This window comes from Nicotiana tabacum, chromosome 9 (assembly GCF_000715075.1).
Source record: "Nicotiana tabacum cultivar K326 chromosome 9, ASM71507v2, whole genome shotgun sequence".
In the NCBI taxonomy this organism is placed as follows: Eukaryota; Viridiplantae; Streptophyta; class Magnoliopsida; order Solanales; family Solanaceae; genus Nicotiana; species Nicotiana tabacum.
Window position 1 is genome coordinate 78617367 of NC_134088.1, and position 72089 is coordinate 78689455.

General features: G+C 39.2%; 1 protein-coding gene and 1 long non-coding RNA gene across 2 annotated transcripts; one reads left to right on the top strand and one right to left on the bottom strand.

Moving 5' to 3' along the window:
- Positions 1-19861: 19861 nt before the first annotated feature.
- Positions 19862-26136, bottom strand: LOC107783380 (adagio protein 3). The gene is made up of 2 exons (XM_016604349.2): positions 25771-26136; positions 19862-21816 (listed from the first exon to the last, which is right to left on the bottom strand). The coding sequence occupies exons 1-2, from the start codon at positions 26070-26072 to the stop codon at positions 20211-20213; spliced, it is 1908 nt and encodes a 635-aa protein (XP_016459835.2). The 5' UTR covers positions 26073-26136; the 3' UTR covers positions 19862-20210.
- A 16556-nt stretch (positions 26137-42692) lies between these two features.
- Positions 42693-44466, top strand: LOC107783378 (uncharacterized). The gene is made up of 3 exons (XR_001647444.2): positions 42693-43254; positions 43336-43475; positions 43624-44466. It is a non-coding gene; the product is annotated as an uncharacterized LOC107783378 (long non-coding RNA).
- Positions 44467-72089: the final 27623 nt, after the last annotated feature.

Consider the following 72089-nt stretch of genomic DNA (forward strand, 5'->3'; position numbering starts at 1 on the left):
ATACCTAGAAGGCAAACTCTTAGAGGAGTTTATCCATCCTGAGAAGTGAAGAGAAATTCTGGAAAACAAAATCCAGGATCAACTAGCTTATGGAAGGGGATGCTAATACTAGGTTATTTCAAACCTCCACCCTCAATAGAATAAGGAAAAATAGGATCCCTGCATTACATTATGAGGTAGGTGATTTGATTCAGGATCAAAAGGGCACCAATGATGCCATCTACCAGTTTTACTCCAAACTCTACACCACTGACCACTTAACAACTCCCATAGGGTGGCAGAGCTCAATCTACACCACACACACTCTTTTCTTAAGTGAGCATACTAACCTAAATACTCCCTTAAGGGTTAGTGAAATCAAGAGTGTTATGTCCTCTTTTAAACCCACCAAAGTACCTGGCCCTTATGGACTACACCCCATGTTCTACCAAAAGTACTAGAATGTACTAGAGGATAAGGTCATCCATTTTTGCAAGCAAATATTTCACAATCATGAAATGAACCCTGTAATTAACACAACCTATCTCTGCCTGATTCCTAAGTGTGCAAATGCTACAAATACTAAAGAACTTCAAACCTATAGGCCTCTCCAATACAATGTACAAATTGATTACCAAAATCATTGTCAATAGGATCAAGCCTATTATGCTATCTATCATTGGCCCAAGCCAAGCTAGTTTCCTATTCAATAGGAGGTCCAGTGAAAATGCCATCATAGTGCAGGAATACACTAGCCATTTCAAAAATATAAAAGGAAAATATGCCAACATGATCCTCAAAATTGATCTGCAAAAGACCTTTGATAGGTTGGAATGGTCCTTCATTAGTAAAACCCGGGCATCCTTTGGCTTCCCTGATAACATGACCAAACTGATCCTCTCATGTGTAACCACCAGATCTATCTCTGTCTTGGTTAATAGGGGAAATACTGAATTTTTCTATCCTAGTAGGGACATTAGACATGTAGATCCCATGTCTCCTTACATCTTCATCATGTGTATGAAAAGGCTCTCTAAGAGCATTGAGGCACAAGTCCAGACCTCTTTTTTGCTGATGACTTGACTCTTTTTGTAGATCAAACACTAAGAATTTTACAACCATAATGGAAATCTTGTATGAGTTCAGTTGTAAATCAGGACAAAAGGTTAACACCCTCAAATCCCAAGTCATTTGCTCATCAAACTGCCTCCAGGATATAGTGGATAGATTGGCCAGTTGTTTGGCCATCTGGGCTAGCAAATCCTTTGGTAAGTACCTAGGCTTTCCCATATTCAATAAGAGACCTACCAATAGGGACTTCCAATTCATCATTGATAGTATGCAGACAAAGCTAGCATGCTAGAAAACCCAATTTCTGAACATGGATGGGAGAACCACTCTAGCTATGTCCTCCCTAGGATGTATCTCCAACCATGTCATTCAGTATATAAAGTTTTCAACCCAGGTGTGCAACCATAACGATAGGATTCAGAGAAATTTCATCTGGGGTACCACTGCCATTAAGAAAAAGATTCACCTAGTTGGGTGGGGAATTGTCACTAGGCCTAAGGAGGAAGGAGGCCTTGATGTCCATAGAACTGAGCTTGGGAACACTGCTACACATTTAAGACTATCATGGAGGATGTATAAAAATCCAAATGTCATGTGGGCTAGAGTCCTATTCCATAAATATTGTACTACCAGATACCCTACCAGATACATAGTCTCTAGGACTTGGCAGAGTGTCAGAAATGGGTGGAGGGTATGCCGCAAAGCTAATATGTGGATAGTTCATAGTGGGGATAGAGTCAATATCTATAATGATAGATGGATCCCAAACGTGATTTTGGGGAACCCCTTAGTACTCTTGTCAGTGGCTCCCTGAACATGGGTGAAGAAAACCTGAGGGTGTCCTCCTGCTACTTAAATGGCCAATGGAACCTCAATAACCTGTCCTTCAACCTACCTAATAACATAGTGAACACTATTCATGCTACTATCATCCCTGCCAACTCTGGCAGAATGGACAATATGGTATGGAACTAAACTTGGAATAAAATTTTCTTCACAAGTCTGCCTACACCTTAACTAAGGGCCAAAAACATCAGCAGGTGAATAACTCAAGAAGAATTTTACATGGATCTGGACCCAAAAGCTTTTCAATAAAATCAAATTCTTCCTATGGCTTGTGGTCTATGGTAGACTCCTTACTAGCCAACACCTCCACTCCAGGGGCATTAACTTAAGTCTCCTTTCATTTTTTTCTGTAACAAGGAGGAGAAAACCATAGGGCACATCTTCATCACTTGTGATAAAGCCAAACACTTCAGGGATAACCTTTCATTGCAAAGTAACAACAACTTTAGTATCCATAGTATGGTCACATGCCAACATCAGTAGGGCTACATCCTCAACAAGGTAAATCAGCAAAAATTCAACAACCTCCTTAAATTAGGGCAACTACTTCCCTTCTGCCTATGGAAAATATGGCTTACTAGGAACAATAACTGTTTTAATAATAGGAGAGACACTATTCCCTATAAACATACAATAGCTAAAGCAGTAGAGTTCATTCATGTGGCTGGGGGATGCCTAGCTAAAACCCCAGAATATGTGATAAGGGTCAAATGGCACCCACCAAGAAGGGGATATTATAAGCTAAACACAGATGGAGCTACCTCCCAAAAACAAAAACACAGAAGGTATGGGAAGGGTAGTGAGGAACAACAATGGGGACTGAGTAATGGGGTTCATGGGAAAAATTACTAGCATTAATACAATCCGCGCAGAACTAACATCCTTTATGCATGGCCTAAGGATGACAGCATCAAGCAACCCCTTTGGAAGTTAGTTTAGATTCGGTAGAGGTAATCCACATCATTAATAAATGCCACTTGATTTATGAAGCTTTGATCAATGAATGCAGGTCACTACTAACAATATTGGGGCATCCACCAGTAAAGCATGTCTACATAGAGGCAAATAGGGTGGTTGACAAGTTAGCAAAGGAAGGAGGGAAGCAGTCAAGGACAGAAAATAATTTTTTCGTAGTTCCTCCTGTGTTTGTCAAAGAAATGCTACGGGCAAACATCCTAGGAACTATTTTTGAAACGAAAACAAAGGAATGTAATAGTACTATTATAGCAATAGACTACTTGTTTTTGGGTGTTGACATCGTCACGCAACAGTCTCCTGTAACAAACCTTAACTAGTTTTAATATAATATATCTGGTTGACCAAAAAAAAAAGTTCTGGACATATTTTTTTTTGAAGTTTTATTATATTATTTATAACAATTTTCGATTAGGTGAGGAGGAGACCTCATTCCTTAAAAGCCTTTCAGGTTGACTTTACCTCTATCTCTTAAAGCTACAACATCTCGTTATTTCTAAATCTTTCTTGCTTTATTACATTAACTTTTCTACTAGCATTTAGTTCGATACAATACCTTCTTTATTTAGGGGTCACACTAACGCAAGTTCTTCCTGTCAGAAATTATAATGTAGCTTCCCCGATTACCTAACCCAAGCCATGAGCCTCTGGTAAGTACGATGCATATTTGGTAAGTCATTTTAAGGTCTTATATATACTTTTTAGGCCACTTTATTATTCTATGCGCGCCTCTCTACTTTGCAAGTTGTCCTATTTCCAGCATAATTTTATAAGTAAAATTTTGAAAAGTCTAAGATCATTTTGGAATTTTAAATTATAACCGTATTTATTATTTACCAAATATTAATTAACAAGTTGAGTTTGTTATAAATATAAATTAATTCAAATTGGATATATCCATTAAACAAGTCAAATTTACTTTCAGACTAAAATATTTATTTAATTTAGTGTAGTGAAAAATAATGTTTTTCAATTGAACGGACTTGCTAGGCACGAAGTTTGATCGTTTGGATATGAAGTACAGTACTTAACCAAATCAACATTTACTATGAAAAAATCGTTTGAATATTGAGACGCGTTCAGCCTAATCCTATGGGTTAGTTTGGTTGATTAAAGCCCCAGCACAAATGGCTTGCTCTTAGCAACAATAGAAATTACTCTCTCAACTAAAAAGTTTCTTCAAACAAAGTAATGATTTCTGCTTCATTTTACGTGATATTATTTGATTAAGTATAAATTATGATATATTAGTTTGACCTGCATATATGTAAGAATTATTTAAAAATGCTAATAGAATATCTACAATTTAATGTGAAAAAAAAACAACATCCCATCATCACTTTTAGTTAGTTAAAGAGATATTTCCTTTTCCGGTCAAAACGCTTAAATGTTCTGCCAACACGCTTAAATGAGCTTTAGATGCATGTGGGGGGAAATTAGTTTTGGGATGGCCACTTTTTGGGTATCCATGAGTTTTTAGTCATTATTTGAAATGTAATAGGGTAATACTTAATAGTCACTTTTTAACGTGAAAATAAAATTTGGACAGATACCCTTACTTAAAATACGGAATCAAGAACGACTACTTAAGTATGAACATTTATCCTTTCAAACCCCTATAATTCGTTTTTTGAGTTCAAGAATTCCTACAAGTGAAATCCCAATACGGGATGTTGTAGTCCAACATTGTATACTGGAGTTTAGAACCGTAACAAAAACCTTCTCCGAAGGTAGCTGGCATTCAATAAATTCAATATATATATATGGTGAAGATGGTGGGTGTGTGGTGGACAAGCCGTGATGCTTTATGGAGAAGGATATTTATTACTCAGTTTGAAACAGAAGTGAAGGCATAACAAGTATTGTATTATGTGCAAGAACATCTTCTATATTGTTTTGTATAATCGAGTGGAACCAACCATGAAATGAAGCGTATGTAGCCAGCATAGCATTCATCCGTAACAGAATTTTTAACTCTAGTATAACATGCTGAAATTTACTTGTCAAAACTTCGAAACTCAATACGATTATTATTGGAGTTAATTTGTCTTTTAATTGGAGGTATTTTTATCTAAAATATTTTTTAATTCGGAATTGCTAAAATCTAATAACTTTTTAAATGCTATCTTTGAAGTGAATTTGGGCCTTTTAGAGGCCCCCAAGGGGAGGGGAGAGATTGTAAGAGGACCCGAGCTTCCGACTTCCTAAATCAAGGAGTTGTCCACAAATTCGTGCGCTACGTAATTATTCGTGTTTTACAATATTTTACAAAAATAGAACCCTTTTATTTTATTTACATAATAATAATAATAACAATTAACGTTTTTACCCTTTTGCTCTCCTCTTCCACAGACACCCACGGGCAAACCTACATTTATTAATAGCTTAATTTTTGTTCGCCGAAAATTACTTTTGTCATCGTCAGTCGCACAAACTCTACGCGGCACTTTCTTTTGTTACGACGCGACGAATTAGCTAGGCGGATTTATGCTCTCGAGCAACATCGATTGTTGTCTTTCTACCCAAAACCTTGATAATTAATATTTTCATTTTCTTCTTTTTTATGTTTGTGCATATTCAGGTGTAAGACTCTTTTTTTGTCATTTTCTAACTAAATCAGCTGTTTAGTCAGGAGTCTTTTGTGAATTATATGAACGCAAGCTCAATTAGATATTATTGTGTAGTATATGAAGGATTTATAACTATTAAAATATCACCTTGAGCATTGTATGAGTAACAAAATAAAACTACAAAGTCGTAGATCTGGAAATGATAATTTGGAGATTTTATTTTAAAATTGAGATCATTTAAAGTAAATTTGGGATGGTTTGATCAATTTGAATAGAATATAGTGATGCCAATCCGATAGAATTTAAGAACAATTAAATAAAATAGGTAGAATAAATATAACACAAAGTAGTGCCAAACCGTTAGAATTTATGATCAATTTATTAAAATAGGTAAAATAAATATTGCAAAAACACGTAAGCACACGGTGGCCAAAGTGTGATAGAGAAATACTTGCCTTCTTCTATTGATTAACAAGAATATATATACAAGTCAAGTAGTAAACCTTAGTCCTACCAAATATAGAAAGCTAGTTCTAACAAATATGAAAAATAAAAACTTTCCTAGTCCTAAACATACACAAATATATATACCCATACACACGCTTCTTTCATATCTCCTTCAATTTGGCGCATGGGGATTATAAATTCCCAACTTGCACAAGAGAAAAACATACTGAGAATTGTTTTATGCCTTCGCAAAGATATCTGTCAATTGCTCGTGTAAAGGCATAAAGCTAGAACAAATATTCCCACTGTCAATCTCGTCACAAATAAAATGACAATCCACTTCAATATGTTTAGTTCTTTCATGAAAGACTGAGTTTTTTGCTATGTGCAGTACTGATTGACTGCCACAATAAATATAAATAGGGAAAGTGCAACTCACTCCCAAACTAGATAAAATTTCCTTCAACCATTTCACCTCAATGATTGTCATTGCCATAGATCGATATTCAACCTCTATAGATGAACGAGAGACGGTACATTGCTTCTTAGTCTTCCAAGATATGGGTGAGTCACCCAACGAGATAAAATAACCTGTGGGCGAGGGTCGAGTCAAGGGACAACCAGCCCAATAAGAGTCAGACCATCCATAGAGACGTAGATCACATTTGCTTTTGAATAAAATACCTTGTCTCGAATTCCCTTTCAAGTAGCGAACAACCCATAAAGTTGCATTCTAATGCTCCTCTTTTAGTTGCTGCATGAACTGAGATAAAAATGAATATTGTGGGATAGTTCCAGCCAAGTAAAACACAGATAAATAAGTCGACCTATCAAACGACGATAGCGCTCAAGGTTATCAAACGTCTGTCCACCCGCCAATGCTAGCCGATGATTCTACTCCAAAGTCATTCCCACATGCTTAGAACCTAATAACCTAGCATCTAATATAATATCCAAGGCATATTTTCGTTGGCTCAAGAAGATGCCTTTCGAATTTTTGGAGACTTTCACTTCTAGAAAATAGTCTACCCAAATCCTTCATGTGAAAGTATTTACCAAGATATTTTTTGAGCTCGCGGATAGCCTCAGGCTCATTGCCAGAGATAATCAGATTATCAATATACACAAGGACATTCACTCGAACTTCACCCTTTTTCAGAGTAAAGAGAGAGTAATCAGAGTATGAATGCTTGAACCCATAGTCCTCTAAAGCAACTGACAACTTAGCAAACTAATACATCGTCGCTTGCTTTAACCCATAAAGGAACTTTTGAAATCTACACATTTTCTTGAACTTGCAACTTGAAACCCAGGAGGCAATTTCATATACACCTCCTCTTGAAGATCCCCATGCAGGAAGGCATTATGTACATCCATTTTATATAACCCTCAATTCTTTGTTGCTGCTACAACCAAAAATGTGCGTACAATCACCATCTTTTCCACTGGGACAAACGTTTCATTATAGTTGATCCCTTCAACTTGATGATTCCCGAGAATAAATAGTTGGACTTTGTATCGCTCAATAGTTCAACCAGAGTTGTACTTTATCTTGTAAACCCACCTGCAACAGAGAGCCTTTTTGTTAGGAGGCAGATCATCTATTATCCATGTTTCGTTATTCTCTAGTGCCCGTATTTCTAATCTCATTGCTTCTCTCCACTTGCCATCTTTTATGGCCTCAGAGGAATGAACTAGTTCATGAGCCGCAGTGATTGTTGCAAGGAAATCCCTTTGTTGTATAGAGAATTTATCGCAATTCACATATTGTATTAAAGGATAAGGTATACCTAAGTGATGCTATAAAGTAGATGGAGGACAAGATGAACTAAATTTCTGGATAATATTAGTAACAAAACCATGCAATCCAATTGGTCTGTATTTTTTACGATGTCCGCATCCCAATTGATCCACCTTTATTATTTTTCTTTCTCAGTTTCAGCCCCCATCTCCCGGTGAATATTTTCCTTTATCTCGGCTTCGTGGTGATCCTCCATGTCAACCTAGTCTTTACGTGCTTGGACCCATTCACTTCCCTCCCTCGCTTCAGACTCCTCCTCCTCTCCTAGTTTCTCCACATGCATTTCTTTATTTTCATCTCTACAATGTTATATGTTGACGAAGAAAAAAGGGAATCCAGTCTCATAGAAAGCAACTTGTCGTTAAATAAGATATTTTTATTCTCTAAATCATACACCTTCTAACCTTTCTTTCCATAGGGATATCCCACGAAGTCACACCTACGATTTCTACTCGAAAATTTTGTCATTCTTCTTCCCTAAGCTTCGAGCATAACATAGCGAGCCAAATACTCGAAGATGTCCATACTCAGATACTCGACTACATAATAATTCATAAGGTGTCTTTCCATGCAAGATTGAAGATGGAGTTCGATTAATCAAGTGACAAGCCGTCAAAACGCATTTCTCCAAAAAATTAATTGACAAGTTACCTTAAAAGCGCAAGACCATGCTATATTCAAGATATGACGATGTTTTCTTTCCACTCTCCCATTCTGTTGGAGTATTTCTATACACGAAGTTTGAAAACTAATCCCACATTTAAGAAAATAATTTTTCATACATGTAAACTTTGTTCTATTATCGCTCCTGAAGGTTGTAACTCGCTTATTGAATTTTCTGTCTATCGTAGCAAAGAAATTCTTCACTGTTTGTACTACTTCTTTCTTATCAACTCAAAAATTCTAGAAGCTCTATTATTTATCAAAGAAAATTTGTCTCTTGTTTGTTTAGCCCGATGACATATATCGCAAATTTTATTCAAAACATCACTATTTTTTCTAAGATCTACGACAGAAATCAATTTGGTCACTTGTAGAGAGGGATGACCCAAACGCCTGTGCCAAAGATCCAGCAAGCCTACACCACCAACTTTTATAGCAGATACCCTCTGTTTGTTCGAAAATTAGTAGAGTCCATCTTTTTGCTCACCCGCTCCAATCAGCATCCTCGAGGTCGGTCTTGTATAATACATAAAAGTTTGGTGAAAAGGACCAAACAATCTACGTAATCGATTAATTTAGATACAAAAATCAAGTTGCATGTTAAGTCGGGCACATAAAGAATATTTTTTAGGACCAAATTTCCTTCAAGTTTTGTATGTTGAACCCTCGCTGGTCGCTACAGTATTACTTCTATCAGGAAAACTCACATGACATCGCACAATATTTTGCATATTATGCAATAATTTTAAACATTCTATCATATTATTCGTCGTTCCTATATCGATGATCCAAGATATATAATTTTTCTTACTGGCCATCTTCTCATTCGAACTTATATGTTGGTTATTCAACATAGCAATCGACACCTTCCATTTCTCATTGCTGAACCCTGGAGGCCCAGCCTTTTCTGGCCTCGTCACAGCTGTGTAGATGCCACCTCCCGTGACCTGTGCAATATTTTCCCGATACGCAGTGCCAAGTTTGCGGCCTCCATTCATTCCACCCCTCCGATATTGTTGATGTCCTCTACCCCTTGATTTACCATCACCACGAGGTTCGTCTGCCCCCAATTTTGGATATCCAACAAGGGGAAGTAACTTTCTGAATCATGTCCAGTTCGCTTGCAGTAGGAGCACATATTTTTGTCCTTTACTTTATTTCGACCTCTATATGGGGATGTCCCTTGTACAAGGCCATAACATCGCCACGTTTATCTATCCCTCGAGCCATCGTCTTCACACGTTTGTATTGTACTAACTTCGAGTAAACTCGATTCAAAGTTGGCAACAGATCTTGAGAGAGCAAGTTCGACTTTACTGTTCCATACACTGTTTCATCTAACCCCATAAGAAAAAGATGCACATTCTTCTCTTTCCATTTCTTTTCCAAGATTGCACCAAGATCGTATGTGCACATACCACATATGCAAGTAGGTATTTGATCAAAATTAGCAAGTTCTTCCCAAAGTTATTAATTTTTCATAGTAGTTAACTATGGTCATGCCCTTTTTATTTGCACTCTGTAAGTTCTGCCTTCAATTGTCATATTTTTGGACCATTAGAGACCGAGAAACGTTCCTTAATACTAGTCCAAAAATCTTTAGCTACTTCTATGTATGGTATAGACGAACGCAAAGTAGGCTCAATAGCATTCAGAATCCAAGAAACCAATAACGAGTTGATGGTCCACCAATCTTCAAGCTCCGGAGACTTCTCAGCATGTCTCTTGATTGTTCCGTCAATAAATTCGAATTTTTTCCTCGCCCTCATGGCGGTCCTCATGGACCTTGTGCATTCATCATAGTTTTCTTCCTTCAGAGTCACTTGTGTTATCAAAATCCCAAGATTCTCATTAGATGTTATTTCGTAGGGAGAGATGGTCTTTCATTTGTTTGTTTCGTCACCACCACCGCTCCCGTCGGTAGCTGTGGCGTCTTTATCATTGTCCCCTGCCAATGGTACGTCACTCCGAGTTCCTTATGGTTTGGCTCGATTTGGTTCTAATACCATGTCAAAACACGGAAGCACATGGTGGTCAAGTGTGGAAGAGAAAGACTTGTTGTCTTCTATTGATTAACAAGAATATATATACAAGTCAACTAGTAAACCTTAGTCCTAACAAATATGAAAATCTAGTCCTAACAAATATGGAAAAGGAAAACTCTCAAAGTCCAAAATATATACAAATATACATCCATACACACGCTTCTTTAATAAATATACCACAAAATCATGTCAATCTGGTATAATTTAAGATGCATTGAGCTTTTTGTTTGAAAAAGAATTGATAATAAATTAAATTTGGTGTTCGTCGTTCCAGCATTTTTCTTAGCAAAATAAAATAGAGTTGTTATCAGTAGCGCCGATTAACCTTAACTTGGCATAGCATTTTTTAAAATAAAAAAGAGCATTTATTAGCATGAAACATTCTGAAAGCTTCAAACTTCATGTCAATTTTACATTCGAGGAGCCAGTTAACTCAAGATAAGCAGTTCCAACAAACAAACATAGGTTTTAGTCAATGGACGGCTCCAGAATTTAAACTTTAAACGTAGAAGTTGTTGTGCGAATTTTTAGATTAGGGCATTTCAGTCCAGAATTTTCTTATTAAACTTACAAAGGCCATTTCCGCATAGTTGTAACAGGGACAAAATCTAAATAGCGGCACAAAACTAGCCTATTTGTGTAATCACCCTTATATGCTATCGAACTGAGTAAAAACTAATTTATACCCTAATATCTCAAGTTCTTATCATACAAATGTTATATATTGGTCGATGCTGAAAAATAAATGGGACCAATTATTCTCTCTTTGATCATATTTAAATCTATTTGACCCCTTCCTTTAACTTTAATACGAACATCAAACATTTAATTCAAAAACGTACTACTATTTTCTTTAATTTCATTGATGATTACTCCCTCTTTCTCAAATCATTTGTCGTAATTTCTAAAAGTAGTTGTCTCAAATTATTTGTCATTTTAGAAATTCAAGACAAATAATTATTTTTTTTCTCATTTTACCCTTAGTAGTAATTGTTCTTGAAGATGGAGATGACACATAAATAGAATAAATATTCAATGAAGAAAGATTATAACTCGGGAGATAAATCTATTTATACTATATTAAAAGCACGAAGGCCCTTAGCGAAATGTTGTTCACCTTTTTTATCCTTTAATTTCAGCCTTTACAACGGACAAACTTGCAATTTAAATTATTTTTCTAATATTCAGGACGTTATAAAATCAATTAAAATTTTGCATATTAAATCTTTCCTTATCAAACCAAGTAAGAATTCCTAATACTTAGGAATTTAAAATTAATAAATCTTTTACCGTTTATAATTTGTACTAATCTAAAATAACTTTGTATAGGGATAAAACCGTTCTCATGGTACACCCCGGTCTCCGATAAAATAAGCCAAGCTCGAGACATGATGACACGGGACCGAAATCAGGGCAAAAGTCTCATCGAGTCAGAATCCGGGGGCATGACGCCCGCCCTCGAGAATATCGGGATCATAGTTCGGAATCGGTCCTAGCCTTGAACGACTTCGAAGAACATTGTCGGGCAATCAAGCACGACTAACGAAAGGATGTAATATCCGTGACCGGCCGGATATCACGACGGAGATCTCGGCACGTATCGATGAAGAACCGACAATCAACTAATCAGAGAATTTTTTACCTTTTATAGAGTTGTACCTAGGATAGGATTTTCCTACTATATAAAGGGGGTTCTGATAATTCATGAGATCCATTGTAACATGCATTCCAAAGCAATATATTATTATTTTCTCTGTATTAGCTCTTTATATTGTTCATCGGTGCTGGCCATAGCGAGCCCAGATCGAGGGTGAATATTTCATTAAGGTTGGAACTATCCTCCTCGTGTGGTTTGAATCCATCTTATCTTTGTTTATTCAATTTGACTTAATTTATCGCTTTGTATTAAATTAATCTGCGTATCCTTAAAACCACCTACAAATTTAATTGTTATCCGATTTTTAGGGTAAACAGTTTGGCGCCCACCGTGGGGCTAAGGATAATAGCGGCAATTTGATACAAACTCCCATAACATACCCTATTTTATACTTGTTCTTTGGAGTATCTTTGATTCCAGTCGAACTCCCAGTCTGCCCCTCTAAACGTGGATGTCGAATTCGATCACCATGGCGAGAACAACAATGTAGCACCCAGTAATGAGGTGGACCCCATCAATCTCGGTGGAGTTCCAGCCGCGGACCCGATCGATTCTAGCTCGCATGTGGCCATCAATGCAAATTTGCCTAACGATCCTGAGAACAACGTTCGCAGAGAAGTCCGATCGATTGCCCAAAATACGCTCATCGGTGAAGGTGATGGGATCAATTTATGGGTGATCTTCGAAATGTTATAGGCTCAACAGGCAGCGATAGCCCGATTGCAGAACCAAAATTGTGAGCCGAGCAGAATTAAGCCAGAGCCATCCCGGGAAGTCACCTGCAGAAATGAACCGGTCATGCAGAGGACGAATGAAAATGAATCGGGGAATAACCCTGAGATCATAAAGATGCTCGAGGAGCTGACAAAACGGGTAGAATCGGGAGAGAAGAAAATCGAAGCTAATGAGAAAAAGGTGGAAACCTACAATCTAGGGTCAACCAAATCCCAACATCACCGCCGATATTAAAAGGCCTGGATTCCAAGATGTTTTTTTACAAAAACCTTTTCCTCCGAGGGAAGCTCCGAAGCCGATCCCTAAGAAGTTTCGCATGCCAGAGATTCCTAAGTACAACAGAACAACTGACCCAAATGAGCATGTGACCTCTTACACGTGCGCCATCAAAGAGAGCGACTTAGAGGATGAAGAGATCAAGCCTGTCCTGCTGAAAAGGTTCGAGGAAACTCTGTCAAAGGGAGCTATGATATGGTATCACAACCTACCTCCTAATTCTATTGACTCGTTCGCTATGCTTGCAGATTCCTTCGTAAAAGCACATGCCGGGGCTATCAAGGTCGAGACCAGGAAGTCAGAACTTTTGAAAGTAAAACAGAGGGATAATGAGACGCTTAGGGAATTCGTGTCCCGGTTTCAAATGGAACGGATGGACCTGCCTCCGGTCAAGGACGATTGGGCCGTTCAGGCCTTCACCCAAGGACTCAATGTTTGAAACTCGTTGGCTTCACAGCATTTGAAACAAAATATGGTAGAATATCTGGTTGTTACTTGGGCCGACAAACATAACTGGTATCAATCAAAAATCAGGGTTGAAGATGATTAGCTTGGGGCCCATTCCGGGTCCGTTTATCCCGTCAAAGAAGGTCAACAGAGTCAAGAGAGACATTGATCGTGAACCAAGATCAAGCAGGGATCGATATCAGCCATACAATGGAGACCGAAGAAGTAGTGGGTCTGGGAGAAACCATGTGAGAAGTGAAATGAGGAGTGATCGAGGTCAAAACAACCAGGGACTCATGAGCAAAAACAGTTTCGACAGGCCTATCGGGCCTAAGGAAGCAGCAAGGTTATCGGAGTACAACTTTAACATCGACGCTGCCGCCATTGTATCTGCCATCGGACACACCAAAGACACCAAATGGCCTCAAGCTCTTCAGTACGATCTGGACCAAAGGGATCCTAACCTAATGTGCAAATATCATGGCACTCACAATCACAGAACAGAGGATTTCCGAAAATGAAGAGAAGAAGTAGCCCAGCTATTCAACAACGGACATCTTCGAGAGTTCCTGAGCGATCGAGCCAAGAATCATTTTAGGAATATAGATTCTTATAAACAGATCGAGCAGGAAGAACCTCAGCATGTCATTAACATGACCATCAGTGGGGTCGACGTTCCCCAAGGGCCTATGCTAAAGCGCACCAAAGTATCCATCACAAGGGAAAAATGGACTCAGGATTACGTACCAGAGAGAACCTTGCCTTTCAACGACGAGGACACTGAAGGGATCGTCAGCCCTACAACGATACACTGATCGAGGGTCGTGGAACAACTCGGTCTACAAGATCAAATCGTGCCTGCAGTAGGAGTTCTAAACGGATTCAACATGGCATGTGAGACCACTAAAGGGGAGATAACATTACTGGTGAACACCGCTGGGACTATTCAGGAAGCCAAGTTCTATGTAATCGAAGGAGATATGAGGTACAATGCTCTATTCGGGAGGCCATGGATCTACAACATGAGGGCAGTACCCTTGACTCTGCACCAAGTGTTGAAATTCCCAATACCAGGAGGGATTAAAATAATCTACGGATAACAACCAACCACAAAGGAAATGTTCGCGGTCAAAGAGGTGATCCCGATATCCGCACTTACAATGACAAAAGGTCTGGGTTCGGTCGCCAAGGAAGAATCCAAATAGCAATTACCAACATTGGACCCGACCCAACCGAAGAAGCACAAGCAATCTATCCTTCCCTTCCACTCTTAGGCCTCGGCCTTGATTACATCCATCTCGACCCAAAGTTGGTTCATCCGATCAATCTTCTATTGGACCTGCGGGTTCTGACCATTAGTCACTGTGTCTAGATCATCATCACTAACTTCAAAGATTTTTACTTGTTCCACCAGGTCGGCGTGTCTTTTCTGAGTCGCATCCAACTCTGCTCGAAGGCTCTTAGCCTTTCCTTCACGTTCCTCGCTGTGAAATTTGCACATGTCTCTCTTCTCAACAAGCTCTTTGACTTCAGCCTCGAGTTGGCTCAGCTCATCCCAATACCGGAGGAAGGTCTCATGATGAAGCACCGAGGTCTACAAATATGAGAAGAAATATTAGGATCATCAAGAACTAAAGCTAAAAAATAAAAACGTTTGGCAACACCATACCCGGTTCAGCGCATGTTGTGCCTCGTTAAACAGGAATGACGCATCCACATCGTTCAATTTTGCCTGGTCTTCGTCGGTTACCAGGCACCGGAGGTAACTAGCTACCCCAACTGGGGCGAAAAGAACCCGAGCATCCTCCGGAACAGTGATGATAATTGACCACTTCCGACCAAGATCCACACTCGGGGCAGGGAACCGGTTGACCAGTTTTGGGCTCGAGTTATGCCCTCCTGCCTCAGAGGATGAGCGTTTCCTCGGTACCTCTAAGTTACCTAACCCGGTGGCGTCCTCCATGTTGGTGGAATCCACGCCGTCAAAAATGCAGCAGAGAGGATCGTCCGCTCTGTGGGCCCCCTCGTTGGGTCATTCTTTTACTGTTTGGGCCTCGTTGTACATAGACTCAGTAAACGAGGGTGACTCGGTGATGTCTATCACACCAAGTGCCTCCTTAGGGGCACTGCTCGCATCCCGGGAAGCCTCAGCCCTGGCCTCCTCATCGACCTCCCTAACCAGAGGAAGATCGGCCTTGCGGGTCTCTGGTTCAACGCCTCCCCGCTCTTCGAGGGGCGATGGATTGCGGGCCATAAAAGGCTCTTCCCCCCTGACTTGTACCTAAGCCGATAGAGAAAGTTCGAAGCTGGTGCTCGGGAGCTGGTATTTTCCTTTGGCTTGCGCACTATTTTTCTCCTTGGTTTCTTTTTCTCCGAGCTCGGGGAACTCGGACCCCTCCTCATTTTCCTCTTTTCGGCCTGCCCCGGAGCAGGAGACTCAACAGGAAAGTGCTCGTCCCCGACCGAAGGCCTAAGATCGACGTTCTTAGGTAAACCTGCAAAAGAAAGTAAAGGAGATAAGGACGCGATGTTAGAAGAAAAATTTAAATACGACTTATTCGGGAAAAGATTCTTACCATGGGAACGGGCCTCCCAACGGCCTTTTGAAAGTTTGCGCCATGAGTGCTCGGAGTAGGGCATCTATGATACAATGCCCTCGACCCACTCCTTGAGCCGAGGGATAGCATTCGGAACTTGAGCAAGGGCTACAAATAACAAGCACCAATAAGAAAAGGGAAGATAAGGCATAAAATCAACGGTTAAAGGGAATACTTACGTGATGCGTTTCACCTTTCGGGGAACGGCCTCTACTCGGCAAGTACCAGGTCGGCAGTCCTCACCCGAACAAAACGTCCTTGCCAACCCCGATCCGGTCGTCGTCGATTCTCTAGAGCAGGGCTTTGCTGGCACGGCGTACTATCTTTATCAGTCCCCCTCGGAAGATTCGGAGACTGGATAAGCGGAGTAGATGATCGATGGTGAATGAACACCCATCGATTTTATTTACAAAAACTTAGAGGAGGATTATGATCCTCCACAATGATGGATGAATCTGGCCAAGGCATACGATATACCTCCTACAGAAGTCTACGATGATCGGGTCTACCGGGCTCAATGTAAAGGGATAAGTGTAAACACTTAGATATCCCTCGACATGGGTGGTAATGGCCTCTTCGGAGTAGGTGACCACTATGTCTCTGTCGGCCCAGTTGTAGTCTTTCTGGACAGTGGGGAGGACCTCTTCGGTATTGAGCAGATGTATCTCAAGGCATCCTCATGCTAACCCTGTATAGAAGAAGGTTTCTCAACCTTAAAGTCGTCGGTGACCGAATAACCACCGGGAATGAACATCTTCAAGGGGGCTCTTCCGCCGGTTCATCAACAACCATATCGAGGACGGTCTCCTCGACCTCAGTGCTCGGTCGCAAGGAAGAAAGAGCATCCTTCTAAGGAACAAATTTTGAGATTTTTGCCATTGTTATGGAAGAAAAAGCTTGAAAAAGATGGAGAAAGGTTGAAAGTTAAAAGATCAGACTTGTTGGCTTGGGTAGGTGATGAGTAAATATTTTTGCGAAGTATTGAAGAACCTTGAGTAACGGAGGGAAAAAACGCTAGAGTATTGAAATCCCGAAGGTATGAAGGTAGAAGATTTGGTGTAAAGTGAACAGAGGAAGGGGTATTTATAGGAGTTCAACAACGTTTTGTGTCCAGGGACAGCCGACCGGCAGATGACATGCATTTAATTCCATTATGACATGACTGACGAGACGTTTCAGGTGTTTTATCGTTTCTGCCTCGATGTGTCGAAGTAAGAATCGGGAGCTCATGTCGTTTCTCGTCATTTACTCTCCGAGAAACGAGGGGACTATCTGTATACGGATAAGACCGGGCTCATGGTAGACCCCGGTCTCCGACAAAACAAGCCAAGCTCGACATGATGACAGGGGACCGAAATCGAGGCAAAAGTCTCATCGAGTTAGAATTCGGGAGCATGACACCCCCCCTCGAGAATATCAGGGTCATGGTTCGGAATTGGTCCTAACCTTGAACGACTTCAAAGAACATTGTCGGTCAATCAAGCTCGACCAACGGAAGGCCGTAATATCCGCGACCGGTCGGATATCACTGCGGGGATCTCGGTAGGTATAGATAAAGAACCGACAATCAGTTAATCAGAGGATTGTTTTACCTTTTATAGTGTTGTACCTAGAGTAGGATTCCCCTACTATATAAATGGGGTATGATAATTCATGAGATCCATTGTAACACGCATTCCAAAGCAATATATTATTATTTTCTTTGTTATTAGCTCTTTTTCTTGTTCATCAGTGCTGGCCATAGCGAGCCCGGATCGAGGGTGAATATTTCATTAAGGCTGGAACTATCCTCATCATGTGATTTGAGTCCATCTTATCTTTGTTTATTCAATTTCACCTAATTTATCGCTTTGTATTAAATTAATTCGCGTATCCTTAAAACCACTTATAAATTTAATTGTTATCTGATTTTGAGGGTAAACAAACTTGTTTGTGCAGTCTTATTGAATCAAGATAAGAACTAATACGGTGACTTCAATGATTTCTAATAAAATTGTAATATCGGGACATAAAATTGCATATTAAATTAAAATTATTTAATACAATAACATCTAAACTAAAACTATTTCAATGCAAAATAATTAAATATTTATTTGTAAAATTCTACTTTCAGTCATACAAAATAATTAATCCAATTCGATTAAGCACCCAAAAAAATTATTTTGATACCATATCTAATCATACAAAATCATACAAGCATAAATCAATGTTATAAAAGTACGTAATCTCTATACGAAATATTGATTGAATTTTTTACCTTGAAAAGTAAATTTGATATTGAATAAAAATATAATATAAATATTACTAATATTTAGGACTTTAAAAATAATTAACATTTTACTTACTACATTATTTCTTATTTGAATTATTTAAGAAGTCCAAATATTTAAGACTTTAAAATGAATAATATATAAAAAATGTCTAACTTAATATGTATGCACACACTCAATGAATTCTATAGCTTTTCATGGTAACTTGTTCGTCCTATTTAATTTTCATGTTTTAGTAATGATTTCTTTGTCGATGCACGTTTCAACAAAGTTATGAATTTATAATTTTTTTTATTTTTTTCAACAGCTAAAATCTTAGTAAATGAATAATATTAAAACCTTTGAAGGGAGATAAATTGAGAAAACATAAGACTAAAAATTTTAATTTATGTTATTTGACGAATCTTTAAAGAATCATAATAAAAATCTATACCTTATTATGTCTTTTCGAATGAACTTGAGAATATAATTTGAAGAAAATTTCAGAAAAATCTAAATTCATTAAGGCCTATGTGTTTTTTAAGAAACTAAAAAAGAAGCACAAGAACTTGTGAAATTAAACTGATAAAATTATAAATGAGACATCATTTAAGGTGAATGACATAAGACTTTTATGAACAAAATTTTTCCTTTATTGAGTTTATGATCAATGTTCATCAATTTTATAAGCTTACACTTTATTTTATAACAAATACAATTTTAAAAAAATATAAGTAATTATTTTTAAAAAAAAATTACTTATTGAGACGGAAAACACGCGCAATGCGCGTACACTAAAATTAGTAAAGATAAAAGAGTCAAAAAAAACCTTCTAGTTAATGTTTCTTAAGAGTCGCGTAGAAGAGAAATACAGCAGATAAATTGAGATAGAGAGAGTAATAAATTTTATGGAACTTGATGAAAGCGATGGTGGCGCCGGAATTTCACTTTCGATGTTTAACTTCTTAAGGGCATGTTTATAGTAAGTGGGCTTTTGGACATAAGAATTGTAAATTCCGAAAAAAGGTGAAAAATAATTTTTAAATAAAAATAGTATTTAAAAATTAGAATTGTGTTTGGACATGAATATAATTTTAGATTGTTATTGAATTTTTGTAAGTGGTCAGAGTGAATTTTGAAAAACGATTTTTTGGAGTTTTTAAAATTTTCGAAAACTTCCAAAATTCATCTTTAAGCGAAAATTGAAAATTTCTGATTTTGAAAAGAAATGATAAATTTTCGAAAATAAAATAAAATAAAAAATCATGGCCAAACGGGTTCTAAATCTAGATGAATAAATGCCTGCATGCAAATTAATTTGTAAGCAATATTTATCTTGATCTTTGGTTACCCACTCCCTGTAGTGACATTCTTGAAAGTGTTATTTGCATTCTCTGAATCTAAAAAGAAAAAGACGACGGGTTTGGGTTTCGGCAGTTTAAAGGATTCCTTATTGCGTTAGATATGAGCATGAACTATCTTGGCAGAAGGATAATGTACAAATTAAGACTCAGAAACCAGTGAATAGAATATATAAATACAACGGCAAAAAGCATAAGAAATTCCAGCCACCAAATGGTCTGGCAGGAATAGATATTCACATTACATGCAATTCCACTCGCACAGAAAATCAGAACTGCAAGCACTTGTGATACAAAACAAGGGACTACAAACAGCAAGATCAAAAGCTTATTTACACAAGCTGCATAAGATACTCGAATCTATGACATGGTGTATTCCAGTGCCTACAGAGTGGAACCATTCTCAAGGAAAATGTAAAGTTTCTCCATGACTCCAGAGCATTTTCAGAAGATAAATATATATCAATTCTGCACGAATTTGATTAGCGACATCATGCATCAGAATCTTGCTTGCTCGCTAAGCACAATTCATACAATTCGTTTAGAATCCATTCTTCCCCCGTATGGCCTCCCAGGACCAAGACCCTTGTTCCTCCAACCACGCATGTGCTATGACCCCAAGCAAACTTTGGAGGTTGCCCAGGTACATTGAGAGTCCTCCATAACGGTTTTTCCTCAGAAGGATCCAGTAAAAATAGTTGAGAAGGAGAGTGCAGTCCGGCAATTGAACCTCCAAAAATGATAATCCGGCCACAAGGCATGGTTACAGCGACGTGATCAAGTCTAGGAGGAGGAATCACAGCATTCTGACTTCCTACTCCTGTGAACGCCCCACACTCAAGTTGCCTCCATTGTGGCCTTTCGTCCTCTAAGTCAATCGTGTATGATTCACCTGATCTTAACCGCAAGTGACCACTCTTGGCAAGTCCACCAAACATTAGAATTTTTGTCTTCCCATAAGCTGAGAGTGAGTGTCCCAATCTTGACGGAGGAGCCCACGTAGTTGGAATTTCTCTCCATGTAGGCTTGTCAATAGTGAGATCCAACAAATATGTATCACTGAGGAGCACCCCTGCATCTGTGCAGCCACCAGAAACAACTAACTTTGAGCCTTCCATTGTGCATGAGCTATGCCAGGATCTAGGAAGGGGCGGAGTTCCACCAGATACTTCTTTCCATGTTGGCTGTTTAGCATCTAAATCAAGAACAAACACATCATTAAGCAGTCCCTGCCTCCCACACCCACCAAATACCACCAACCAGGAACCATTAAGGCACGAGAGAGTATGGCCCCACCGTCCTGGTGGAGATGATTTGACACTAACTCGTCGCCACTCTGGATTAGCAGCATCAAGATTGAGAACAAATGTATCGTCCATTGGCTGCATATTAACACCTTCCCCTCCAAATAACACCAGCCGGTTCCCTGCAGCGCATGCACTGAAATTACAACGTGAAGGCTCTACAGCCCCTCCAACTGTCAGTTTCTTCCAACAAACGGCTTCAAGAGTGGTTAGCTCCCTAGCCAGGCGCCCCCAAGCTAATCTTTTAGTCATGTGTTCCAGCACTCCTGTGACATCTGCTCCCCATGCATTTTGACAAACCATTTTTCTCACATGTTCATTTTTTGTCAATTGACGTATCCTTCTACAAACAGAGCCAATGGATGCAACATCCCTTGGTGTCAACCGAGATAAAATGTTGTGAGCTAGCACTTCATCAGAGAGCTGAAGAATACCACATATTTCACGGTGCTGACATTGCAGTAAATCACCGCTTTTAATAGAGTATTTGCTAGACTTGTCACATTGAGGCTGGCAAGTTTCTTTGAAAACAGGATATGACACAGTATTCAGGTCAATTTTTGCTTCAGAAAATATTTGAATCCCTATAACATGGGTAACTGTGCCATCATCACCATGTATTGGTGCTAGCCTTAGCCTGTTCACCAGAGGTGTACCATCCTTTCTAAAGTTGAGAAGCTCCCCTTGGAATTCAACACCTTCTTCAAGACATCTTCTGATCTCAGAAACAACAACAGGATCCACCAAAGGATGCCGCCTTTGGGCTCGTGGATCTCTAAATTGTAAAAACCGACTGAAGCAAATGAATCAGTGAACGTGTCAAGATTCCTCAAATAGTAAATGATGTTAGCATATAGTAGATGCTTCAATATTAGAAATTTTGAAGTCAATGGTAAATGCAGGAAAAAGCTTGTCTAGTATGCCCACAGGTACATATCCACACAGAAAAATCTCTGTTGAAAAAATGTAACATTAAAAGAAGAAGTAAAGGAAGAATCAGCTATAACATCTCCGTTGAACAATTCTATATTAAAGAATTGATAATGTCAAGGGAAAAGATACAATATATTTGATAATATACAAGCATTAGGTTGTCATTTAATGACTGATCAAAACCTATATTTTGACTATTCTTTATCCTTGTGACACAAAAACTATTCCAAGGAGGAAAATAAATTCTAGTCTACCGGATAATCATCATAGATATAAAGATAAGATATACACCACAGTTGTTTATTTGCTTGTATATTCTGAACAATTTTTGATGGAGTCGTAACTATATTTTGAAGTAAGACTCACGCCATCATTGTTTCTTCGGACAATTAGATCACTTAATTAAATCAAAAGGATATACAAATCACCAGCAAAAGAATCATCCATCCAAACAGTTTCAATTCAAGAAGCCCCACTCTGACACAGGACACTCTTTGTGTCAAATAGTTTTAGAGACACTCTTGTCTCTCAGTTTTTATTCCTTTTAACTACATAATATCATAATATGCAGAGATTTTTAAGCTTTCTTTTCCCTAAATCACAGTGTTACTCCGTTGTTTTCAACTTTAGTTTATCCCTTGTGAGACATGATCTTAAAAGCAGTAGCCATTTGAAATAAGGCACCTGACACACAGAAAACACCATAAAAGCACCTGACGCAACCCAGCAGCGGTCTGAGTTGTTGCAGCAATTTGCAACTTGGGCCAATAAAATTTTCACGAAAAGGTAACATTCTTATTATTGTGCAGTCTGAGCTCTGATTCAATAGGTAACTTCAGTTCTTAGGATTGTTATTCTGATCATAGAAATGAGAACGTTCCATCTCAACTTTCTGGAAGATGCGGCTGTGTTTCATACATCCAGAACTCCTAATGCATTTAGTGGAACAAAAATAAGTCCTGCAATTTTTTTTCAAAAAGATGAATAGCTAATTTTGCGGCCCAAAAACTTTTCTGCTCAGTTCACACAATAGAGAGAAACAGCTTCAGATCCATTGCACTCACCTTACAATCAGTGTCCTTGCCTTACAATCAATGTGATGGCCATTACCATAGACTTGAAGCGTCTTATTATAATTCAGTATATTTCTTTTCTGAGAATCAGCATGCGTAAAAGGTGAGGCTTAAGCTTTTTGGTCCAGTAGTTCACCTTCTTTATTTTTACAGTGATAGCAGGTAGGCCAAGGTCATTAGCACTTTAAGTCATGTCTGAGCTAGTGCGTGCAATCAAACATAGTTTTTTTTGTATCCCATTAAGTGAACTTATTTCTGCATTAACTAGGGTTGGTTGGATTAAAAGAACGGAAGACAGAAAGGAGAGGGGAATGGAAACGGGCATTAGTTTTTAATTTGGCAAAAAAGAGAATGGAACAGAATCATTTGACCTTGAAGGGGTTTGGTTAAGGTATGTCTTTCAGAACTTCCCAAGACACATTCTTGCTTGGTATATGAAAGACCCTGGTTTCGGAAAGCACTTCTGGAAAAGCTTTGGAACCCAAAACCTAGAAAAACACAGCTTCTTCAACACCTCTTTTACGATCCAAACACTATTTTCCTCTTCAAGTTCAAAAACTTTTCAAAAACTTTCAAATCTTTTCTCAAAACTTAATCCGAAGTACATTACCCAACAAATTATTTAAATTCTTCCAAAACCTATTCCAAAAACGCCATATGTCTACTGCTTTTTAGACCCAATATTTTCAGAATACCTAAGTCAATTTTGGCATCTAGAAAACCAGAAGTTTCATTCCCCTGTCTTGCCTACACTTGATGCAAAGAAAGTTACCTTTCTCTCCTACCCTCTTGTTTTCTCTAATATTAATCCAAACTCTAAACTTCCATCTCCTCCCACAGCACCACCAATCTTGATTTATCATCAGCAACGCTCTACAGCAGATTCCTTTTCCTTCTGCGAGCTTGTCTAGTCCTAGCCTCCTCGGTGGCTGTCAAAAATGTATTCACTCCACTTGTAACACTCCTTCCCTTTATACATTTTTTGGTTATCATCATTTATTTTCATCCCATTTGTGCATTTGCGTCTTCCTTGTCCTCTGTCTCTATTCATTAAGTCTACAGGTGAAACCCTCTCTCATCTAGGAGGATGACAGACTATGCTTGAGGAGATGTCAGCTCTACACTTTAATGGTACTTAGAAGCTTGTTCCTTTGCCTCCAAGTAAAATTAGAGTCGGCTTTCCGTAAGTTAATATACCAAGGTCGGTCAAGATGGTCAAACTTAATACTCAAATATTTGGGCTTGATAATGGTGATAATCTATATCTTGTAGCTAAAATTGCATCAATCCGTCATTCTTTGTCCATATCTGTTGTTCATTATTGACCTCCTTATTAGTTGGACACCAAGAATGTTAATGACCTTGAGGATGGAAGTTTATATGAAACAACCATCTTAGAGAGTCTCAAAATCTGTATGCAGGTTATGTATATCCTTATAATCTGAAACAGTCACCTTGACCATGATCTGATAAGTTCAGTATAGGTGTTCAGAAATTAGGAACGACCTGCGGTAAGGTTGTTTCTTTTGTATTCTATCAGCATTCCTGTTTTGAGTTTGTGTATTTAATTGGTGATTTACATTCACGACACAGTTATTACACGTAGTAATTAGAAGGATATATCTAAGTCAAGATGACATCTTAATCATCATTTTCAAACCAAATGTTTGGGCAGATTATGGTATTTCCTAGGCGTTTAGTTACAAAATCCACGTCGAGCCTTGTCTTCACACAGCGGAAGCATAGTCTTAAAGTTCTCAAGGATAAGAATGATGGATTACAGGCCTGTTGATACTCCTACGGATCCTAACATCAAGCTTCTACTAGATCAGGGGAATTCACTTAGTGATCTTGAAAGACGTAGTTTAGCTAGTAAACCAAAAAATATCACAATGATCCGACATGATTTCTTTTTATTATTTATAAGGTAACAACAATGATCCGACTTGATATATCCTTTCCTTTGTGCATTATACGTCAAATTTTGAGCTCTCTAGACAGTTGTCCATATCCTTTATTACATTATATATGCTTCTTGACAAGGATTTATCTAAGAGATAGCAATGACATGAGCAGTTCTTCTCTACTCAACAAAAAAAAAAAAAAAAAAAAAAAACACCACTAACTCCAATTCTCCCGGCAAATTTTTTCAGCTATTTGCAATTCTAAATCCAACATTTTGTTCAAACTACAATATACCAAAAATATAATCCAAAATTAGTACTTAGATAAAGTTTTGTTTTTCACAAATAAAGTTAGAACAACTTATCAAGCTCAGATCAGCTAAATTCTGAATTCAAACTTAACAAGAAAAACTCAACAATTAAGTTGAGAAAGTCCAACGAATTGGAAGTATCCAAACAGAACTACACTCATATAACACACACATTTTACAAACAAAATACAGAGAAATCGACAATTACAAGTAAAAGTACACTAACTGCATAAGATCCAATAAAAGAAGAAAAAAGGAAATTTTGAAAACAAATTCATTCAAAAGCTACTCAAAAAAAAAAAAAGAGGAAAAAAATCTAACTCCAATTCTTTACCTCAAAATTTTGGTCAAATTTGCAATTCTAACACTACATTTTGTTCAAATACAATCTAAATGGCTAAAATTAATTCCTATATACACTTAAAACAGCTCAGATCAGCTAACTCCCCCAATTTATACTATCCAAAACCCATATGTGATATGACACACAAAATTTGCAAATAAACAAAAGAAGAAAATAACTTACCAGTTACGACCGAGGACTTCGTCAGCGCGATAACCAGTAGAAATTTCGAACACAGTATTCACATATATGATAGGAAGATCAGGTTCTAAGGCATCAGAAACGATGATAGAAGACGGCGTCGTTACGGGGTAGAAAAATCCAACTGGCTGCTGTGAAGAAGGAACTTGTTCATTTTCCCTTTCTACTTCATAAAAGTTTTCTCCTTCTTCTTCTTCTTCATCATCGTCTTGGTCCATGTTATTGTTATCATTTCTGGTGCATTTCAATTTCTTTCCTCCTCCTTCCATTTTCTTCATTCCCATCTTTTTGACAAAATATCTATCGATTTCTGTGCGTACTTGTGTGAATATGTCGTGCAGTAGATATGTTGTAGATATCTTGTAGAGCTGTTTTTCCTAAATAGACCAGTTTTTGAACTTATTTACAGATATACCATCTAGTTTTCACTATGCACCAGCAATTATTTAACCGATAATTATATATGAGACGAGCCCAAAATATATATATATATGGATGTCATTATCACACTTGACCCACCCGATCATGTTTAAATTAAGTGGTAATGAATTATTTACTATAATTGAGAAACATAGGATTATGTTAGTGGTTAATTAGCTGTCTAGCTACTTAAAATAAAGTATATAGTTAGTACTAATAATGTGATGTTAAAATGGGTCGAAAGTCGCCCCTATTCATACCACTATAGTTGATTCCTCGTTTTGGGTAAAGTATAAGCAAAGCTTCCAAAGTAGGGCTCTGTATGGATCGGATCGGATCGGATCGGATTTAGCACATTTCAGATTGGATTTTCGTATTTTGGATTCTAGAAAATGCAATCCGAATCCGATCCGAATTAATATCGGATCGGATCGGATTTTCGGATTCTTTGTAAAAGAGGCAGTACAGTAAGAAAAATTTATGTTTATACAATTATGAGAGTACTATGATGCCAATAGAGCTAAATCCATCAATTATAAAGGTAACAACTTGGAGAAAAATGAAAGGAAGTACTAATTATCCGAATTAAAGTTTAGAATTTATACATACCCTAATAATTTCGGATTTCGGATCGGATCGGATTGTATTAAAATTATACCAATCCGAATCCGATCCGAAATCCGAAATTTTAATAAACACAATCCGAAATCCGAAATTGAACTGATCGATTCGGATTTCGGATATCCGATCCAAATGAACATCCATATTCCAAAGTATCATCTTATCACTCATTTTTGTATACTTTGGAATTTCAAATGTTATACAATGCGTATATAAAGAGCATGGTTTATATCACATATTTTGTATTTCTGGTAAATAAAGGAAAAAAGATTGAAAAGAAAACAAATTATGAAATAAACTTCCCCGCCAACTTAGTTGGGATCTTCCATTTTCGCTCGTATCTCCATCTTTATAAAGAAAAAAGGAAAAAGTTAATCAACAATGACAATAATAATATACCCAGTGTAATCTCACAAGTGGAGTATGATGAGGGTAAAATGTACGCAAACATTACCCCACCTTTAAGAGGGCAGAGAAATAAATAAGTTAATCAAACACTAAAATTTATATCAAGGATAGAATAAAGCAAAAAGCTAGAGTTTATCCATTTTATTTCCTTGTTTTTCGCCTCCTTGGTCTATTCTTTTTGTCTTTAACTTCATATTAATTTCAATATTTTTGTTTTATTTTCCTTAACTTAGTGACACTTAACTTTATTTTGATTAAAATTACTCTTACTAAGTTTATATAATTATTAAATTCTTAATAGAAACATCAAAACAAAAAAAAGAGAATAACGCTTCATAATCAAAATGCTTGAAAGCTATTCAAAAACATAAAATAAATATACAAAAAATTATCTTGAATGCCAGGTAAAAATAAATATACTCCTAGAAACAAAAGAAATAGATCAATTTTAGACCGAAAAAGAATATATTTTTAAGTTTTAACACAAGAAAACATACTACTGATGAATTGTCTCGCGGGACGGTGGCATTTAAGCAATTAATGGGAATTTGATGGGCAAAGGTGAAAGTGGAGGTCACAAGTAAGAAGTTTAAGCGACACGTGGTTGAAAGATATTTCGAGGAGAAAATATCTAGACGTAACCTGCCACCAGCGGAAGTCCACGTCATCAACCAGTTACGGAAGATATTTTTATGGCTGACTTTCTTTTAATTTAAGTAGCGCGCAGGAATAAAATTAACCATCCCCGAGATTTTTCAAGCTGTTTGTTTTATCCCCTCTTTGCGGCCATTGTGCTAAACTAGAATATTCCCCCACAAGTCCTCCCTTTGACATGAACTCACAAATATATTCGTATAAGGTAATATATGATATGGCACTGGGGTATTCAAAATCGAACCGAAATCGAAAATTGAATCGAAATCGAAATTTAATGGCTTATTGGTATCGGGTTAACAGTTTAACGGATAGGGAACAGATTGAAATTTTTTTATTAACGGCTTATCGGTTTGGGGGCGGATTATTCAATTTTCTTAACGGATAATCTGTTAACCCGTTAAGAATATATATTTATTAAAGATATATATATATATATATATATATATATTAAATAATCAAAAACCCTTCTTCCACTTCCAGTACTCTATCTCTATTCTCTATTACTAATTTACTATTAGACATTTAGAAACCCTAACGCCTAAATTTCAACCAGCAACCACCAGCACTCTATCTCGTCGACTTCCAGTACTCTATCTCGTCGACTCGTCGTCTCCCTCTCGCGGTCTCGTCGACTTGCCGTCTCCCTCCCGTAGTCTCGCCGACTCGTCGTCTCCCTCTTGCCGACTCGCCTCTCCATCTCGCCTCTCCCTCTCGCCATAGCCAGAGCAGCAGATGATAAGTTTCTTTTCTTGTTGATATCTTTAAAATCAAAGAGCATCTCAATTCTCAAAGTATTCAGATGCTTGCTTCAGTATACATAAACAGGAACTCATCTGTTTTGAAACATAAACACAAGTTTTGTGAAGAATCAGAAACTTCTCACTTTAAAAGCATACAAATTTTACGATGTTTGACTTCGTTCTCAGTATACAAAATTTAAAAGCAACAGTAATCAGCAGGATGTTTTAAAGTTCACAAAACTCATCTGTTTTGAGATTGATTTTGACTGTACCTGTATAAATATCTGTTAAGCAACTTGTTATTCTCATCCCTTTTCTTTTCTTGTTGCAGTGACTCATAGCATGGTTGAAAATATACAAAGTGATAAGGTGATGGATGAAAGTGGGGCTTCTAATTCAAATGTAATAAGTCAAGCTCAAACAACGGAGTCAAATATAACCAAAAAGGGGGAAAAAAAGTTTATTGTGTGGGATTATTTTACAGAAATTATTACTTCTGAAGGGAGTACAAAAGCAAAATGTGACTTGCTTTATTGAGTATTGTTTTAAGACCAAAGACGGTACGTCGAATTAACTCAACTAGATTTCCTATTCTTGCGCAGATGGATCGTGATGTATTAGCTGTTCTGGTTTCAAGTGTGACATCCTAATGTGCGTTTAGTACGGGAGGACGTCTTCTTGATTCATTTAGGAGTTCATTAACTCTTCAATTGGTGCAAGATCTAGTGTGTCTTCAAGATTGGCTTCGAAATAAAAAATTAAAACAACCTGTTAGTGTTGAGGAAGATCTTGATAAAATCGAGCAGTTTGAATAAGGTAATAGTATTGTTACTATATTTGTTGTATATAAGTATTGTTGATATGCTTATATTTATCGCACGACTCATTATTTTAATTTTTTTCTTCAGATTTAGCCAGCAATGGAAAAGACCCTTCCGTAATTGACGTGTAGTGTTAATATATCTGGTAAGAATTCGAATTTAACCCATCAAGGCTTCAAGTATTGAATCTGTTCTTGCAACTGCTATGATTAATCAGCATCAATAGTTATCATAGCATTAGTAGTTATCAGTAGACATCCTATCTTCTATTATCATTAATAAGTAGTTGATAGTTTCCTTATGATAAAGAGAACTTAAGTTATGTTGTTGTACTTAATAAGCATAAATGCTTCACCAAGCTAATGGTTGTGAAAACTGTGAATTTTGTATCTCACTATCCTTTGATTTGGAAATTATAAATTATTTTTGGCTGCTTTTTCCTTTTTCATCATCTTGGGTTATGGTGATTAGAATTTAGAAACATATGATGAGAGGAAAGAATATTTTATTTTTCAGTAGATAAGTTAGGAAGGGAAGATATACTGGTTTGCTAACCATGAGGCAAAGTAGCCTATTCCAAAGGAGTAGTTATTAATCAATAGGGTTCTAATTTCATGTATTTCCTTTTCAGAACCTACTAATCAGAGTTGAATACAGACAATTTTGATGTCATGTATTATACCAAGTGTTCTCTTCTATTTCTTCTGATTAGTTATAAGTTGTTAATAGGCTCATCCCCAGAGATGATTCTACTGGGAAATACGCTGCAAAAAAAATATTGAGTTCTTAATGATCTATTCGGAAAGAATATGTATGAGAAAAGTCATCTAAACATCAAACAAGAATCAAGATAATAGTATTTATCACAGTCTCTACTTCGTTGCCTAATGCTGAAATTTGGTATATGCATATTTTTTTACAGGGATCTACTTACTTATGGATTAAGCTGTTGTTTGAACTTTGAAGCTGCAGAAATTCAAGCACTGTTAGGCGTTAGCTGCAGGCCAAACACCTCTATGTAGTGTGCTCACTTATGGATTAATCATTTTGAAATATGCATTCTGGACTCACTTTGAATATAGACTGGAATTTTATCATTTCAGAATTAATCAGGGAGCATTGACTTTTCCTTTGCAGTTGTGTGCGGAGGAAAAACATATGTATTCTGGACTCGTCTGTAATGTAGTTTGCTTTGGGATATGATGGACTCATCTATTGTATTCTATAGACTGGAATGCAGTCTGTTGAGTATAGGAATTTCATTTTGAGTCACAGTGGTCAGCAAACAATTAATGCACGCAATATAGATTGAATTAGGCCGATAAACCGCCCGATAAGAGCTAAACCGATACCAATCCGCCCGATATCTTATCGGGTGGCTAGCGGATTAATACATTTAAAAGCTGATAGCCGATAAGCCAAACCGATAAGAGTAAATAACCGCCCAATCCGCCCGATAAGCAGCCATATATGGCACGTGAATGATTAAAAGGAGGACACGTGGAATCCAAGATGGGATGACTGAGGGCCGAACACGGTCACTCTGTTTGTCATCGAAAAGGATAACGTTCATAAAGGTGTATTAAATACTCTGCGCCAGATAGCATTTACTAAGGAATATTCCACAGCATTAAGAGAGACAGTCTATGACAAAGAATTTGGCATTTATGTTCACCGTTATATCTTCATCAATGACCCTCATAATTGACATTAAAGGAGGGAACGATCCTAAGACCTTTTTCCGTAGACATAACTATAAATAGTGAACTCAATTACCATTGTAAAGGACACGGATTTTTTGGCTAAACTTACACTCTATTCTATACAAAGCTTTATACAATTTTACTTATTATTTTTTTGTCTTATCATCGTTGTGTCCGGAAACCGTATTCACGGAATTATCATCTTTGCTATTTCAACTACATTCTAAGGCTAAGTATTGTATATTTCTTCGATTATTGTATTATTTCAGGATCAAATTAGTTCACTTGTCTAGAAATCACGTATAAATTCAATTGTACCGTTTTACGGGTAAACAGTTTGGCGCCCACCGTGAGGCCTAGACAGCAGTGCAATTAAATTGATCCTTGCCTTTTTTACTAACGTGTTTTGATTATTTTGTCTTAGAAAATATTACAAAAAATGACAGATAACACTGTTAACGATGCACACAACCTTGAAATTCGAGGGGATCAGCCTCATTTCGAGGACTCAAGTAGTGATACCCGCAATGAGGGGAATGACGCCATGCCAGTGCATGACAGACGGTACCCTCGACGGTTTCGGGAGACTACTCCCGATGATGCTGATGAGGAGCATGTAGCAGATGCTGTGAGGATCCTGCAAGAGCAATAGGCCATCATTTTAAGACATCTCACGGGGCAAGATCAAGTTATGACAGAATTGAAGCATGCCCTATTGGGGGCCTCAAATAATGCAAACAGACGAGATCTAATTCCTTCTGTTGTTTTCGCAGACCAAACTACGCAGAGAGTCGACAACAACACTCCCAAGGGTGAAGTTGTATATAACGGGGCTAGGGGGAGCAGATTAGGTCTTAACAACGAGAACGATTCATTCAAAGATGAGATTTTACAGTTCATAAGGGAAGTAAATGCCCGCATAAATCAAATCCCGGGCGCACCACCAGTATTGAAAGGCTCGAACTCGAAGAAGTATGTTCAATTACTGTACAAGCCAAGTGCGGCACCAGAATTAATCCCGAAGCGCTTCAAAATGCCTGAAGTTCCAAAATATGATGGAACTTGAGACCCATAGGAACATACTACCACCTATACAACAACGGTGAAAGGAAATGATCTAGCTACTCACGAAATTGAATCTCTGTTGTTAAAGAAATTTGGCGAAACTCTCACGAGGGGATCCCTAACATGGTATTCATTATTTCCTGAGCATTCCATAGATTCCTTTGAGATGCTCGCAGATTCTTTCATTAAAGCTCATGCCGGGTCCAGAAAGGTGCAAGCCCGTAAGGCCGACATATTCAGAATCGTACAAGGAGAATCTGAATTACTACGAGAGTTTGTTACCCGATTTCAAAGAAATAAAATGTTGCTTACGGCCGTCTCGGATGAATGGGCAGCTGGAGCATTCACCAAAGGATTGAATCCAAGAAGTCCAGACGCTTCCCGTAAGCTGAAGGAGAGCCTGCTTGAGTTTTAAGCAACAACCTGGGCAGATGTTCACAACTAGTACTAGTCAATGATAAGGATCGAAGATGACCCGATCGGCTGCACATCATCGGCCAAAGGACGGGAGAAGAACAGAGAAAAATCAAAGGGTGACTACGACGCGGATAGGCGTACTTCGAGGGGCCGATTTTTGCCCTACGAGCGTACCAAAGGTCAGGGTAGAAATTTCCAAGAAGCAAACAAGTTCACCATTGATAGATGGACTGATCGTGGTCGAAACAGTAGATCACTACAAGATAAAGAAACGTTGGGGTCTCGATATCTTTCTTACCCCAGGTTATCGGAAGTGGGATTGGTGTCAGCCATGAGGAACATTAAAGAAGCATGATTCCCCAGACCTATGAAGTATGATTCTAGCCAGAGAAATCCCAATTTATGGTGCGAATACCATGGGACGAACGGTCACCGGACAAGGGACTGCCAATATCTTCGGGAGGAGGTGGCAATGCTATTGAAGAATGGTCATCTCCGAGAATTCTTGAGTGATCGAGCTAAGAACAATTACGGTCGCAATAGAGACAACACAGAATCTTCAAAAGCAGGAGAAGAAACCCCACACCAGACGATCAACATGATCTTTGGGGGGAACAAGATTAACGGGGTCACCTTTTCTGCGGTGAAGAAGACTAAAGTATCGATAACTTACAGCAAAAGACTCCGGGAGTACGATATCACTTTCATAGAGAAAGATGCAGACGGATTGTTGTTACCGCATAACGACGCACTGGTAATATCCTTAAATGTGTTAGATTTTAAAATTAAGCATGTTCTAGTGGATCTAGGAAGTTCGGCTAATATCATACAATGGAGAGTATTGGAACAAGCTAAACTCACCGGAAGTATTATTCCGGCAATAAAACTCCTCGTTGGATTCAACCTTTCGAGCATGACGACCCGGAGAGAGATCTTGCTGCTCACGAAAGCTGAAGAAGTAATGAAAAAAACTCTCTTCGAAGTAGTGGATGGTGATATGGGATACAACATCATCTTAGGAAGGCCATGGTTATACGAAATGAAAGTTGTGCCTTCGACGTATCACCAATTGCTAACGTTTCCAACGCCCAAATGAATCAAGTAGATAAAAGGTGACCAACCGGCAGCAAGGGAGATGAATGCAATCTTAGTTTCCAGTAGCAAAGGGAATGAGCGCACGACATATCATTTACAGGAACCGGCGCCTACTCCCGAGTTAGAAGAGGTTATTCCAAGGGTAGAGTTGTCAAAACAATATCAGGTGCCGAGATATTCCCAAATTCCGGAAGAGACGGATGCAACAAAATCCACGGTAGAGGAACTAGAGGAAGTTGCATTGTTCGAAGAATTCTTAGAAAGAAAGTTTCACCTGGGGACAGGACTGCACCCTGAGCTTAGGTCTGGTTTTATTGAATTCCTTAAAATTAACATTGATTATTTTGCATGGTCGCACGAGGATATGATAGGTATCCCGATGGAAATAGCCGTGCACAAGCTGAGTTTTGATCCCAACTTACCACCGGTATGATAGAAGATGTGCCCTATTGCCGAGGCCGGGATTAAATTCGTCAAAGAAGAGGTAACCCGCCTGTTTAAAATCGGTTTGATCAGAGAGGTAAGATATCTAGACTGGTTATCCAATGTAGTAGTAGTTTCTAAGAAGAACAATAAATTTTGTATGTGTGTAGACTCTAAAGATCTTAATAAGTTGTGCCCAAAAGATTCGTTTACTCTACCAAATATCGATCAAATGATTGATGCCACGACCGGGCACGAGTTGATGAGTTTCCTAGATGCTAATTTTGGGTACAACCAAATCAAGATAAACCCGGAAGATCAGGAAAAGACTTTGTTTATAAGAAATTTCAGTACATATTGCTACAATGTAATGCCTTTATGGTTAAAAAACGCCGGAGCCACTTATCAGCGGCTCGTAAATAAGATGTTTGAAAAACAAATAGGAAAAACTATGGAGGTTTATATAGATGATATGCTCGTTAAGTCTTTGAATGCAGGTGACCATCTTAAGCATCTTCAAGAAACATTCGACATCCTGAGGAAGCATAACATGAAACTTAATCTCGAGAAATGCACATTCGGGGTTAGTTCTGGTTAGTTTCTAGGATTTCTGGTCTCGCAGAGGGGAATTGAGGTAAAGCCCGACAAAATCAAGGCAATAGAGGATATCCCAGATCAATTGGCGAACGTAAAGAAGTCTAAAGACTCACAGGAAGATTAGCAGCCTTGAGCAGGTTCATTTCCCGGTCGTCAGAAAAATGTCATCACTTCTTCGCATTACTAAAAAAGAAGAATAATTTTGAATGGACACCGGAGTGCCAGCAGGCTCTGAGGGACCTGGAGAAGTACTTATCAAGCCCTCAATTACTTTCGAAACCAAAAGAAGACGAAACATTGCTAGTCTAACTCGCGGTTTCAGAAGTTGCGGTAAGTGCAATTTTTGTCTGGGAGGACGAAGGTACGCAATTTTCCATTTATTATGTTAGCAAAAATTTAATGGGAGCAGAAACTCGCTACCCGCATTTGGAAAAACTGTCCTTAGCTCTCGTATTCGTCGCTCGGAAGCTAAATCCTGATTTTCAATGCTACCCAATAGTTGTGGTGACTACTTTCCCTCTGTGGAACATCCTTCATAAACCTGAGCTCTCGTGTAGATTGTCTAAATGGGCTGTCGAAATGAGTGAATTGAACATAAAATATAAACCGAGGACTGCAATTAAGTCACAAGTCCTGTCTGACTCCGTGGCCGATTTTAGTACGGGACTACTACCTCTGGAAACCAAGGAGGCAGTAATGGTGTCGGAATCGACATAAGGGGTTTGGACCTTATTTATGGATAGAGGGCTCGGAATAGTTTTAATCATGCCTTCGGGGGAGACCTTAAGGCAAGCCATCAGAACGATCCCTTTAACTAATAATAAATCAGAGTATGAAGCTTTGATTGCAGGGCTCGAATTAGCCCGGGGACTTGATTCCGAGGTTATTGAAATCAAATGTGACTCACAGCTGGTGGTAAATCAGGTCTACATGATCTTTGATACCAATGAAGAATGTATGCAACAATACGTGGTAAAGGTCGGGGCCCTTCTGGCATGATTCTAGGAGTGTTCACTAATTCATATCGCGAGAGATAATAATGAAAAAGCGGATGCATTAGCAAACTTAAGTTCATCGACGAAAATAAGGGGATCGGAGTCCGGAACGGTGGTACGATTGATGAGCTCAGTCCTTGATACAGATGGTTATTAGGGGTAAATTTGGCTAGTCTGGTCTGGGACTGGAGAAATAAAATAATTAACTAACTCGATCACGGAAAGTTGCCGGACGATCCCGAAGCATCACGGGCGTTACGCACCAAAGCTGCACGTTATAGCTTCAAGAAAGGCCAATTGTATAGAAAGTCTTTCCAAGGCCCGCTGGCCCGGTGCTTAGGAGCATTAGAAGCCAATTATGTCATGAGAGAAATCCATGAAGGGGTATGCGGCAATCACTTAGGTGCAGATTCTTTGGTGCTAAAGTTGGTACGGGTAGGATATTACTGGCCTCGATTGGAGCAAGATGCCAAAGATTTCGTACGAAAATGTGATAAGTGCCAATGCTACACATCACTAGTACATCAACCGGTAGAACCCCTGCATTCGGTTTTGTCCCTATGGCCGTTCATGAAATGGGGGATGGACATCGTCGGAGCACTGCCATCGGCTCCCGGAAAGGTAAGGTTTCTTTTAATTTTGACTGATTATTATTCTAAATGGGTGGAAGCGGGTTCCTATCAGAATATTGGAGAATGCGAAGTGGTACTTCCTGTGGGAAAATATATTTTGTAGGTTCAGAATACCAAAAGAGATAGCATGCGACAATGTGCCACAATTTATCGGTGCAAAAGTTACAAAGTTCCTCGAAGGTTTGAAAACAAAGAGAATCACATCTTTACCTTATCATCCGAGCGCAAATGGTCAAGTGGAGTCAACAAATACAGTGATTATCTAAAACCTCAAGAAAAGGTTGGAAGCGGCAAAAGGCAAATGGCCCGAAAAGTTTCCCGGAGTTCTATGGGTCTACCGAACAACGGCCAAATCAAGTACAGGAGAAACTAATTTTTTTCCCTCGTGTACGGTGTTGAAGCCCTAATCCTGGTTAAAGTGGGAGAACCCACTTTGAGATATTCTCAGACAAATGAAGAATCAAACAACGAAGCAACGTCAATCAACCTGGAACTGCTCGAAGGACGCAGGGACTTAGCACATGTAAGAATGACATCTCAAAAACAGAGGATTGAGCGATATTATAATCAAAGAGCCAACTTTCGTTTTTTTCAAAGCATGGGACTTGGTTATAAGGAAAGTAACCCAAAATACACGGGAGCTCAACGCGGGTAAGCTAGGTTCAACATGGGAAGGTACCTACTGGATTTCGGCTGTCACCGGGAAAGGTTCATACGAATTGGAGAACCAGAATGGAGATAAGTTTCCCAGCAACTGGAACCTGACACACCTTAAAAGATATTATTGCTGATGAACAATACCCAAACAGAAAATATGTGTTGTACTCTTTTTTCCTTCATTCAGTTTCTGTCCCAATTGGGTTTTCCTAGCAAGGTTTTTAATGAGGTGGCAACAGAAAGCATACTACGAAGACAGCAACAATAAGACCTTTGATAGCAAGGCGAACGAACAAGCTTCCACTCAGGGACGATTATATAATCTTTGGTTCGATAGCAAATTCCCATTGGGAAGTTAAGTTTGCTACCGAACAAGGGTTACCCAACCGTTCACGAGCACAAACCACTGAGGGGCTGTTAGGTATTCTTTCGCTCGATAGCATGGATTCCTAAGGGGAAGTAAGGTATGTTTCCGAGTGAGGGATTACCTAGCAATTCATTTGTGGAACCTCTAAAGGTACAAGACTTCCAGTGTTCAAATTCACATTCTTCATCGGGACCGGGGATTGCGCAGCCAGCCCGCAGAAACAAGTTGTACAAGATAGCCACAAGTAATGGCAATTTCTTTTCTGCATAGTAAGATGCTTATGTATTCTTTCGAAATAGAAGGAATAAAATGAAATTCTTTTGCTTTTATCTTGTTTCTTGTCCAAACGATGAGCTAACTTGGTCATTTAAAAGTTAAACAAGTAACTTCAGATGTTAGTGCCATAATGAATATGAAACATCCTCTTCAAGAGCACCGTAAACATAAGAGTGCCCTCTCTTATAAAAACCCTCATGTTAAAGGGTTGGTTCCGGAATAATAAATGCCCGAAATCTAAAACGCCATCGGGGAAAAATATACCCGAAGCCACATATAAAAGGACGAAAAAAGCAAACTTGCGCAACGATACCCTCACGTAAAAGGGATAATACTCGGAACCAAAATGCTTCGAAGAAAAAGCATCCGAGACTACACATAGTAAAACGCGAGCAGAACAACATGTGGAGAATGCTCAAACAAATGCAAAAGTTTAAGACTTGCATAAATATTCAAACAAAAGTGAGACTCAAACGATACTTGAGCAAACAAATATGTCTTTATTTACAAGGACGTGCCAAAACGACAAAAGTACAAAATGGGAAGAGAAAGAAAAAGCTATACTGCAGCGTCTCCAGGACCAGGAGGAAGAGAAGTATCCGCATCCCTAAGAGAAGTAGGTGGTTCCACCGATGGCTCAACGTTTTCCCCAGTTTGGACTTCGACCTCATCGCCTTCCGATTCTTCTTCAATTTTCAAAAACTCGAAACCGGAATTAGAAGAACCTGGATCATCAGACTGCTCCGGAGTCCATTTTTTGCAGCCAACTCAAGCTCTCGGGCCTTATCAATTTCGGCATCAACGTCAATGATACTAGCTTTGGCCTTTTCCAACGTTTTCTCCTCATGCCGTACATGGAATAAGTTTTTTCAACAACGAGGGAAGCCGCTCGGCGCTTAAGTTCTTCTTTGAGTTGAGAAACCTCGGCAGAAAGGCTTTCCCTGGTGGATCTAGCGGACTTGAGGCTGACGCCAAGGTCGCAAATAGTTGAACTAAAGAACTTGTTATGCTTGATAGTTTTATTGTACTTCTCTTCTAGTTGGGCGTCTTTTTCCCCCACATCAGCAAGCTCTTCGATTTTAGAGTTCAAGGCTGCTTCTAAGTTGGTTACGTTTTCGGCAGCAACAGCCTCGCGCTCGGTTATAGCAAAATGGCATCCTGGACTTCAGCCCATTTGGCCTTGGCTTCATCAAATCTAACCCTCAGCTGTCCAACTTCTTGGCTAAGGGTTATCACTTCTTGCTCACTTTGCTGCAAACAAGCCTCCAAAACAACGGCCTCAGTAGCCTTGGTTTCCAGTTTTGAGAGGAGGAGAACAGTTTGTTCCCGTTCTGCCAAAAGCTGATTCCGTTCAGAAGTAAGTTCTTCTTTCTCACGAATCAACCTTTGAAGGCCCTTAGAAGAAAGAAAGTTGGCCTATAAAATAAAAAGAGGTGAAACTTAGAATACATTCGTTCAAAAGTAGAAGAGATTACAGGGGAAAGAAGGAACATACAGCCGCAGCTTTATGCATAGCATTGTTCAACAAACACTCTCCCGAGAGTGTCTTAATCTTTTCCCAGTCTTTTTCTTAAGCCATAAGCTTCAAGTAATTAGCAAGCTCCACCGTCCGTGATAGTAGGTTGCACCCGGTAGAGACCGAAAGAGTAATGTTCCTCTTACTTTGTGGATCTTCAAAAGGTGCATCATAATTTTGCCCTAAAATTCCCATGAACTAGGGACTGTGGAAAAGGAACACCTTCTTTATGGTCAGGTGCGGCCGATGGGGGTGATGTAGCAACCGCTTGTGGAAGAGTAGACGGATATGGGAATGATGTAACAGTTGCTGGTATTGGTAAAGGTGGAGATGAAGCTGATGGAGTTGAAGAGTGAGAAGCAGCTACATCCAATACAGTGCTGGATATTTGATGCTCGCCAACCAAAGACGACAAGGACGCGGTACTCAGTCTCACAACACCAGTTAGAAAAATTGGGGCCCGAAAGCGAGAGTTGGCATATTCTACTAAATTAGATTCTCCCTAAAGTGCTGATACCTCGTCTTCAGTTGGTGCAACTATCTCAACAGGTTGAGCATTCTGTTAAGATGATGGGGATAGTCGCCTTCTAGGTAAAGAAGCTCCCCCATCACTAGCTTCATCATCATCATCGATCATCACGGTGTCTACGATCGGACCGGAAGGAGGACTAGTAATCATCGCTACCGGAGATGACTCGGGGGCATCAATCTTTGACCTTTTGTTCTTTTCCCCGGCTGCGGAGGAGCGTTTTCTCTTTATTTGTTTATCCTCCGGCCAGGGACTCCGTAAAGAAGTATTCACACCTAAAATAGGCCCGGAGATACCTGTTCGAGTAAGCACTTCCTGAAGCAACCTCGCTGCATCAGTAGGATCAGCCAGAACGCCCTCTCCGGGGACAGCAACAGAGCTCACAAGTAGGCCTAATTCCGTGAACAAGTTAGAAGGGTTCAACCAAGTTCTTCATATACAAAAATGGAAGCAAGGTAAACTAAGGTTACCATGATTTTTGGCCGTCCACCCGAATTTAAGGGACCTTTCTTTCCACGAACGAGTTTTGGGGTTGGTGACGTCCAAGATCTTTTGAAACCACTGGTTCAAACCTTCCACCATAGGGTGGGATACATCGAGTTGTTGAAACATGCGAAAGGTGAATATACATCCATAGAGGAATATATAGTAAAAGGAATACTATACAAAGAAATTACGAGTGCGGTTCCAAGCAACTGGAAAGGATGAAGCCATTGTCGGAATGATGTCATTAGTGGCAACTGCAACAAACCGTTCCATCCACTCACGGTTGTTGTCAACATCCATGCTAGACAAAAAAGTATGGTGGCCAAGCTTTCAAAGGTTTATCATTCCCTCGCGGAGGATTTTAGGGGAATATGGATTCATCATATGAGCTAAGGTTAGTTTCTCTCCAGTTTCTTAGCACAAATGTCGGAGGCAGGCAATCGTCCTCCACACTGAAGGACTTACTTGTGCCAAACACACCTGGTAGCGAAGGCAAAATTCCGCAATCATGGAATCAAGCTCTCCGCTCAAAGAAAACTCATCCAAAGTAAAGGGATACATGAAAAAGTATGTAAAACCTTCCTTGGGCAGGGTGACTCGCTCCGCTAGATTAGGGGAAATAATTTCCAACTTATTGTAGTGGTAGTCCTCCTTCACAGCAGGAATAGCGGAAGGACGAATGGAAGAAGGGTACCTGCTAACAGCCCATGTACGAGGGTTAGCAATAGGAAATTTCTCTTCAAAAATCATTCGAAGTACCAAGCCTTCTTGGGGTGATGGAACCCACTGTTGGAGGAGCAGAATTCTCGGTTTTGCTCTTGCTCTTCGTAGAGCCAGCATGCTTAGAGGAAGAAGCCATTGGAAAAAGAAGGAAAAGATTTTATGTTTGAAGAAAATTAGAAAAAGGGTGGAAGACAAGGATGCAAATCAGAAGCTCAAACAATTGTGAAACGCAAAGGAAAAAACAATTGCGTATAAATAAAATTTTGGCGGCTAAATTTATGGCCATGATTACCTCGATAATCGGCAAAAGTTATGCTGAATCATGGGATGACGCGTGGTCGGGGTATTAAATAGACGTGCATCTAATCAACTGTCAGAAACCTTCAAAGGGAGTTATAGTAATTCCCGCCAAAAAGGTATTTCTATCAACTTTCCGGTAACACAAAGTTATGTCACCGGAAAGCAAGGGGACTATCTATATAGGATAAAATATGATATGACATATGATCGTCTAAAGGGAGGACAAGTGGAACCCAAGATGGGGATGGCCGAAGACCGAACACAACCATTTCGCTTGTCACCAGAAAGGATAACGTTCATAAAAGTATGTTAAATGCTTTGTGCCCGGTAGCATTTATTAAAGAATATTTCGAAGCATTAAGAGCGACGGTCCGTTACAGAGAATCTGGCATTTATGTTCATCTTTACATCTTCATCAATGACCCTCATAATTGACATTAAAGGAGGGCACGATCCTAGGACCTTTTTCCCTAAATATAGCTATAAATAGTGAGCTCAATTACCATTTTAAAGGATACGAATTTTCTGGCTAAACTTACACTATATTCTATACAAAACTTTATATAATTTTACTTATTGCTCTTTAGTCTCATCATCGATGTGTCCGGAAACCGTATTCACGGAATCATCATCTTTGTTATTTCATCTATATTCTAACGCTAAGTATTGTATATCTTTAATTATTGTATTATTTCAGGATCGAATTAGTTTACTTGTTTAAAAATTACATATAAATTTAACTATACCGTTTTATGGGTAAACAATTTTAATTGCTACACTCTTCTTTTCAATTCTTTTGTATCTTTTTGTGGGTGAATTCTTGAAGATGCAAAAGAAGATCTTGTGGGTGGACCCTTCGAAGAAGCAAAAGAGGACAAAAAAAGAAGATGATCACCTTTCATGTGATTTGAATTTTGTATAGTTAAGTGATGTAATGAGATTGATATGATTTAACCGAATTGTGACAAAGGCATCGGAAGTTAAAATCTTTATAATATGCTGAAAATTAGATAGATTTTCTTGTCTAACTGAAATAGGCGAATTCAAAATTTTAAATTTATGAATTTCTACAACAATTTCAAGTTAATACACATGATAATTGGATCAAAGAAGAGGATTTTTCGCTAAATATTCTTATACTTTTAATAATTTTTTGGTATAAATACTGAGTCTAGATAAAAGTTACTGGATTCACATGAACCCGTGACCTTTACACTAGATCCGCCACGATACCTGAATACTTGTTCAAACGTCAAACCAGACAATACATAGTTGTCTTTTACATCCAACCGTCCAAGCATTGTATAACTAGATGCGCAATGGCCCGTGCTAAAGCACAGGCCCAACAGCTTGAAGCGGTGCACTATTCTTCAAATGCAACAAATAGCATATTTTTACAATCTTATAAAGCTAGAGGCACACACTACAGAAATATCCCAAAACAATAAAATTGCTTTCATCATTTGATAATCATTTAACTTATAATGAGAAGGGTCAGTGATATAACTGCTCCTTCACAGTCAAATCTCCTTTACAAGGTTGGCTGATAAAGGGTACAAAATATCACTTAGCCAGTTACCAAATAACAAGGGATATTTGATGTCATTATAGTGACCATCTGTTTTTCCAGATAGGTTAATACTCATTGGGAATGTATTACCCAAACATTTGAAGCTAAAAAGCTCTAAATCAGCATTTTCAGAAATTTTACTTTGAGTCTCATATGCCATCCAATACTTGTATGAGGCTCTTATTTAGTGACATGTGTAAATTGTGGGCCCATTTATTGAACTTCTTCTCCTTGATGTAATTTCTTAGGCAAATACTCCTCCCTTTTTCTCTTTCTTAGTTCTTTTCTTTTTTCTTAACACTTCATCTTCCTCCTCCCAACAGACCTATTCGATGGGTCTGTAGCTGTGAGCTCCACATTTCATGGACTACTTGTGCATTTTTATTTTAGTTGGGACCTTGCGAGTGTCTCACGCCCACTCCTTGAGGTTTTGAGAAACTTAACCCAAGTAAAGTTAAATTGCTGTAGAATTATTTTTAGAAAAAAAGATGTTTGTTGAGAGGAAAAAACTGATTCTTTTTTACTTTAGCTCTTTCTAACAGGAGTTGCAGAAATTTGGAAGAGGAGAGAGTAAAAGGGCAAGGGTTCGGAGTTGGCAAATGTTTATCCAAAATCCACGTGGCAAAGTTCTAAAGGAGTCTCATATAAGTTGTGTCTGCCAGATAATAGGTGAGCCTAGTACAAAATAAACTTTCTCAACGTTGTCACTACTTTCCGCTTTTGTTTATCTCTAGATGCATCTGCAAAACTTTATGAAGAGAAGATGGCCCTCAGTTACACTATGTCTTCATATATCCCTTCTTCATTGTCTTAACAGATTTTGACCTACAAAGGAATCATCATGAATGTATGTTATACACATCACCGAGAGGAAGAGACTAAAAAAGGGAGATAAGAGGGAAAAAAAGCCACCTTAGCTTTCAAATCAAATTCCACCTTGTAGAAGTGATAGGCTATATGTACCTTGTTATGTTTTGATGATCTAACAAATTTAATGACAAGAACTAGATAAGGAACCTGATACACATTCTCAAGTATGTGAAAATAACAAGACTTAAGCTGGAATTGTAAATCAACGCTTCAGGAGTCAAAGAATCAACAAGAGGAACAGATGGACATCAGTTCCCCTGGTGATCGTACAGTCAACTTCATTGGGAATGATCCTGTACCATCCATGCTTGCATCATTCAAATGATGTCACCAATGTTATATTAACATTAAACCAAGGACAAAACATCTCTTGAATTTTTGAAGAATCCATCAAGTACTTTCTCAAGTGACCAATCAATCTGGCAAGCGATTCTCAAGAGCATCAAGAACAAAGAACAACATAACAACAGACCAGTTCCCTGTATTGAGTTATTACATATCCTTAGTTGTGTTGCACCTTTGTTAAAGTTCTTCACTTGTAATTCCTACTTAGCTTAGTTAGAAGCATTGTGTAAGAAACCTTTGTAAATCATAAACCCTTGTTTGTGTCTTGGCTAGTTTAGTCGAGTTGGAAGTCTTTGTAATAGAGTTATTACAAAGTGGATTGTAATAGAGTTATGACAAGTTAGTGAGGGATTAAGAGGTTAATTCCTAGATTACAGTAGGTTGTAATCTAAAGTTTGCTCAGTAGTGAAGTTGAAATCCTACAAGGGGTAGGTCGTTTTTTCTATATCTTTTCGCCACTAGCACCACTTCACCAGTCACAAGATTTGTGACTGTGCATATCTTTGACACAAATTTCACTTTGTTTCCCTTGTCACAAATTTGGGAAACACTCAGCAAAATGTACTTCAATCCGTTCACATAGTACATATTTTCAATAGAGGGAGAGAGAGAGTTCCCAATCCTTCCAACACCCAACATGCATCCCTTCTTGCAATTTCCAAAGGATACACTCCCTTCTTGAAAGGCCTTTAGTGAAAGGAAACCGTTTGTACTTCCTGTCATGTGCTTTGAGCAACTACTATCCATGTACCATTGCTGGCTGCTCCCATTCATTGTTCCCTGCACAAGAAAATTAGGAATCCAAATAAGTTTGGGTCCCCTGTAATGAGGAAAGGGATGAATAAGAGTTCTTTTGGTCCAAGCAAGCATCATACGTCTTTTATATGAGGGACCAGGTTCTCTACCAGTAATTACCTTTTTAGAAAAAACTTTATTTTTCTGTTGAGATTGAAACTTGGCCTTACAGGTTTCCTTAAAGTGTCCAGTGTTACCACAGTGAGTGCAGAGCCAGCTGTCAGGTATAATAACGTACTTGCTATGAGGGTTGTAGGGAATTTTTTCCATTTGAAACCCGATTCCCTGCCTATTTCCCCCATTGTTCGTGTACATGGTAGTGATAGCTTCAGAGGACCAGGTCCACTTGAGTGATTTTTCAAGATCACTCTTGACTCTACTTAGTTCTTCCTAAAAATTGTTTGTTTTTCTCGAGTTCAACACACAAACTAGATTTCACTGATTTTATCTCATCTTCAAGCCTAAGATGTGTTTCATTCGCAACTTCCTTTCCCTTTCTCATGCATACCTTCTCCTTTTAGTTCATCAATTGTATCCTTCAAATCTACAACTACTACTAATAGATCATCTCTCTCATGCTCTATACTTGCAACCTTTTCAGTCAAGGCTTCTTTCTCTTTCTTAACACACTCAATGGTCTCCTTTAGATCAACCACAACAACTACTAGATCATCTCTCTCATGTTCTACGTTTGCAAGTTTTTCAGTTAAAACATCCTTTTCTTTCTTGAGACTCTTAATGGTTCCTTTTTAAATCTACCACAACAACTACTAGGTCATCTCTCGACTGTTCTGCTTCTCCTAGTTCAAGAATCAGTGCATTTTTATCATTTATAAGATTGTGATAAACATCAATTAAAATATTTGCCAGAGACATAAGTTTTTTTAGTAGAATATGACTTCAGATTTCTTTGAACATCTAGAAAATTTACCTCATTATCATCATCGTCATCTTCATCATCATCGGACTGTGCCATCAAGGGAAAGATAGAGTCATACTCAGCTGCTTCACTTTCCACTGCCATCATGGAGTTGTCACCTTGATCATCATCTTCTTCAGATTCACTAGAAGAGTCTCCACATGCAGCAAGATGTTGTTTCACAACATTGTCAGCGATATTTTTCCTCTTAAAGCGTTTGTTAGGAACCGAGTTCCTCTTAGGTGCTTTGTTTGTGTTGTGTTTGTATTGATCTTTCTTGAGGAGAGGACAATCCTTGATGAAATGTCCTGACTTACCACACTTATGAAAAAGGTCATAATTTTTTGGCTTGCTGGAACTGCCCCTTTTTGGAATGCCTCCATTTCTGCGAACCATTTTATGGAATCTTTTTGTCAGGTAAGCCATATCAGCATCCTCACCACCTGAATCATTGATGTCCGTCTTGAGGACCAGGTTCTTCTCCCTTTTGGGCTCTCTTCTCTCATTGTCCTTCGTCTTCTTCTTCTTCTTCCTTTTGGGCTCTCTTCTATCATTGTCCTTCTTCTTCTTCTTCCTTTTGGGCTCTCTTCTATCATTGTCCTTCTTCTTCTTCTTCTTCTTCTTCTTCCCTTCTTCTTCTTTTAGGCTCTCTTCTATCATTGTCCTTCTTCTTCTTCTTCTTCCTTTAGCGCTCTCTTCTATTATTGTCCTTCTTCTTCTTCTTCTTCCTTTTGGGCTCTCTTCTATCATTGTCGTCTTCCTCCTTCTTCTTTTTCTTCTTCTTCCTTTTGGGCTCTCTTCTATCATTGTTCTTCTTCTTCTTCTTCTTCTTCTTCATCATCATCATCTTCTTCTTCTTCCTTTTAGGCTCTCTTCTATCATTGTCGTCCTCCTTCTTCTTCTTCTTGCCAACAAGTTCATCGATGGTTAGCTTCTGCAGGTCCTTTGCCTCTGTGATAGCGTTCACTTTGCTTTTCCAGGAACTCGGCAAAACACTAAGTATTTTCATGAAGAGTTTGTTTCTTGGAATGATTTCTCAAGAGAGTGAAGCTTATTGATGATAGAAGTGAACCGAGTGTGCATGTCCTGGATGGATTCATCATCTTTCATTATGAAAAGCTCATATTCTGTGGTAAGCATGTCAATCTTTGATTGATTAACTTATGTTGTTCCCTCATGGGCTGTTTGGAGAGCCTCCCGGATCTCCTTAGCAGATTGGCATGCTGAGATCCTGTTGTATTTGTCAGGACCGATAGCACAAACAAGAATTTTCTTTGCACGAAAGTTCTTTTCTATGGCCTTGAGGTCAGCATCATTGAACTCCTTTCTTGTTTTGAAGATTGTTACAGCTGGTTCGCCACTGGTTTTTGTGGGGACGAAGGGTCCATCGCAGATGACGTCCTAGAGCTCTGAGTCTTCAGTCATGATGAAGTCGTGCATCCTAGTCTTCCACCTTTCATAGTATTGGCCATTGAATCTTGGTGGCCTGTAGGTAGATTGACCTTCTTCGAAGTTTGGTAGAGCAACCATGAGGATTTTTTCTAGGTGTTAGCCTTATAGAAAGAACCTGCTCTAATACCAATTGATAGAATTTAAGGGTCTACCAAAATATATAGAGAACCAGGTTCTTCCATCATTTTTTCTACAGATTCTTCGGAAAGAGTATATGAGAAGACAGTGTCTGAGAAATCAGTTGAGAAAGGAAAGAGTGCTCGCAAATTAGTGAAAAGGACGGGTGATGCCGTGAGGAACCCGGTTCTTCCAAGAAGGCAAATGTTAATGATACCCAGGATATTGGGAAGGAAAAATTAAAAAATCAAAAGGTGATGTGGGGTCGTATATTTGCCTCTGATATTCTGGATATGGTTGGCATGCGATAACTGGTGGAGATCTGTGAATTTCAACAGTGGACACACTTGTTCACAGGTGACAGTCCCAAAGTGCATGAGGAAGAAGTGCGCAGTTTCTATGCTGACTTCTTCACAGCTGAGGATGATGATATTCGCATGATGGTGAATGGGGTCGATTTTGTAATACAGTTTTCAAAACTATTTAAATGTAAGGCTCACGCGGGGGTATAAGGAAAGATTATAATTGAAATTGAGAAATGTGAATACGAGGCGGTACCTCGGTTGTGATTCTTATTGTACGCGAGGTGGTACCTCCTTGTGATTCTTATTGTACGCGAGGTGGTACCTCGTTGTGATTCTTGTTGTTTAATCTTGCTGCAAAGCGTCATTGGGCGAGAATACCTCTTGTTGTTTTGATCTTTCTTATTCTATCAGTTGTTGTCTGTATATGACCATTATGGTTCTTCTCAGTTGTTTAATTTATCTTATTTCTGTGCTTACAACCCTTTCATTAGCCTGTGTTATCGACTTGTTCCATGTTACATATTTCTATGATTTTTACTAGTTCTTGTTATTCCTTTTTTATTCTGTTTATTGTATCCTAGTTGGTGGATTGACCTGGCCTCGTCACTACTCTACCGAGGTTAAGCTTGATACTTATTGAGTACCGTTGTGGTTTACTCATACTATGCTTCAACACATCGTTTTATGTAGATCCAGGTACATTTGCTCGTGCCGGATATTAGTGAGCGACTGTTAGCTGCTTTATGGAGACTACAAGGTGCTATTCAAACTTTAGAAATACTATCGTGAAGGATAATGTTGTTCAGCAGGGGGAACAGGTACATAAGAAGGCCCTCCTTCCAGTGTACCAATTGCTGTTTGAGATTGTGAACAAGGTTTTGCTCCCTCATACTGAGAGAAGGTCAATTACATCTCGAGCATACCTGGTTCTCATGGAAGCACTGGATGGCTACACCACCATCAGCCTGCCTGGCATTATGATAGAACACATGCAGAAGGTGGCAGAGTTTAAGGATGGTAATCATGGGCTGCCTTATGGGCTCCTTCTCACCAAGGTATTTGAGTTCTTCAAAGTCCCTTTGGGAAAAGCTAAGGTGGGTACTCGTAAGAAAACCTTTTCCAAGACCACTCTAGAGGAGTGTGATTGTATTGATAAAGTTGGAGGGGTTGGTAGTACTTCTACTATCTCCCAGTTGATCAACGCCCAAAGTGCCACTGATGAGATAAGGAAGCTAAAGGCAAGGAATGCCATTCTTTAGGGTCAGCTTCAGGAGGCACCTGGTTCTAGTAGCTCTCAAAGCACAGAGGTTGCCCGTCTGACAAACGAGAATGTCGATCTCAAGAAATAGGTTGAGGACCTGAAGGAGAAACTGCTCAATGAGCAGATGTCAGCAAACACTCGAATGGACATCGTCCTCAAAACCCTTGCCTCTTCCTCTAAGCCTTCTCCTTCCAGTGCTCCCTCGAAAGTGTGCCCATTCAAGTATCAAGTCCTAGTGTTTGTCCCTTGTTTATATTTGTGATGATGTTTATGACTGGTACTTTTGTTTTTTCTATTTTTCTTTTGTGGATGCGTTGGCAACAATGAAACTGCTCCCTGCTTAATCAAGAGATGATTGTGTGCACACATGTGGCATGAGTTAACCAAGCTAGACTTTTTTATGCTTATTGCGTGCTACTGATATTTTTATGATGCCAAAAGGGGGAAACATGATTGAGGGGGAACAGATTCAGGGGGAATACAGGATATGTGTGTATGTCATTCTGGTTCTTAAGGGGAACTTCAATTATAAGTTTGTCATCATCAAAAAGGGCAAAATTGATAAGCTATATGTACCTTGTTATGTTTTGATGATCTAAGAAACTTAATGACAAGATCTAGATAAGGAACCTGATACACATTCTCAAGTAGGTGAAAACAACAAGACTTAAGCTGGAATTATAAATCAACGCTTCAGGAGTCAAAGAATCAACAAGGGGAACATATGGACATCAGTTCCCCAGGTGATCGTACTTGTCAATTCTCCAACAGCTGTAAAGTTGCTGCCTGCACGCGCAACAGTACAAAACAGTGCAGCAGTCAACTTCATTGGGAATGATCCTGTACCTTCCATGTTTGCATCATTCAAGTGATATCACCAATATTATATTAACATTAAACCAAAGACAAAACATCTCTTGAATTTTGAAGAATCCATCAAGCACTCTCTCAAGTGACCAATCAATCTGGCAAGCGATTCTCAAGAGCATCAAGAACAAAGAATAACATAACAACGGACCAGTTCCCTGTATTGAGTTATTACATGTCCTTAGTTGTGTTGCACCTTTGTTAAAGTTCTTCACTTGTAATTCCTACTTAGCTTAATTAGAAGTATTGTGTAGGAAACCTTTGTAAATCATAAACCCTTGTGTTTGGGTCTTGGCTAGTTTTGTCGAGTTGGAAGTCTTTGTAATAGAGTTATTACAAAGTGGCTTGTAATAAAGTTGTTACAAGTTAGTGAAGGATTAAGACGTTAATTCTTAAATTACAGTAGGTTGTAATCTAAAGTTTGCTCAGTAGTGAAGTTGAAATCCTACAAGGGGTAGGTCGTGATTTTTCATCTCGTGAGCTGAGAGTTTTTCACGTAAAACTTCTTTGTGTCATTTACCTACTGCAATGTGCGTGTGTTCTGTGGGAACTAATAGAAAACCTGATTTTTTATATATTTTGGTGGACCCTTAAATTCTATCAAAAAGGCTGGCGCCGGTGTTCCATACTAAAGGTGAGCCTTATATTTAACATCTATTAGGAAAGCAAAAAAACAAAGATATATCACGACTTAAAGTTCCCGATAAGTACAACCGCAATAGAGAAAAAGAAGATTGATGTCGATTTGGCCAACATCTCTTCAAGATGTTTAGGGCTCAACGCATATTTCCTTCAGCAAGTATATTATCTAAGTCCCCACCATCGCTACAAATGTCTTTAACACTAATTCAAGGAAGCAATTCCCCTTCTATTCAATTTTTGTAACAGTTAAGTTCTTTTGGAGATATTATTTGTATATGTACTACCGATTCACTGTTTAGTTATGGTAATCTTCATAGTAATAATGCATATTTATGAGTGAACAAATAGCATGAAATAATTGTGCTATTTTGGTCCTATTTTCCATATTGAAGTATAAATATATCTATTTATATATAAAAGGAGAAGAAAATCCATAATATTATGCCAAGTGTCACAATCAAATATCAACACGTGTCATGTTTTAAGATAAAACTCCAATAAATTTGGAGATTCAAAAAAAAAATTAAAATAGAAAAAAACTTACAAAATTTTAAACAATTAACCAATTCAGTTATTCACATTATGGAGTCCCACGTTTTTGGGAAGATATTTTTTAAAACTGAACAGTAAAAAAATGTAATTACTCTAATTCCAGAAAATGAACTCCCACGTTTTTTCATTAGTTATTTAACTGCATACCGTGAAAGCGAAATTCGACAACCGTACAGCATAATCCAAGGCACGTTTTGGAACTTCTTTAGTTCTTTTTGTGGAACTAATCAGATTCAGTTTATTGACAAAAACTTCAGCCCATCATTTTGTATCTATCCCGCTCTATTTTGATCTTTAAATCAACTGTAATCAATTTTCGCAGTACATAAGCTTTTAGGCAAGACATGCGATTTTCGGTGCTAAGGACAGTCTTCCACCGGAATGGGCACAACTCCGCCGTCCGGCGGTGAAATTCCACCGGACCAGGCTCAAAAGAACAGCCTTGGCATTGAGCACAAACCCTAGTTGGTTTCATTCCAAAATTCTAAGCGAGTTGCTGCAGATCTACAAAAAGGTGCAGCGATCACTGTAGCTTCGAATCACTTGGAATCTTCAAGAACTTCCCAATCCATTTCTGGGCCAAATCGAGCAATTCCAACCCATGGAGATTCTTCCCCTGGTCAAACACTACCTCCCCACCAAATTTCAGATCATTCTACCATGGGAAATGAGAGCTCAGATGTTCTGCAAATCGCCGGCGAGGTGACAGTTGCCGGAGAAGCCGCTCCAGGTATCCAATTGGTACGAAACCAATGCAAAAACGTTTCTGCTAACCTAGAGAACACTCTCCAACCCTCAAAACCCCACTACAATCAACCAATCTCCATAACAATTAATAAAACCAATTCTGCAGTCACGAACATAACAGGTGTTCGACGAAATGCCCCAACCAATTTCACTTGTCCAATTGAAGTGCAATTTACTGAAAATAAACCTTTGGATGTTCCTGAAGCTCATCGTGGTGCTGGAGTCACTTTACAAGGCCCAATTCTCGATGATCGATCCTCATCTTCTTCCCCAATTGCTCAGCTAGTCGGAGATGGTGAACCAACTATCCAAATCGACCAAGGTCAATGCCAAAATATTTCTGCAGCTATAGGGAATCTTCCCAATCCATCACAACATCAGGTCAACCAATCCAAAGTCACAATTTCTCCAAAATCAATTTCTGCAGCTACCACTACTACAGGCGTTCGACCAAATGCACCAGTCATTCCCGAGCAGTCAATTATGTACCACACCCCTGAAAACCAATCTCCTATTGATTGTGAGCATCTATAGGCAATTGAAATGCAACCACATAGCCAAACAACTTATGCACGACCCCTATCTCCTTCATCAGAAAATCAGGTGGTCGACCTTATTCAAGTAGTTGTTCAAAATGCACCAGGACACTTGGAGAAGACACCGGCCAATGACCTACCTAGTCATGTCGCCAAACTCCTCAACTAGCTCAAACAAAAACCCAAACCACCCCTTCCCCACTTACTTCCACATACCCAAAGATCTCAGCCAACTTTGATAAACATCAACACCCACAGAACAATAAGTCACCTACAAAGCCTATCCAACATGCCTAGCTTCACAATAATAAACTAGATAATCCACCAAAAGAAACCAATACCCAACCAAAAAAACCACCCAACTATCTTGCCCCACCTCCTCCTACCATCACACAATCCCTAGCAACCAAACTAAGAGCAAAACATGATACAAAATTAGCCCTAATAGAATTCACACCCACCAAAATAACCACCAAACAGGGTCAACCAGTGGTTATCTTCACTAGGAAAGACTATATGGTCACTCTAGCCAATAGATGATAGTACACTATTGTGGGCAAATTTCTTAACACTATGCCCAGAATGGAAGTGATCAGAAGGAGCTTTACACCTCAAACTGAGCTCAGAGGAGGAGTTAAAATAGCCCATTTCAATGCTCAAACAGTGTACATTATTCTAGACAATGAGTATGACCACACCACTATCTGGACCAAACAATTCATGTACATCCAGGGTCAAAGAATAAATCTTCAAGCATGGACTCCCAGCTTCAAGCCTAATGAGGACACCCCAATTGTCCCAGTATGGGTAGTCATTCCTGAATTACCTCGGTATTTTTATTATATGGAGGTCTTATCAGTCTTGTTTTCACCCATTGGTAAGATTTTACATCTGGACCTTGCCTCAATGCAAAAAACCAGGGGAAGTATAGCAAATGTGAAGATGCAGGTCGACTTAACTAAAGATAGGCCTCACCATGTGTGGCTTGGTTTTGATGATGATCAAGATGTCAATGGGGATGAGCAGTGGTTGAAGGTGATGTATGAAGACCTCCCAACCTACTGTCTACACTGCAGGCATTTGGGACATGAGGAATACCATTGTTCTATAAGAAAAAGAGAAGAGGAGGACAAAAAGAAAGTAGCAACTGAGACATCTGGAAATAATGAGAATCAGAACAATAACAGGAAAGTGCATGCAGATGGATCTCAACATAACCAGGAACAAGCTGTGTAGGGGCAAAACAAGAATCATAATTCCAAGCATAAGATGGTAATGCAAGACCAAATGGAAGATCAACAAAGAAATTAAAATCAAAAAGTAGCAGCTCAACAAATTACAAGGGATAACCATTCCAAAGATTAATGGCACTCTCAAAAGAAGAAGATTTTTAGAGGAGTCAACCAAAGAAGCAGGCAGCAAAAATTCAAACAGACTACTAAACAAGTAGCTGATGCACAAGAGGCTAACCCTAACCAGAACTCAGGTATTGTTCTTAATTCACAAGCTGATCCTCCATTTGCTCTGGAGAGTGTGAAAGATCCCACTCCCAACCCCCTTGTGATTGATGTTAAAACTAATGGAGGAAAGGAGAATGGTCAGGAGATACCTATAGCTGATCAGGTTGGGGATCCAAAGGGGGTGGGTGTTCCTCATATTTTTCATGAGTGTGTTGATGCACAAGGTAACCCTAAGATAGACCATTTAACCTCTGCCACCACTCAACAGTCTACTCAAAAGATTCCTATTTATGGCATTGAAACAAGTAGGGTAATTGGTACTGATGATGATCACAGAAGCACAGTTGATAGAGGCAAAGCTCCCATGGCAAATCAACTGTCCTCGATAAAATCAAAGAATAATTCAAGTGAGAAAAAAGAAGGCAAATGAAAAGACAACATGAAGCTGCTTTGGTTAAAACAAAGATCAACTCTGCAGATAGCTTTATGGAATCTGATGTTCAACCCCATGTTGCACCCTCACCTTTGACTACAGGAGTATAATCATATGTAGCACCCTCACCTTATTTGGAGGAAGCAGATACTATGATTTCTACTGGTTTTTCACCTGTGTCTAAGGCAGTAGGAACTGGGGCTGACTCTGTTACTCAAATCCAGGCAGAGGAAGTAGGAACTATGTCTCATGTAGCACCCTCAACTCTTGTTAAGGAAGTAGGAACTGTGCCATATGTAGCACCCTCACCTCTAATAGAGGAAGAAGGTACTATGGCATTAGTTGCACCCCCACCTTTTCATGAGGCAGCAAATGAGTATATACACATACAGTCTGAGGATGAGGTTGATATTGGTGATGAAGCAGATGATGAACATAGTGAAGACTTGAAGGATGAAGACACTTGCAGTCATCTTCTCACTACTTTTAATGGTCATTCTGATACTGCTACACTCATTGATTTACAAGGACTCTCTCCCATAAATAAGCCACCACATTACCTCACCAGAAGCAAAGCAACCATCTCTACCCTTCCACCAAAGCACACCCTCCCCAAACACTTTTAATGATTAGTATAATTACATAAAATATAAGAGGTATAAGAACCTCTAGAGCCATTGAAAGACTAAAAACTCTCAAACACCTTCACACATTATCCTTTATTTCAGTCCTAGAACCTTTCCTTGATAGCACTCATATCAACTACTACAGAATTCAATTGTCCATACATCAAGCAGCATCAAATATCAACAACAAAATCTGGATCTTTTGGGATCAATATTTTACAGGCTCAGTCATTGACCAAGATGAACAGCAAATGACTGTTGAACTAAAGCATGTAGAAGCAGCTGAAGTTTTCAAGTTAACTGTTGTTTATGTCAAGTGTAAAGCAAATCTCAGAAGACCACCATGAGAGGTATTGAGGCAAAAATCTTTGACATGTACCATCCCATGGTGTGTGCTTGGAGATTTCAATGTTATTGCATCCATTGAAGAAAAGATAGGGGGTCTACCATACCAAATGAGCAAGAGCTTGGAATTCCTCAGTATGATAAAATATTGTGGACTTGTAGACCTGGGGTTCTATGGTCCTAGGTATACATGGTCCAATGGCAGAGGTCCAGGATCAATAATTTGGAAGAGATTGGACAGAGGGATGGTAAATGACAACTGGCTGATCTCCTTCCCAACTACCACCATTTCACACCTATCCTCCACTAGGACTGATCACAATCCTCTATTGATGGAGATGAATGTCAGGCAGGATACCAGCAAAAAATATTTCAAGTTTCTCAAATGTTGGGTGGAAAATGAAGGTTTTATACCCCTGGTTCATGAAGTCTGGAATCAGGAAGTCAGAGGTAATGCTATGTGAATCTTCCATCAAAAGCTTAAAGCAGTCTCTAATGCCTTAAGTAAATAATCGAGGCAGGAATATGGGGATATTTTTCAGAAGTCCAAGGAATATGAAGAAAAAGTGAAGCAGGCAGAAATGATTTGGGCTCAAACAAATGATGCAGATGACATAATGAATTTTCAAGAGGTAACAACTCAATACATAAAGTACATGAAGTTGGAAGAGTCTATTCTAAAGCAAAAAATACAGCTTCAATGATTTAAAGATGGTGATGCAAACTCAAGATACTTCCACAGTTTAATGAGAGTGATGGCATGAATGGAAAGTGTTTTCAATCCTGCTGGGACATCATCAAGGTTGATCTGCTACAGGTTGTTCTAGCCTTCTTTGGTGGTTCAGAAATGCCTATGTACATGACTAGTGCCTGCCTAGTCTTTCTACCAAAGGTTGAATTTCCCAACTCCTTCACTGAATACAAACCTATCAACCTCACCAATTTTGTCAACAAAATTATCTCAAAGGTTATCTACTCCAGACTTGGCCTTATACTTCCCAGAATCATCTCACCCAACCAGTCTAGTTTTGTTAAGGGCAGGAGTATTTTTGAAAACATAATGCTTGCATAAGAAATTGTGCAAGGCATCAAAAAGCCAAACAAATGGTCAAATGCTGTTATCAAGCTGGACATGGCAAAAGCTTATGATAGGGTATCCTGGAGCTTTACATGTATTATGCTGAGAAGAATGGGATTTAATGAAAGAACAATTGACATGATGTGGATAACTATGTCAAACAACTGGTACTCAGTGATCATCAATGGCATTAGATGTGATTTGTTTCACTCTACTAGAGGCTTGAAACAAGGAGATCCATTGGCCCCATCTTTGTTCATCATAGGAGCTGAACTACTTTCTAGGATGCTCAACAACCTCACCCAAGATCAATTCTTTAATGGCTTCTACATGGAGAGGAGGGGTCCACAGGTCAACCACCTAAGCTTTGCAGATGACATCATAATTTTCACATGAGGAGGTAGAGCATCACTGCAGAATATTATGGAGGTTCTCAACAATTATGAACATACATCTGGGCAACAAATCAACAAGCACAAAAGCCACTTCATGGTTTCTCCTTCTGCATTCCTAGCTGCCATCAGACGAGTTCAACAGGTCACAAGTTTCACCAAGAAAGAATCTCCCATTACATACCTGGGGTGTCCATTCACAGGAAGAATGAGAAAAGTATATTTCAACTCCCTGGTAGCCAAGGTGGTAAGAAGAATTTAAGGGTGGCAAAGCAGAATCCTCTCTTATAGAGGCAGAGCCACTTTGATTAAGTATGTGCTCCAATCTATACCTACACACCTGTTGTCAGCCTTAACCCTCCCTAAAACTAAACCGAGGCAGGTTGAGAAGTTAGCAGCTAAATTCTTTTGGGGAATTGAGAAAGATAAAAATAAATACCACTGGATCTCTTGGCAAAAACTGACACTTCCAACTGAAGAAGGAGGTGTTGGCTTCAGATCAATGGAGGATATCTGCCAAACAATGGAATACAAAAAATGGTGGCTTTTCAGAACTAAAGAGTCACTATGGAGCAAGTTTCTCAGAGCTAAATACTTCCAGAGATCAAATCCCATTTCCAAAAAATGGAATTCTGGGCAATCACAGACATGGAAGAAAATGATGACTAATAAGAAAGAAGCTGAAAAACACATTATTTGGAGACTACATTCTAGTAACTGCTATTTTTGGTGGGACAACTGGTTGGGAGATGGTGCACTTGATCAACACAGAAGTGGAGGAGGAAGGCCAGGCAATATAACTGTGGCCAATTCTTGGGACCAAGGTCAGTGGAATTTGCAGAAGATAAATGAAGCAGTCCCAACACCTTTAATACTTGCCATCCTTCAAATCCAAATTTATCACAACCCTCAACTCCAAGACCAACCTATCTAGATCCCAAATGTTAAAGAAAACTTTATATGCTCCTCTGCATGGTATGTGATCAGAAAGAAGAGGCAGATATGTTTCTCCAATAAAATGACATGGCATAAGAGGATCCCTTTCAAATGGTCCTTCTGTATGTAGAGAGCTCTCAGAAATAAATTGCCTACAGATGATAGGGTGCTCTTATTTAGCTGCCCTACTGTATCCAGATGTGTATGTTGTTATACACCTGGGGCAGAGTCTGTGGATCATATTTTCAGTAGGGGTCACTTTGCATTGGCAGTATGGAAAACGTTTGCAGGACCAGCTGGCATCCACACTATTGAAATGCCTCTAAGACTTCTGCTGATGAAATGGTGGCTTCACAAAAGAAAGAATGAAGTGCAGAAGCTTTTACTTGACACTGTATCAACCATCATCAGCTGGAACATTTGGAAGAACAGGTGCAATGCAAAATATGGCACCAAAACTTCCTCCCTCATTAGAGTTATCTACTCCATCAACTTAGATATTCACATGCTCATGCAAACAACCTACCCCTCAATCTGATGGCCACTAAAATGGGAGGATTTATACCCCATTGGTGAGAGCATCAAACACTACATCAATGTCAGGCAGGTTGGTTGGAGCAGACCTGAACATGGATTTGTAAAAGTCAACAGTGATGGGAGTGCACTGAACAATCCAGGAAGTATAGGGACAGGGGCAGGGGCAATCATAAGGAACTGCAGTGGTACATTCATTCATGCCTTAGCTGCTCCATTGGGAGAAGGTACCAATAATCAAGCTGAAGTTAAAGCAACAACCTTAGGAGTTAAGTGGTGCATTAACAATGGCCACAGCAAGGTACACTTAGAATCAGACTCAACACTGCTCATTCATTGGCTTACCACTGACACTGATCCACCATGGAGTTTAAAGATGCAATTGATGAATTTGAGACAACTATGTGACCAATGTGAAGAAATCAAATTCTCATATGTGTACAGGGAAGCCAATTGTCCAGCAGATTCCCTCTCAAAACTCAGCCACAACCTATCAACCATAAACCATTATTACTTCACTCAATCTCTCCCCAACCACATTAGAGGTCAGATTCAGCAGGACCTTCTAGGCACCCCTGCCTTCAGGCACAAAAAAATAGTAGGATCATCTGCCCATCATAGCTTGCCTCCACCTCTAATTCCTCTCATGGATATGGTTGATATTGTTGAAATAATGGGAGCTAACCTATTTGCCAAAGCAATATGTCCAGCAGCAACAACAATAGTAGCAGCAGTTTCCAATTACCTAGAATCACCAGGATAACTACTGCTTCCTCTCTTCTGTCAACTAGACTTGGCAGTGTCATAGGTGATACAAGACAACAACTAAGAAGCATCAATGCCTAGTAAATTTTTCAAAAAAAATAAAATAAAAATCAACCGTAATCCTTTTCTCATATTCTATACATACTTATCAATTAATGAGTATGTTTTGCAGAACTCAGCCAGGTAGATGAATTTTAAGCATGGATAGAGATTCTAATACTGTTCTATTATACTTGACATGATAGATAAAAATATAATCGCACGAGAGATTAATACGAAATTGAGATTTATTTTTAACTCTTTTTGCTTACCATTCCTTGAACCATTTTGCAACACGAGCTTTTGACTTGTGTATGGGGTGTCTTTCAGACAAATGGTGAGTCATATAAGTTTCTATTTCTTCAATTCGCAAATGAAAGTTACGGAGTTGAGTTTTCACGATTAGGGTTAGGGTTTGACTTTAATGCTCGTGCTGGGATTTATCGTTAGGTTCCAGCAAGTAAAAATAGAAAAGTGAATCTACCATCGTAGCTGCTTTCCCAAAATTTGATCCAGGTTCGATAGTTATCATGATAGAACAAGCATCCAAAAGGTAAGATTTGAGATCAATAGATATATTGATCTCTGTTTTGTTTATTCTGAAAATTTTATTTTCATCAATTATGGAGATCGTGGTTGCTAAAGTTTGTTTCTTTTTCATCCGTTACTTACAAAGGGTGACACATATCAAACTTGATGTTTCGCCTTCACTGTATGACCTAACTGAATAACATTTAAAAATATGTTTTTTATTTATAGGAAGTGGTGCATCCCTTACTTATTTCTCAGTGGAGAAACTATAAATTTATAACTACGCCTGTGGCTAGTAATAAAATCTCCCACTTTGATTTGAAGTACTTTCACAGTTCAATTTTCTTGCTATTGTTAACTAACCATCTCCTTCATCACACAACTTCTCATCTACAAAGGTCATAATATTTTGTCAGGTTTGTAAATATTCTGTTGTTAATGTATCACGAAAAGATTTTGGTATTTTTCTTTAGATGCTAAATACTCGATGCATTTACAACTTAAGTGATTGTCACCCTTTTTCCACATTTACTTCCCATCCTTGTGCAGGTTCGTAAATTAATCGATTATCTTATGTAGTTCTTTTCTATATCATGTTGCTCCTGCATTTGACGCTCATGCCATCCAAGATATAAGAGGTAAGGGGTAACTTTCTTTCATTACTTTTGCATTTATGTCTTTATTTCAAATATTTGATTGAATTGGAGAATTGATGCAGTGGCACTACAATGTTGTTATTACTATGCTATATAAATATGTAGCATTATTGTCCTTGTGGGAAAAAATGCCATTATAATTTGCTATGAAGGAAGATTCTTTTCACGACAACTTTCTTGCGGAGAAAAATATTTTAGATTTTTTGGATGTAAAAGTAGGCCATATTTTTCGAGTATAAAAAAGTTGTCAATCACGTTAAATGTTAGATTGATAAAGAGTCGGGATAAACGTAAAAAAATTCAATTGTTCGAATTGAAGATTTCTATTTGAGAAATAGAGTTGGCTTTCATATCTTCAACTGCAATTCATGGCTCTCTTTCTTCATCTTCTAATGAAAAGCAACCCAAAGGTACCCATTATATATTTCTCTCAAAATAACAACTTTTGCACTTAAATCTATAATTTTTATGAAGATCAGAGAACTTTATCATCTGACTTTCATTTTTTTCTAATTTTGTTTTGGTTCTCAAGTTTCAATATTTGCACTTAAAAGTGTAAATGTGATGAACAATAAGAATTTTATCATCTGTTTTTTTTTCTCCTAGGTCTCATTTGCCCATTTTTTACAATGTCACAAATGGGTAACGCTCAGCAAATGTATCAGCCTCAAACTTCATTGAAAGCATTGAAGTTTACTCTGAGGTATTAGGCTATGAAGTCATTAGTTCTATTAGCAACAATTGGCTATGAGGCCATGATTGCAGGTCTAGAATTGGCTAAAAGCCTTGGGGTCGAATCTAAGTACGACTCCCTCCTCGTGGTAAATCAAGTTAACAGGACGTTCGAAGTAGAAGAAGAATGGATGCGAAAGTACTTGGACAAATTATAGGTAACACTGCATCAGTTCAGGGAACGGACCCTGCAACATGTACCCCGAGATCATAACAGCGAGGCCGATGCTGTGGCTAACTTGGGGTCATTGGTCGATGACGATGAATTCAGTTCGGGAACAGTAGTGCAGCTAATGAAGTCGGTAATAGAAGAAGGCCAGAACAAAGTAAACTCAACGAGTTTAACTTAGGATTGGAGTAACAAATACATAGACTACTTGAAGACTGGAAAATTGCCTTTGGATCTCAAAGAATCGAGAGCCCTGCGTACCAAGGCTACCAGATTTAGCTTGGTCGAAGGGGCATTATTCAGGAGAACCTTTGATGGTCCACTAACCAGATGCTTGGGACTGGCAGATACCGAATACGCCTTGAGAGAAGTTCACGAAGGCACTTGAGGGAACCATTCGGGGGCATAATCTTTGGTTCAGAAACTAATTAGGGTCGGCTATTACTGGACCGAAATGGAGAAATATGCGAAGGATTTCGTACAAAAATGCGACGACTTTCAGAGACACGCCCTGATGATCCATTAACCGGGAGAAATACTCCACTCGGTTTTGTCCCCATGGCCATTTATGAAGTGGGGACTGGACATCGTCTATTCCCTACCATGGGCACCCAGTAAAGCTCAATTCATACTATTCATGACCGATTATTTTTCCAAATAGATCGAGGCCCAACCATTCGAAAAGGTCTGGGAGAAAGAAGTCATTGACTTCATCCGAAACTACATAATATGTCGATTTGGGATACCAGCCAAGTTCGTTTACGATAATGGAAAACAATTCATTGGCAGCAAGGTAAATAAATTTTTCGAAGATCACAGGATCAAAAAGATACTATCAACATCTTATCACCCTAGTAGGAAAGGGCAGGCAGAATCAATTAAACAAGAGATCCTGCCCGAAGTCCTATGGGCATACCGTACGACTTCAAAATCTTGTACCGCGGCCACCCCATTTTCATTGGTCTACGGAGCTGAAGCCTTAATACCAGTCGAGGTGGGAGAACCGAGCCTTAGGTTCCAGTATGTGATAGAAGATCTAAATGGTGAGGCCATGATCACGAGCTAGAACTATTGGATGAAAGGCGGGAAGCCACCCTGGTCCGGTTGGCCGCCCAAAAATAGCGGATAGAAAGGTATTACAACCGAAGAGCCAGCCTCCAACACTTTTAAGTCGGGGACTTGGTGTTGAGAAAAGTAACATTATACACCAGGAACCCAAATGAAGGGAAGCTGGGACCGAGCTAGGAAAGACCGTATCGAGTTGTCGGAATAACCGACAAAAGCTCGTATAAACTGGAAGAAGGAAACGACGTATAACTACCGAATAACTGGAACGTGACACACTTAAAACAGTACTACTGCTACTGTACGAACTCAATTACTTTGTAATCATGTTATAAATCGGACTAAAGTATGCAGGTAAACGGTCGAGGATAGATATGGCTATTAGGTCTGAAAGCACGCGTTGCACTCTTTTTTCCTTGAACCGATTTTGTCCCAAAGTGGGTTTTCGGCAACGCTTTTAACGAGGCAACAACAAAACATGCTAACTAGATTTGAAGACCGGTTTCAAATCGGGGTCAATGATCGTTTGCTTCAGGTCAATAGTATTCGAGCCCTCACGAGTTCAACCTTGAATACTGGGGCCATTACCCTCAGATTAAGGTCTTTAGCAAGGGAGAAAGAAAATTTTGTGTGCTAAAAGCTAAGCTTGGTGGTTAGGATTCATTGTAAAGGCCAAACGGTCGTATGAACTGTGCCCACATAGTCCACTCTAGCCTTGACACACATTTTTATACGCTTTCGATCGTGTAGCTTGCATGCTAAGAAATGAAAGAAATTTCCACTTTGTTACTACACATTTTTGCCTCTTCGATCCCGAATCCTAGAGCCCACGGGCCACCCTTACTTGATGACTATCGAGCCCACGGGCTACCTCTACTTGGGGACTGTTGCTCGAAGAAAATTTGAACGACTCCGGCTACCGAATCCCGGAGGCACCAAACCTATTAGGCGGTGCCTAGATATAAAAGGTTATGGCCTACGAAAATTTGAAACCTACTAAAAGGTTACCCTCGGTAAAAACATCGTCTACAAACACTTGAGCATCTTGGGAACCTCCGGTCTCATCAGAGAGTTCGAAGCCACGAGCAAACAAACTTGCATAGAAGTCGGTCTTCGTTTGAATCTCCGAAAATTGAATGCCCCAGAACTACATCTAATTCTATGCTAAGGCATAAAAAATAGTACACAAATAGAAATTGCAAGAATATACTGGAAAAGTAAAGACACGGTATTGCTAGAAAGGGAAATATATATATATATATATATATATATATATTTAAGAAAGGCTTGATATAACGACATCAAAATAAACAAAAAACATACATAAGGAAAAATTAAAAATTGGAAAAATACTAAGGCATCTACGCCTTGTCATCACCGGGGCTCGACTCGTCGCCAGAACCGTCAGAGCCCTCGAATCCCTCTGAACCCTCGGAACCCCTGAAGCCTTTGGGACCCTCAGGTTTGTAGAGCTCCTTTGCCTCGAGCCTCCTAGCATCATCGATCTCGGCCGATAGGTGAAAACCTCGGGCATGGATCTCTTTGAGGGTCTCTTTTTGGGACAGCCGCTTGATGTATTCAATCTTTGTCTTTAAGCGGGTCTCGACTGCCTCCACATTGGCCTTGTACTGGGATGCCATTTCCTCGGCATTAGAAGAGGTTGTATCCAATATGGACCTCAGTTCCGCATATTCTCTTATGAGAGTATCCCGTTCTGTGACAGCCAAGCTCATCTATGCTCAGAGATCATCGTTCAGCCGAGACCACTTATCGGCTTTGTCCTTCGACACCTGGAGTTGGTTCTCGACCGATGCCAGCTCCGTCTTTGCAGCTTCTTTATTCGAAGCCAACAGGTCCATCCTGCCCTTCCACACTTCGGTCGTGGCCTTGACCTCGTCTATCTTAGCCCGCAGCTGGTCGATTAGGTCTATATTCTATTGGACATGCGAAGTTGTGCTGTTTGTTACCACGACTAGCTGCTCATTCTTAGCTTCAAAAATCTTTACTTTCTCGACCACGTTGGCGTGTTCCGCCTTTAGGGTAGAGGCCTCATTCTGAGCTTTTTCCAGCTAGGCCTGGAGAATCGGGAGGTCTTTAAGGGTTTCGTCATGTTGCACACTAAGAACCCTGTACATGACCTTCTTTCGGACCTGCTCTTTGAGATCAAACTTGAGCTGGCTAATCTCCAAGCGGTTCTGGAGGATGATTTCATGATGAAGCACTGAATCCTGAAAAATAATAAAGTTAATAAAGGACATCAAAGTCTAAAGAATGATTCACAAAGGGATACAAGGGGCTGATGCCTTACGAGGTTCAACATCTGTTGCAATTCATTGAAGAGGCTCGACATGCCCACCTCGTTCATCTTGGCTTGGTCCTACTCAGTCACCAGGCATCGGAGGTAGCTGGCTATGCCCACCGGAGCAGATATGACCCGGGCATCCTCTGGGATTGTGCGAACGAGCATTCTCGCTCGAGGGCCTCGCTCGGCATGGGAAATTGCTTCACTAATCTTGGGATCCAACTCGGCCCGCGATCTCTTGAGGGCACATCCTTCTTTGGGACCTCCAGGTGACCAAGCCTAGAAAAATCCTCCAATGCAGCCATGTCCATACCGTCGAAAAATGAGTTGAGGGGATCATCTTGGGCCCTGCGCTCCCTTACTTGACTTTTCTTTTCCTACTCGAGACTCTTCAAGCATAGACTCAGTATAGGAGGGCATCTCTACGATGTTACTAAAATTGGTCGCCTCCTTCAGAATAGGGACGACTTCCTGGGAGGTTGCAACCTCCATCTCCCCCTCAGGCTCCCTAATCAGAAGGGGATCGACCTCGTAGTCCTCTTTCTTGGTCGTCACTTGCTCCCCAGTAGGGTCGACCCAAGAGCGATGGAGATGTTATGTTCTTTGGGCTCATTCCTGAGCCGGCAGAGAAAGTCAGGGTCAGTTACCCTGGACTTGGTGTTCTTCTTGGGCTAACCTCACCATGAGAATGAGCCTCCATTTGCCCTTCAAAAGCTAGTGCCATGTGTTCTCGGAGTATGACATCTGCTTACAAATCCCCTATATCCACTCCTTGAATCAGGGGATTGCATCGGGAACTTGGGCAACAACTGCACGACCATAAACACGGGCGATGAGATAAAGAATAAAAAGAAAGAAATACCCAAGAAAGACAATACTTACGGGATGCATTCCACTCCTCGGGAAACGGCATAAACTCATGGGGATTAGGTCTTCGATTTTCACCCGAGCAAACCTCCCTTTCCATCCTCGGTCTCGGTCCTCGTCAATGCTCGAGAAAGGAGCCTTGATTGCTCGACGAACGAGCTTGATCAATCCCCCTCGGAAATCAGGGACTATACAGATGGAGTAGGTGGTAGAGGGTGAACTGAGGAGATTCAGTGTTGTTCACAAAAACGCGTAAAAGGATCACGATCCTCCAGAAGGACGAGTGGATTTGCTCAAGACACACCTCGTACCTTTTCCAGAAAGCAAGAAATATGGGGTCCACATGGGCGAGCGTGAATAGGTAAATGTAAACACTCAGGTACCCATTCACGTGAGTAGTAATATCGTTATTGGGCTCGGGGACGACCACGTCCTTACCCTCCCATTTACAGTCTGCTCAAACTACGGGTAGGGTTTCTTTAGTGACAGAGCATATGTATCTCCATGCTCCCTCACCTTGGTCTTGTTGACTAGAGGCCTTCTCGACCTTCAAGTCATCCCCGATAGAGCAGCCCCCGGGTATGATGCACTTTATGGGGGGCTCCTGAGCCACCTTGGGAACGGCCACCTCGGCATCTGCGGCCGGGTGAGAAGATGAAGGGGTAGCCTGCTGAGGCACTAACTTGGAAGTTTTAGCCATTATAATCTTGAAAATATAGGTCTGAAGAAAAAAATAAAGATTTGAAGATGGTATGAAGGTCTGGGATGAAGGTTTAAAGAAGAAGTATGAAGATGAAGATGAAGATATGAAGGCTCAATGAACGATGTATGAAGATCTGGAGAATTAAAAAGCCGTTAGAATGTTCAAAGGTAAAGTCTAGAATCGGAAAGTGGAAGAAGTGAAGAGGGTTGAAGCTTTTATAGGGGAAAAGGCAATCAATGCTCGACGTTTCACATTCGAAGACAACTAGCCGATGACTGACACGTGTCTGAAGTCAGAGCGACGCGACTGATGGGACATTTCGATTCACCCGTCAGCTCAGTTATATTGTATGAGGGAAAAAATCGGGGTCCATCTATCATTTCTCATCGTTCCAGCAAACCTACTCTCCAGAAAATGAGGGGACTATTTGTATACGGGTAAAATCAGGGATAGAGCATACCTCGATTTTCCGGTGAAGCAAACGGAAGAAGGTCACGGACGCACGAGACTAAAATTGAGGCCGAGAATCTTTCGTATCGAGACCCATGAAGGAAGAACGATGTGTTCATCACCGGGCATGATAAAGCAGCGCTCCCTGGACCCAGAACGAGTTCTAAAACCTTGGAAAACACGGTAAATAATTACGCACAACGGATAAAGGGCCTTGATATTCATACCCGACCGAATATCACAATGCAGATCTCACTCGTATTCGGTTATGGATCGATAACTAACGGGAAATGATGATTTTTATCTTTTTTAGACTTGTACTAGGGATGAAACTCTCCTACTATATAAAGGAGAGATTTTTTCTTTTGAAAAAAATATTGTAACACGCAAATCAAGGCAATACATATTCATTTCTGTGCTTTCTAGCAATTGCATAAGCTTTTACTTAAATGTTTGTTCTTCCTCCGATTTAGATTCGAACCAAGGGTCCGATCGAGGGCAAAACTACTGTTCAATCTAGACTCGAGCTAGGCCGTAATATTACTATTGATTTGAGCATTCATTTTATCTTTAACTCGTATATTTAGTATTCTTGATTATTTGTGTTGAATCAATCCACATATCCTTAAAATCGCGTATAAATTTAATTGTTATCCGATTTTAGGATAAAGAGAAAGGAATAGGAAATTGTGTTGTGAATAAATGGCTATGCATGGAAATAAAAGTAACATGCCCCAATTATTTGCAACATGCCCCATGTAATATCAGTAAAGGTATCTTGGTGAGGACATGCTTCTTTTGAGAAGTACTACAAGCCCAATTAAATGATAATCGAAGAAAAGCTTACAAACCAACGTTTACAGACACTTTCTTATTGATTCTTACGCATCTTTCAAGAGAGTAGCCAAATTCAACGTTCGGAAGCATTTCACGTTAAAGCCTACTGCTATTCCCGGTTAACCAATTGTAAGAAAAAGGAAAAACAATGACCGTGTTGCTACATCTTTACAATTTTATTCTTGGTCTGAAAATAAAGAAAGGTCTTTTAAATTTAAACTAGATTTTGATTCGTTACCTCTCCTATTGAGTCACGTAAAGATGCAGAATAAAAAAAACTCATTTGTTTGTTTTATTTATTATTATTTATATAAATATATATAAACAAATTATTTATATATTAAATATTAATTTATCTAACATATTAATTTTTTAACTTCAACTATTTTCTTGTGTTTATCACATATATCTTTTTATTTATTTATAGTCTTTTTGGAAGGAGATCCTTACCTTCTGGCGCTGACCATCAAAATCGAATCTTTTCACCAAACATCAAATTCTATGTTAGAGGACCCTGAAATAAAGGGAGTTTTAGCAGTTACTATGTAGTATGCTAGAATAGAATTTAATGTATTCATTGCCATAAACACCAACTCATTTAAAGTCCCTCAAGCGCTATATCTAACTCTGGGTTAATTAAAAAACCAGAGGCAAGACATGGTGCAAGAGAAGTGGGGCAAAAAGTACAAATACTCTTCGAGTTAAGGTGCTAGTTTCGCTAGCTAGACTCCTCAAGAAGGATATATATATATATATCAAGAATAAAGATGTGATAAGCATAATGTAGAAATAACTATAAGAATGGACTATTGATTTGATAGCTCCATGAAAATTATATAAGAACTCAATGAATATGGCATTGGAGCTAAGAAATACTCTGTGATACCACCTTTTAAGTTTACATATGGGACCAATACTATATCAACAATATTATAACTATCACTCCTAAAGCATCAAACAAGTGAGACAGGATAAGTACACCAATAAGAAAAGAATGGTTTTTCAGAAGCTCCCTGATAGAATTGAGCTCCAAGAAGAGATCTCACCGCACCAAGAGAGGATAGCTCATACAATCTTCTTCGAGAAAGACGCCCTTCAAACAATTAGGAATTTCAGTGCCATCAACGTAACTTTATAAAGCCCATTTAAATTTAAGATTGTTTTTAGGAAACTCAGTTTAAAAGAAATATAACAAATTCTTAGCATGAAATTCAATATTACAGTTGTGACAGGAAAATATTTATATATGTAGCACACAGTTCCATTAAAATAAAAATATTAATTATTAATCCCTAAACGTTAGCAATTTGTATGGAAAGTCAATAATTCTTTGTATAAAAATCATGCATTTGTTTCTCTTTATCTATTATCTTTCCTTCCTTTTCTTCATCTTCTTAATTTTGTTTTCTACCGAAGCTAATATATTTTCTAAATTTGTTCCATTTATTTTCTTTTTAATTATCTTTCTTAAGTTTTTTTTTCTTTCTTTCTTTCTTTCTTAACATAAAGATCTTACTTCCATAATAATATATGTTAATATATACAAAACGTATATATAAAAAATATACATTGAATTTAGTGAGTTCATCATCAGATCCAAAGGAACTACTCACTTATTATTGATTAGGCTGCGAGGCATCTACTCTTACGCTCCTATAAGAGTAATGAGGCAAGCTGGGAGGAAACAAGTTATACCTTGGGTTTCCAACATGGTTCTGTATAAAGGCTATTTTAAAGGAGATGTCATCCCATTCAAGGTTGAAGCCCAACATATGTGGAAGGAGAGACTATTGAGCCAGACAGGTATTACGCCGGTCATATGTACCACTATCTCTCATAGTTGGAGGACGAAATAGTCGGGGATGTTAAATAGGGGGTCAATGTGAAATATAGGATCATAGATGAGGTGGTTGAGGCGCATGTGAAGTATAAGAGGCTACGTAAAAGGGTGTTCGAATCTGAAGCTAAATATCTAGAACAATATAAGGTGGATATGGAAGTGATCAGAGAATGGAAGGAGATTGCAAATAAGTCCACAGAGATGTTGGAACATCTAGATCAAGGACTGATAGAGCTAGAAGGGAAGATGAGAAAGAGGCTTTGGGATTGTCAAGGTATGGATCCGGATGAAGGAGGGAAGTTGGCAATTGCATACTTGATACTTGACATGCGTGATCTGGGAAACGTGATTGATGGATTCAAGAGAGCCAAACATGGAGAAGGTCCTTCAGGGACCAAGTAGGCTAGGAGATAATGTTCTTTACTGCTTTCTAGATTATATTAAATTTCAATGTAATAAGGCTTAACGCTATTAGTGACTTTAATTATTATTTTTGATTTAGTGAGATTGATTTGGGTTATTTTCGTATTAATGGAATGAGGCAAACGTTGGCATGAATGTTTTCCAAGTCTATGTGTCGCTTAGGCCTAACTCAGGCACAATGAGGTCCCAAACTAGGACACGAATATTTGCATGACATTACGTGATACCTGCTTAAATATTGCAAACACTCTTTTACTTCATCTAACTGACTTGATTACCTTTTGCTTTTTCTTTCTTTTGATTACTCTCATTCCCAAATGTTAGTTCTTGCATTCTGGCATCATCAGCATACCACACCATATCCAGAAGTCCTCACCTCCTCCTCCACCTAGCGATCCAAAAAGTAAAGGCAAAGTCAAAGGGAAGATGGATGATCTAAGTGGTAACCAAAAAGAGAATGCTACCATGGCGGAGAATGTTGAAACCTCGGATGGAAGAAGTACGCCAGGACAGAATGAGTTGGTCCTATGTTTGGAACAGAATATCTTGGAGCTGCAGGGTGAGCTTGAACAGGTCCAAAATCTCACAAACCTCTCCCTTACTCTAAATGTTCCTGACATCAACAAACAAAACACAACCACTCAGAACCAAAAACCACCGTAAAACACCCAAAACCAAAATCCATCATAGCTTACCGCATATCCCCTTCAAACATCAATCAACGATCACCCATACATCCAAGTTCCAGGAACTCAACAAGGAAACCCGATATATGCGAAAACCTTACCACATACCCCACAACAAACCCTATACTTACCTGAGCCAACCAAGAAGGACATGCTCATTCAAAACATGGCAGAGGAACTCAAGAAAGTAACAGGGAGAGTCTAGATTGTTGAAGGCGGGTATGGTGGTGAAGTTTTAAACTATGAAAATTTATGTATTCAGCCTGATGTAAAACTACTGGAGGGTTACAAACCTCCCATGTTTGAGATGTTTGATGGAGCTGGTGATCCTAAGGTGCATCTAAGAACCTACTGTGATAAGCTTGTGAGAATGGGTAAGAATGAACAAATCCGCGTGAGACCGTTCATGCGAAGTCTTATAGGAGACGTATTATCTTGGTACATCAGCCAGAATACAAAGAAGTGGGCGAATTGGGTAAGAATGGCATCAGATTTTATGGACAGATTCAGGTTCAATACATAGAATGCGCCAGACGTTTTCTTTATCCAAAACCACAAGAAGAAGCCGACAGAAACGTTACGCGCGTGTGCTACTCGTTGGAGATTAGAGGTCGCCAAGGTGAGGTCGTCACTTGAAGAAGAACAAATGAACAAGTTCTTTGTTAGAGCTCAGGATCCGCAGTATTACGAAAGGTTGATGGTTATCGAGAATCACAAGTTCTCAGACATCATCAAGTTAGGGGAAATGATAGAAAAGGGAATCAAGAGCAGAATGGTGACCAATTTTGAGGCACTGCAAGCCATAAACAAAGCCTTGCAATCAGGAGGTATCTCGAAGAAGAAAGAAATGGGTGGCGTGATGGTAGCCTAGGGCCCTAAGTCTCCGCTTACATACCAAATACCTCCACTCACATATCAACCCTCAACTCCAATATACCAATACCCTGCCACCACCTACCATACATATAATATCCAACCTGCATACCATTCACCTCCTCCCACCCACCAAAACTACCCAAATCCACGACCAAACTTTGACTGCAGAGCTCCAAAACAATACACCCAATCGCTGAACCCATAGCCCAATTATATGAGAGACTAAAGGCCGTTGGATACATCACCCCCATTCCTGCTATTGTTGTTGAGAACCCTTCCTAGAGGGTTAACCCCAACAAAACATGTGCTTATCATTCAGGCATGAAAAGTCATACCATTGAGGAATGTCGCATGTTGAAAGACAAGATTTAGATGCTAATCGACACTAAGGTTATACAGGCGAAGGAAGTTGCACCAAATATTCGCAACAACCCTATCCCGGACCATAGGGGCGAGAGAGTGAATGTGATAGAAACTGATGAAGAATGGGATCAAGAGGGATCCATCGGACTTATTCGAGAGGGGGACACTCCCAAAACATCTCCTGTAACCCTCTCGCCGATTGTGATGCAAACCCAGTCACCGTTTGAGGTTGAGGTAGCTACGCCCTTCACTGTGATGGTATCTCCAACACCGTCTTATAAGTCTGATGTTGTCCCATGAGATTATGTGGCGGAGGCGAGAAGAAAAGGAAAAGCCAATATGGAAGAGACAGATGTTGTGCAAGGTATGACCAGAACTGGTAGAGTTTATACACCTGAGAATCTTGGAGGAACAAGTAAAGAAGATACATCTAAGATGTATGTGGTTGAGACATGCACTAATGATCTTTGGATAAAGGTACAGGCAAGGTAGTACTCTGATCAACAACAGATATCTATCTTGTCGCTATTGCAAAATTTAGATGCGCACAAGAATTCCTTGATGAAAGTATTAAGCGAAGCTTATGTGCCTGCCGGTATCACTAGTGGGGAAATGGAAAACATGGTAGGACATGTACTAGAGAGTCACAAAATTACTTTCTACGAAAATGAGCTACCGCCAGAAGGGTTGACTCACAACAAAGCATTGCACATCACTGTGCAATTCGAAGACAAGTTCATTGCTAGGGTCCTGATAGATGGAGGTTG

What these genes read in the sequence shown, in the direction of transcription:
- LOC107783380 (XM_016604349.2), bottom strand. Translation starts at nt 26,072, where the DNA reads ATGGGAATGAAGAAAATGGAAGGAGGAGGAAAGAAATTGAAATGCACC. An exon ending in GAAGTCCTCGGTCGTAACTG is followed by an intron (nt 21,817 to 25,770) that starts GTAAGTTATTTT and finishes CATTTGCTTCAG; the next exon opens with TCGGTTTTTACAATTTAGAG.